This window comes from Salmo salar, chromosome 02 (genome assembly GCF_965601325.2).
Source record: "Salmo salar chromosome 02, fSalSal1, whole genome shotgun sequence".
Lineage (NCBI taxonomy): Eukaryota > Metazoa > Chordata > Actinopteri > Salmoniformes > Salmonidae > Salmo > Salmo salar.
In genome coordinates this window covers 61,030,482-61,102,570 of record NC_138292.1, presented here as the reverse complement: position 1 = coordinate 61,102,570, position 72,089 = coordinate 61,030,482, and the positions used below count along the sequence as shown (strand labels likewise).

At 41.4% G+C, this 72,089-nt stretch overlaps 1 pseudogene; it reads left to right on the top strand.

Moving 5' to 3' along the window:
- Window positions 1–23,518: 23,518 nt before the first annotated feature.
- On the top strand, window positions 23,519–70,590 carry LOC106586492 (VPS10 domain-containing receptor SorCS3-like; annotated as a pseudogene).
- Window positions 70,591–72,089: the final 1,499 nt, after the last annotated feature.

Genomic DNA, 72,089 nt, shown 5'->3' with positions numbered 1-72,089 from the left:
AGCACCGCCGCGTTGCATTTTCCTGGCTCCATAAAAATCACCTCCTCTTCCGCTCTAGTCAGAGCCAAGGCACTGTCAACTGGTGCAGTTTGATTTAGAGTACTGTACATAAACTCTTAAGAAATTCATAGGAGGCTTAATTAGGTGTTGTAAAAGTGACATAGTATTTGTTCGGGACACAGGGGCTATAATGCGTCATTATCATTTCCATAACTCCACATGTCCTATTTCCGTTGGGATGAGATTCTGCCATTATGTCTTAGGGTGCTATTGAGGTGATAAAGGACTAATCCAGTCAAAAAAGTGATTTATCTATCCACACTACTGAATATGACTGTGAAATTGCGAAAATTATGATAATGGCATTTAGAAGAAGAACTGTTTCAATAGACTTCCTGAAACTTCAGCCTGTTGTGGTGGGATGGAGTTTTGGCCTTCCTTGTCACGACTTCCACCGAAGTCGGCTCCTCTCCTTGTTCGGCGGCGTTCGGTGGTCGACGTCACCGGCTTTCTAGCCATCGCCACTCCATGTTTCATTTATCCATTTGTATTGTCTTGTTTTACACACCTGGTTTACATTTCCCAATCACACTGCATGTATTTATTCCTCTGTTCCCCCTCATGTCTTTGTGTGATTATTGTTTGTGTGTTACGTGTTTTGTAACGTGCCAGGCTGGCGTTCGTTATTTTTCCGTGTTATTTTCACGAAGCTTGTATTAATTGTTATACACTGCTCAAAAAAAATAAAGGGAACACTTAAACAACACAATGTAACTCCAAGTCAATCACATTTCTGTGAAATCAAACTGTCCACTTAGGAAGCAACACTGATTGACAATACATTTCACATGCTGTTGTGCAAATGGAATAGACAACAAGTGGAAATTATAGGCAATTAGCAAGACACCCCCAATAAAGGAGTGGTTCTGCAGGTGGGGACCACAAACCACTTCTCAGTTCCTATGCTTTCTGGCTGATGTTTGGTCACTTTTGAATGCTGGCGGTGCTTTCACTCTAGTGGTAGCATGAGATGGAGTCTACAACCCACACAAGTGGCTCAGGTAGTGAGCTCAAACAGGATGGCACATCAATGCGAGCTGTGGCAAGAAGGTTTGCTTGCTGTGTCTGTCAGCGTAGTGTCCAGAGCATGGAGGCGCTACCAGGAGACAGGCCAGTACATCAGGAGGCGTGGAGGAGGCCGTAGGAGGGCAACAACCCAGCAGCAGGACCGCACCTCCGCCTTTGTGCAAGGAGGAGCAGGAGGAGCACTGCCAGAGCCCTGCAAAATGACCTTCAGCAGGCCACAAATGTGCATGTGTCTGCTCAAACGGTCAGAAACAGACTCCATGAGGGTGGTATGAGGGCCCGACGTCCACAGGTGGGGGTTGTGCTTACAGCCCAACACCGTGCAGGACGTTTGGCATTTGCCAGAGAACACCAAGATTGACAAATTCGGCACTGGCGCCCTGTGCTCTTCACAGATGAAAGCATGTTCACACTGAGCACGTGACAGACGTGACAGAGTCTGGAGACGCCGTGGAGAACGTTCTGCTGCCTGCAACATCCTCCAGCATGACCGGTTTGGCGGTGGGTCAGTCATGGTGTGGGGTGGCATTTCTTTGGGGGGGCGCACAGCCCTCCATGTGCTCGCCAGAGGTAGCCTGACTGCCATTAGGTACCGAGATGAGATCCTCAGACCCCTTGTGAGACCATATGCTGGTGCGGTTGGCCCTGGGTTCCTCCTAATGCAAGACAATGCTAGACCTCATGTGGCTGGAGTGTGTCAGCAGTATCCTGCAAGAGGAAGGCATTGATGCTATGGACTGGCCCGCCCGTTCCCCAGACCTGAATCCAATTGAGCACATCTGGGACATCATGTCTCACTCCATCCACCAACGCCATGTTGCACCACAGACTGTCCAGGAGTTGGCGGATGCTTTAGTCCAGGTCTGGGAGGAGATCCTTCAGGAGACCATCCACCACCTCATCAGGAGCATGCCCAGGCGTTGTAGGGAGGTCATACAGGCACGTGGAGGCCACACACACTACTGAGCTTCATTTTGACTTGTTTTAAGGACATTACATCAAAGTTGGATCAGCCTGTAGTGTGGTTTTCCACTTTAATTTTGAGTGTGACTCCAAATCCAGACCTCCATGGGTTGATACATTGGATTTCCATTGATTATTTTTGTGTGATTTTGTTGTCAGCACATTCAACTATGTAAAGAAAAAAGTATTTAATAAGATTATTTCTTTCATTCAGATCTAGGATGTGTTGTTTAAGTGTTCCCTTTATTTTTTTGAGCAGTATACATTGATGTTTTGTGACTGTTTTTGCGTGCTTTACACTTTGCCTTGTTGTCTGGAGGTTTATGACGCAGCTGCGTCCGTCTGTAATCTTTCTCCTGCCGAAATAAAGTGTGCACCTATTCACAATACTCTGCTCTCCTGCACCTGACTTCACCACAAGTACGCACACGCCTGACAGAATATCACACCACCGTGGAGTCAGCAGGAGCAGGTACCCTGGTCAGAGGAGTGGAGGAGCGTGTCAAGGAACACTTGGCAATGATACAACATCTCGGCGCCATGATGGATCGCGTTGTCCAAAACATGGACAGCTGGGGGACAGCAGCACGGTGCCAGGGGTTCCTCTTACAACTGGACCTGTACCTGGCCACCGTTCATCCAGCTCCCTCATGAAGGGAAAGTGTGTCCACCCTTGACTCATGTCTCTCGGGTAGAGCTCTGGATTGGGCAAATGCCGTGTGGGGGGAAGGAAACGCGGCGTTGGACCACTTCGAGGAGTTCACCACTTCGAGGAGTTCACGGCTCTTCCATTTGAGGCAGGGGATGAGGAGCGCCCAGGAGTTCCCCTTAGAATTCCTGACCTTGGCTGCCGGAGCAGGATGGAACGACAGGGCCCTCTACTGTATTATTGACTGTATATTTGTTTTACTCCATGTGTAACTTTGTGTTGTTGTATGTTGTCGAACTGCTTTGCTTTATCTTGGCCAGGTCGCAATTGTAAATGAGAACTTGTTCTCAATTTGCCTACCTGGTTAAATAAAGGTGAAATAAAAAAAAAATAATAATAATTAATCGACCACTACCGATGCAGCCTGCACGAGGACGTCCGACGGGAGTTGGCCTGCAGGGATGCCAACCTCACTTTTGACCCGCGGACGTCCAGAGAGGGTTCTGTCGGGTCCATCCCCCAGCACCCCCGCTCCGGTGCCCATGGAGCTGGGAGGGGCTGAACGGAGGGAGGCTGGAGGAGGGGTCGTCACGTGCACCATCTGTGGCCGCAGAGGGCACACTGCCAGTCGGTGCCGAGTTGGTCCCTCTGGGAGTCGAGGCAGCAGGCAGGGCACTCTGGCGTACCCCAGGTGAGTCTGCACCACTCTCATCCAGAGTCCTCTGTTGTCCACCTGTTTGTACCTGTTTATTTTCCTGAGTTTTCCCCTCATTCCCAGCATAAGGCGCTTGTCGATTCAGGCGCGGCTGGGAATTTTATTGACAGAGCGTTAGCCCTTAATTTAGGAATCCCCATTGTTCCTGTGGTTAGACCTTTCCCAGTACATGCTCTGGATAGTCGATCCATTAGGGTCCGGGCTAATCAGGGAGTCCACCATCTCCCTGGCCATGGTGACGCAGGGGGGTCATGAGGAGAGAATCAGTCTCTTCCTCATTGACGCTCCTGCGTTTCCTGTGGTACTAGGCATTTCCTGGTTGGCTCGTCATGACCCCACCATTTCATGGCAACAGAGGGCTCTCAAGGGGTGGTCTAGAGAGTGTTCGGGGAGGTGTGTAGGGGTTTCCGTTGGTGCTACCATGGTTGAAAGTCCAGACCAGGTCTCCACCATGTGCATCCCCCCAGAATATGCCGATTTGGCTCTCGCCTTCTGTAAAAAGAAGGCGACTCAATTACCACCCCATCAACGGGGGGATTGTGCGATAAATCTCCTGGTAAACGCTGCACTGTGTTAGACCTTTAATGAATGAGGATGTTTCGATGGCGAAAGAGAGGTCAGTTGTGATATCTAGCTTCCAGGGTTCAGATGAAAGAAGGCAGTAGGATAATTAGAACCCCAGATAACCTTTCAGTGACTGCAGTCATGTTTTGCCTACGTATTTTTGACCACAGGGGCAAGAACATTAGTGAAAAAAAGATTCAAGTTGAATAACTCTGAATGAAAGCCAGGAACAACTGAAGTATGTAGCCTGAAGTACAGCACCAACAAACTTAACAATCTCTGATACTATTGGCTTGAAATCCCATTTTAGTTCCTTCAATACTTGATCTGCTACTGTATGAAGTTAATCAAATAATTAGAGATGATTGTTGACCTGTAGCATACAGTATGTGACCGACCGGCTCGATTAGGTCTAATACAGCAAAATTTGAAATTGTGTTTTTTTACATTGGATAAAAGTAGAAGTTGATAAACTTGTAACTTCACTTTTGAGAAAATGGCCCTTGATTGTTTTGATACATACTGGAGAGCTCTTCTTTGTCTACACGCATCCAGCATCGTTCACAACCTTTTAAGCTTTAGCCCCAACCATCTCTTTAAGGATTCACATGTGAGTATCAGACCTCAGGATAAGACCCAGAGGCAGACAGTGTGAAAGAACAGAAGTTTATTTACAAAACAGGGGGCAGGTCAAGGTCAAGGGAAGGCAGATGTCAGTAATCCAGGGCAGAGTCCATAAGGTACAGAATGGCACGCAGGGTCAGGGCAGGCAGGGGTCAGTAATCCAGGGCAGTGTCAAAAGATACAATCCAGCAAGCAGGCTCAGGGTCAGGGCAGGCAGAATGATCAAAAACTGTGAGAACTAGAAAACAGGAACTACCGAAAAACAGGACTACGGGAAAAAAACGCTGGTAGGCTTGATGAGACAAGACAAACTGGCAACAGAAAACACACAAATAAATGCACTGGGGATAATGGGGGAAAATGGGCGACACCTGGAGGGGGGTGGAGACAAGCACAAGACAGGTGAAACAGATCAGGGTGTGACAGTGAGGCTATGTACTAAACAACCAAACATTTCAAGACTAAAGGCTGGTTCATACTACGGGTGTGTTCGTAAACAGTAAGGTTGATCCAAACATTTTGACCTAACAACAGCAGTCAAGCACCCAAGGTAACTGGCTAATGTTGGCTAACTTGCTAGCTACTTCCAGACACAAATGAGAGAACAGCTCACTCTGACCATTTTAGTCGCCCTAGCAGACCTGGTTAGGCTGTTTTTATGTTATGAAGAGCATTGGTGACTGCAACTGTGCTGCTGGCAACAAATTAATTACGCTTTTTTTGCCAACGTTTACTGACACTGGTCAGTTATTCTGCGCTCTGGCACACTCAGACGAGAGTGCTCTGAAATCGGAGTTTATAGCCAGAGCGAATTTACCAGCTACGTCTATTGACAGTTGTCACAGTGACATCATAAACATTCTATTGAAATAGTTACTTGCATAGTGGAGTCTTTTGTTTAGACATGTAGCTAGCTAGCTAAAAAATTAACCATAATCCCAACTCATAAAGTTTCCGTAAACTAACGCAATTCTGTACATCACGCTGTAACGTACAATTGACCTTATTTTAGCGCCCCAAAAACATAATACTTCCAGGTCAACTGTAATATGAATACCATTGTAAAGCACAATTTCTCCCCTTTCCAGCAATATCAATGACGAGACCTTCATGCTGCCCGTCTCTGCAGGATTGAAGTAGGCAATGAGCTCCATCGGGTCTTTGAAAAAAATGACAGGTGGGGAAGCAAAACCTACTACGTGATAGGGAATGTGGGAGATAAACCATGTGGGAAAATCCGATCTGTCCAACTTATCACCTCTAAAATGTAAATACTACACTATAAAGAGTTTATATAATGTGTCATTACATACCTATTTGAAGGTTTGTGCAAAATTTGAATCGGGTTTTTAGGGCAGCGCAAAAGTTATCTTCAGAAGTAAACAGCGGCTGTCGTGGATTTTGAGAGTCATGATGGCTTGCAGTGATCATGCAAAAAATGAACACATTCAGTTGTACAATTGAGGTATCCCCCTTACCCTCACCCTGTTCCTGTCCCTTTCTTATTTTTAAACTGCGAGAGAAGCGCTACACCTGGTGGAGAGAGGCTGTATGACACAGAATGAGTTTCATTATGCTTGCTGTACATTATGTCATGACAGGTCACAATTTAACATACAGCGTCGGAGGGGTCAGTTTTTTTCAACTTTTCTTCAATACCATTTGGCCATTACCATGTCAATCAACACTTGAATAGAAATGCAGTTCACACCCCAGATTTTGATGCCAACACAGTCACTACAGTCCCATTGGTTTTCATTGCAGCCTCGTTTGAATGCTGCGGTTGCGCTGATTTGTACGGAATGGGGTTCGTCAACAGTACTACCCTGCATGAATCTGTAGGTAGCAACCAACCAGGTTCCATGTTAGCTAGCTATCCTTAGTCTATAATTAGCAATGCAAATGGCTCTCAGAATCTAATAATATTACTACACAGATCATACATGTAACGTTATCTAACAGTACAGTTTAACTTGAAATTAAAATGACTTCATGACAAAATGAAAAACGTGTAATATCTGAAAATGTAGCTAGCTAGACTCTCTTACCCATATACATGGATGGATGCTTCTCCCTCTCTGTCATGGATGCCATAGTTGCCCTTAGTTTGAAGATGTAATCCGGAGCCTTCTGTGTTCTCTTTTCAGATTTTCTCCATCACCTTTCATATCATAGTTTAATTCCACTGATTTCAAAACTCGTCCTCTAGAAAGTGGAGAGCAACATTTACGCAGTTCTACTACATGATATCTTAAAAAAAAGTTGCATTAGAAAGGATTACCTACACATAATCACCAGATCATAATATAGACAGAAGCCAGCAATATGGCAGACCAATCCGAACTCATCTCTCAGCATGTCCAGCCCACTCATTATCTCAGCCAATCAATGCTAACGAGAAGGTTGCTGTCACGATTCCCACCGACGGTGGCACCCCCTCCTGCTCGGGTGGCGCTCGGCGGTCGTCGTCACCGGCCTATTAGCTACTACCGATCCCCTTTTGGTTTTCCCTTTTTTGGGTTTTGGGCACCTGTGGACAATTAGCTATTAGAGGGGGTATTTAGTTTAGCTGGGCCGTCCGTTGTTTGTGCGGGATTAATTTTGTTCATTGATGACGTGTTGTTCGTCGGCTTTACCTGGTCGCATATTTGTATTTATTCCCTATGTTTGGGAACTTTTGTTTATTCTCCAGTGTTATTAAAAACACCACTCCCTGTGTTCGCTGATTCCTGCGCCTCATTCCTCCTACACGACTACCGAAGCCATTACAGTTGCTTACTTTTTCCATGGCTAAACCAACTAGGCTTGTAATTTAACAATTGTATTGATATTTACAGATACCATACAAGTTTTTTATTAAGTCACATGAAAGTTCCAGAAGGCATTTCTGCAAAGAAAATACATTTTGATAAAAAAAACATTTAAGTTCAAATGGTATTTCTGTTAGGTACTGATGTGCGACATATGCCTAGTTTCCTGAAACGAGTCGCATATTGTAAATGTTACTATGCATACTATACTATGCATATGTTACTAATTGGAAGTCAAACACATTCTGCCTTCTGCCTTGCAAATTACTGCCACTTCAGCCCAGGACTCATACAGAGTTCACAGTAGGCTAAACATCCACAAGACGCAGGCTATTGTCAAATGATGCCACCCTGTTTCCTCTATGTCAATCAGGATCCTGACATGATGGACAGAATGACAGTCATCTTAGTCATCACCTCATATCCACTATGATAATGAATAGGTAGTGATAGTAGTGTTCACAAGCATGTGTTGGTGATATCAGATACTGTATCTATGTACAGCTACTAAAAGATACATAGTTGAAGGGATGGCTGTCAAGATTGTCCACGTACTGCATAGTACAGCTTCTATACAGGATATCTCTGGCCAAGACAATGTCAGACTGACCAGGACCCTGTCAGATTGACCAATACACTGTCAGACTAGCAAAGACACTGTCACACTGGCCACAACACTGTCAGACTGGCCAAGACACTGTCACACTGGCCACAACACTGTCAGACTGGCCAAGACACTGTCAGACTGGCCACGACACTGTCAGACTAGTCAAGACACTGTCAGACTGACCAGTACAATGTCAGACTGGCCAATACATTGTCAGACACTGTTTGCTAAGAGGTGATGAACATTGCCTTGTGGAGACATGACTTACAGCTTGTGATGTGTCAGTCACAATAATATGCACGCATTCACTTATAAAAAGCACCTCCAGATATGAAATCCAATATTCCCATCTAACTGATATCAGTCATATGGCCAATGTTAAAATGAATCCCATTTACTCCCCCTCTTAAAGACCAAGGCATAGCTGTAAACATTCCAACTGGCTGGCTGCAGACAATGTAAAAGCTACAGTTGTCTGGAAAAAAGGCCTGTGTAAGATCTTGGAGCCTTGACTGTGATTCAGACTGCAGGATGCCCACTCTTTGGGGTTGCAACGCACAATATGCGTCAGTGATAAGGTTTGTACATAATGTTCTGTGTTTTCCTTGAATCCACATTAGAATTAATTACTCTTTAGATGAAGACGCAATACCTGCTGTGCGACACCCTCCATGCCCTCATGCGCCGTGATGTTTTTGTTCTTGTACATAATCAGATGTTTTCATTAGTCTGCTTGACATGTTCTCAAATGCTTACATGGTTTACCAACCTAGCTTAGGCACAACAATAATGACTCGTTTCCGTCTCTCTTTCCTGGTAAACCACATGTTCTACTTTTAAAATTCTGCAGTTGGTGTCAGCATACAATAGCGTACATAGCGTATATAACGCCATTTAGATTTAAGTTGAAATCCTCCATCAATGTGAATAGATGAGTGGAAGCAACAACTGTTATCCTCAATCCTTCAACCACCATTTAGAGAAGTTTCCCTGGCAGCTCTCGTTCTCTCAGTCTCTTGACTGTCGCCGGGCAGGACTCATCAGTGGCTCTTTTTGAGTTATTGATGTGAGTGGAAAACTATGAAGCTCACGTTGTGACAGCTCTGAGTTTTAGAATAAAAATATCATTGGCCTGATGAATGAGTGCAGCTTGAGCTCACCCAGTGGCATCATATGTCACTGTCCAGGGTGATGAGAGACTAGCCCGACCTGCCTACCTGCTACCCGGCTCAGCCTGCCTGCCACCACAGACTGCTATTTGGGAGGAACATGGCTCCGCCTTTCTGCAACGACAGACTGCTATTGGGAGGAACATTGCTCCTCCTTTCTGCAACCACAGACTGCTATTGGAAGGAACATGACTCCGCCTGCCTGCCACATGCAGGATCCTATGAGGTGGAACATTGCTTGGGACTGCTATTTATTTACTGATGGTTTAGCTATAGGATCAGATCTGGTACGAAGCCAATGATAAATAACAGGATGATTATGATGATGACAGTGTAGTTGTGTGTGTGCATACCAATTTGTTTGAAGATGTCTCTTGAAAAATAGATTTTTATCTCAATGAGAAAAACCTGTATAAATATATTGAAACTATGGCAAGGTGCATCCGGTGTTTGATGATTGTTGGCCTCGGAGTTGAATGTCAGAACATTAGCATGGAGTTTGACTGGGGCCACCGACTCTGTCTGTAGGACTAAAATAACTATACAGACAGCCAGCAGGAAGCAACATCAGTACCATCAATCAGTGGAATGGAACAAAATGCACCCTGTCATTATGCACCCAGGAAGTGGGAAATGTAATTAGTCACATATATCCATAATTTACAGTAGTGTCATGACTGTCCTGTGAGGATCAAAATGGGCAGATCAAACTGACGGGGGGGGGGGGGTAACAGTAACCAGGCCTCTGTCTCTCCCACAGAGAGGACAGGGGGAGCTGCTGGATGGTCACCCTTCACACCCTGCTGTAGGGGGAAACTTTCTCTCTCCAGTATTGGGATCAGAATGTTTTTGTCTAGAGAGAGACTTTTGCCAGCCAAAAACTCTAATGTCCAAAAAGTGAACTCTAGAACAAATATTTCTAACATCCGAATGTGGGAAATCGTCAATAGGTAGACGTGGATAACGAATGTCTATTGTCATAAAAAACATGTATAAAAATGGTATAACAAAAATACTGTATTTTGGAAAGTGTACACACTGTATATGTCAAGTTTCCATCCAATACATGCTGTAGACAATGACACATTATGGAAGTATTTTTGTTAAGATAGGAATGTGATTTTAGTTTTCTAATAAGGTAATTCTTTTGAGAATACGTTGCACAACACATTTAACCTCTATGGGCTAGGTGGGACGCTAGCGTGCCACCCGTGGTGCACTCCATCAACAGCAGGTGCATTTCAAGAGCGGCAAATTTGAATCCAAATAAATGTCAAAATTCAAATTTTTCAAAAATACAACTATTTTACACCATTTGAAAGATAAACATCTCCTTAATCTAACCACGTTTTACGATTTCAAAAAGGTTTTACGGCGAAAGCATAAATTTAGAGTATGTTAGGACAGTACATTTACAAGAGTTGTGTGTAATGTTTTGTCAAGTCAAAGACAGGGTCACCAAAACCATAAAACCAGCTAAAATGATGCACTAACCTTTTACAATCTCCATCAGATGACACTCCTAGGACATTATGTTAGACAATGCATGCATTTTTAGTTCTATCAAGTTCATATTTATATCCAAAAACAGCGTTTTACTATGGCATTGATGTTGAGGAAATCGTTTCCCTCCAATAACCGGCAGTCAAGTCAGCGTCACAAATTAAATAATTAAAATTAGAAAACATTGGTAAAATATTATATTGTCATTTAAAGAATTATAGATTTACATCTCTTGAACGCAATCAACTTGCCAGATTTAAAAATAACCTTACTGGGAAATCACACTTTGCAATAATCTGAGCACTGCGCCCAGAAAAATACGCGTTGCGATACAGACTAGACGTCATGTTGGGGAGATCTAAAATCGAAAATACTATGTAAATAATCCATTACCTTTGATTCTCTTCATCAGATGTCACTTCCAGGTATCACAGGTCCATAACGAATGTAGTTTTGTTCAAAAAAGCTCATCATTTATGTCCAAAAATCTCCGTCTCGTTAGCACATGATCTAAGCCAGCCGGACTTCTCGTCATGAACGAGGGGAAAAAATATATTTCCGTTCGTTCAAACATGTCAAACTTTGTATAGCATAAATCATTAGGGCCTTTTTTAACCAGAACATGAATAATATTCAAGGTGGACGAATGCATACTCTTTTATAACGTATTGGAACGAGGGTACCCAACATGAACTCGCGCGCCAGGTGTCTAATGGGACATCATCGTTCCATGGCTCTTGTTCGGTCAGATCTCCCTCCAGAAGACTCAAAACACTTTGTAAAGGCTGGTGACATCTAGTGGAAGCAATAGGAAGTGCCAAAATATTCCTCAGCCCCTGTGTTTTTCAATGGGATAGGTTTAAAGTCAATACAACACATCAGGTATCCACTTCCTGTCAGAAAATGTCTCAGGGTTTTGCCTGCCAAATGAGTTCTGTTATACTCACAGACACCATTCAAACAGTTTTAGAAACTTTAGAGTGTTTTCTATCCATATATAATAAGTATATGCATATTCTAGTTACTGGGTAGGATTAGTAACCAGATTAAATCGGGTACATTTTTTTTATCCAGACGTGCAAATGCTGCCCCCTAGCCCTAACAGGTTAATTCTACTATTTTGATGAATAGAATCTAAATGGCCCGTTTATGTCTAGTTGTTATTTGATTGATTGGAAGAACAATAGTTTTAAAGGTTATTGATTTATTCATTGTAAAATGTAATGAATACACCACTGGTTAGAAATTTCCCCTTGAATGAAAGAAGTACCTTTGCACTTTGAATAGATTTTGGCTTTCATATCTGCATGTGTTGAAAAATTGCAAATGAATTGCAAACAGCTAAGAACATACAAATCATTAAAATCCAGACAGAAAATATTTACACAAGCAGCAACCTAATAGTAGCCACACCCCGAGTGAGGTCAGAGAGCTTGTCAGCATGATGGAACCGCTCTTTTCAACCAGAGTGCTTAAAAGGACTGGGTTAGAATTAACATTTCAGACCAGGAAACGTGGAGCGTTAGCTACATGTGGGAAATGGTTGAAACAACACGAGGTGAAGAAAATAAACTGTTGTGACATCTGGTGGACAATCAGAGCATGTGCTTTGTTGAAACCAAAAAAGAAGGTTTGGTTTCAACAGAGATCGATGACGAACTACTGCATTCAAACAGGTAAATACATTCATTGCTTCCTATTACAAAATGGGCGACAGTTTGTGTGCAAGGTATATGATTAATGTAAAGACAGTCCTAGAATGTATTCATGATAAATGTCCCTTTTTCTCTATCTTCCCCACCCCTTTCTCCATCTCTGTGTAGTAAGCCGTCATATCTTTTCAGTCCAGGGACTTTTGTCTCATGTAAGTGTGTATGTATATTCTGTGTTATTATTTAGTTCGTTTGTAAATAAATAATTAAACCAATTTCTGTGGTACTGAATGATGAGCAAAGGTTGGCTTTCTTGCAGATCCAAGAGAGTTACGACTGTTCAGAATGAGACTGATATGAGGTAATGATTAATGACTGTTACCGATATATAACTTATAACTAGAGTTTAAATCGGGAGATCGTAGCTCATTAAACAACTTATTCCGTGGTGCCCTAAATTCCTTATGAGTTAATTGTTACATGGTTAATTTTATCAGGTAACAATTAAACATAGTTAGTGGATTAAATAAATAACAGTCATCAGATGAATGTAAGTCAAGTCACAACAGTAGCATTCGAGATTTGTATTCTCTCTCTGATATATAGGGGTTGGAAAAATGTTGTCCTTTTGTTTTATGCATAATTTCATATATAAGCACTCCACTTAATTTGGTCACTGGGAATCCACATAAGGTCTTGCTGTTCCATGAAAAGCAAATGATGATGTTAAACCTTTTTTTCAGCAAACATTTTGGACATGAAGTGCTTTATCTATTCCTAGTGCTAATTTAAATTTGGAGAGTGTCACGCTATATTGCTCATGGGTACGCTCTTTCCTAGCATTTCCTAGCATTATCCTGCCATGAATCAAGCCCATGGTCACTTTAAGTAGACTGATATGTTCTCTATCTCTCTCTTCTCTCTTTTTTATGTTCTTCTCCACAGTTGTACGCCTCCCTGGACTTTGGGAGAAAATAGCAGCTGGTTCATGAGCATGTGAAGAGGTTCTACTTGTGAGTCATACGCTTGTCTTCTTTCTTCTCATCATCCTTTGCTCCTGATCTTTTCCTTTGTTTACTCAGACTCTCATCACAAACTGTTTTGGAGCATCACTAGCAGTCTGTGGAACAACGTGTTGTTTGTTTTCTGCAGTGCAAGAGACTGTGAAGTACATTGATAATACGTTTCAACACGTTATCTGAATGACTAGTGTTGCTGGTGGGAAATGTTGTGTACCATTCTGCTCATTTCCACTGTTGATATGATTGGACTGAGATTAATCTACATCCACAGTGTCACCATTTCACATTCTGCCTCTCAGATGTCACATTCTGGTTCATTTCTCAGATATCATGGCAATTGAACCTATCTAAACACTCATTACTTTTTCATTGGGGGTTATCCATGCATACTGTATATACATAAAATACGAAGATACAGTATAACAAGTCGTGCCCGGTGGCATGAGTAATAGATCACCCAGGAAGTTCCTGTTGCCTCTCATCTAATCACGTCAGCCCTCATCCCCCCCAACAGCCAACCGCAGTGGCCGTCCCCATTCTGAGAAGTGCACACTCATCACAAATGTAGCTCTGAATTTGTTCTGCCTAACTGCTTTCCTTCCTAGCGATAAAGGTGATGCTGTGTGTGTGTGTGTGTGTGTGTGTGTGTGTGTGTGTGTGTGTGTGTGTGTGTGTCTGTCCCGAGCTGCTGCCAGCTATGTCCACAGCAACTTGCATAAATCCAGTGTCTACTTTTCATTACATATTCTAAAAAATGTGCATGGTCCAACCCCTTCAAGGACTTTAAACTCTGGCTCTCAGTATTACTTCCCCGGGCTCCTCAAGCCATGCTTACAGACAATTAGGTTTTCTGTCTCGCAGCACCAGGAATGACATACATCACACCGTAGGAAGGCCATATCTGTCCAAGGTAATCCAGTATACCCAATAAAATGATATTGTCACACCCTGATATGTTTCATCTGTCTTTGTGATTGTCTCCACCCCCTCCAAGTGTCACCCATCTTCCCCATTATCCCCTGTGTATTTATAGCTGTGTTCTCTGTTTGTCTGTTGCCAATTCGTTTTGCTTTGTCAAGCCTACTAGCGTTTTTCCCTCTGTTCCTGTCTCTTGATTGTTCCTGTTTTCAATTTATCTCGGTTTTGACCTTTTCAGCCTGCCCTGACCCTGACCCTGCCTGCCGTCCTGTACCTTTGCCCCACCTATCTGGATTACTGACCCCTGCCTGCCCTTGACCTGTCTTTTGCCTGTTGGATTAAGAAACTGTTGTTAATTTGACGTTGTCTGCATCTGGTTCTTACCTTGAATTGTGACAGATATAATACAGTGATATACAGTACAGTGACTCTAACTTGAATTATGTGGCACAGTCTTGCCATTGTACAGTGCCTGACTTAAGAATTTCCATATTTAGGTTGCTGCGTAATTATGCTTTTGTGACAGATACCACTTTTTGGTAGAATAACAAACCCACAGTGTCTGGCTGTTGCTGTGGGGGTTGCTAAGGTAATTTGACATTTTGTGACACCGCTCTGGGGAGAACGTCCTCACATGTAAAGCCATTGCTATTTTAATGCCATCATTGTTGAAACATCGCTGAAATGAGACATCTATATCTGGAGTGGAATACCTCTGCTGAGACTCATCTCCCTTTGTTTATTGTCTTCTTCCCTCCTTCTCTTCCCCCCTCCTCTCCTCTTCTTCCCTCCTCCTCTCCTCTTCATCCATCCTTCTCTTCTCTCCTCTTCTTCCCTCCTCTTCTCTCCTCCTCTCCTCTATTTTCCTCCTTAACTTCACCCAATCTTCTCCCATCCTGTTCTTCCCTCCTCCTCTCCTCTTCTTCCCTTATTTTCTCCTCCTCTGTCTCCACTCCTCCTCTTCCCTTCTTTTCATTACTTTATCCCTCCTTCACCCTCTGCCTCTTCATCCTTCCTTCTCTCCTCGACTTCTTTAATCCAGGTCTGTAACGGGTCTAGACAAGGAGTCAGATCTGGTTAACATGGAGTGACACCCCTCATGGATGTGAATAGCACTACACACACACACAGCAGAGAAAGGCCCCCATATTTTCAGTCCAATTATCAGCCTTCAAATGATAGAAGAGAGCGAGAGTCTGTCAAGGAATAAATTCCCACCTGGGTTTAGAGCATCGTGTCCCAGGAGAGTGACAGTGGATTTCCCCACTGATAAATGCAGTGCATGATACTTGATTAATATGGCCTTTCCCTCTCATCCCTCTCACTCTGGGAGTGTCAGCTCCATAACTCGCCAAGGCAACGCCACCCAAGGTCCTCCATAGGTGAAATTGTGAGATTGTTTATTCTAGCTACAGTATCTGCTGCTGCTGTTGTTAGAGCCCCGGAATCAGAGACAGTTTAGTTTTCTGTACACAGAGAATGATCATAGTTGATCATGTTGAATAGTGACAAACCTACAACTTTACAAACTATATGTATTGTATGAATCAAACACCATTACAGAATGGAAACCACAACATACTAGTCAAATTGCAATGTTTATATATACATACACAGTAAGTATGCTGTCAGTTTAACACTATCTCCTCTATTGCATGTCAATCACAAACCATACAAAAGTGCCCTCAAGTTCAATTCATGCAGACATATAGCCTCGGTTTCCAGGCATCCTCACGTTCCCAGGAATAAGAGGCATGATCTGCAGCTGGATGAATCCAGATATCCAGTAATCTCTATCTCCTTGTCTTGCAGGTATACAATATGTAACATGCCAGGCTCTAACGTGCTCAGAGCCCAACAAAAATGACCCCCTCTCTGAATACATCGACATCAGCTCACTGGTGGACCAAGATGACTATATGTTTATACAGGTAAGGCTCTGTCCGAGGAGAATATATTGTACCATATTGTACAGTGCCTTGCGAAATTATTCAACCCCCTTGGCAGTTTTCCTATTTTGTTGCCTTACAACCAGGAATTAAAATATATTTTTTGGGGGTTTGTATCATTTGATTTACACAACATGCCTACCACTTTGAAGATGCAAAATATGTTTCATTGCGAAACAAACAAGAAATAAGGCAAAAAAACTGAAAACTTGTGTGCATAACTATTCACCCCCCCAAAGTCAATACTTTGTAGAGCCACCTTTTGCAGCAATTACAGCTGCAAGTCTCATGTGGTATGTCTCTATAAGCTTGGCACATCTAGCCACTGGGATTTTTGCCTATTCTTCAAGGCAAAACTGCTCCAGCTCCTTCAAGTTGGATGGGTTCCGCTGGTATACAGCAATCTTTAAGTCATACCAAAGATTCTTAATTGGATTGAGGTCTGGGCTTTGACTAGGCCATTCCAAGACATTTAAATGTTTCCGCTTAAACCACTTGAGTGTTGCTTTAGCAGTATGCTAGGGTCATTGTCCTGCTGGAAGGTGAACCTCTGTCCCAGTCTCTGTGGGATGTTTAAAGTTTTGGATATTTTTTTTATAACCCAAACCTTATCTGTACTTCTCCACAATTTTGTCCCTGATCTGTTTGGAGAGCTCCTTGGTCTTCATGGTGCCACTTGCCTGGTTGTGCCCCTTGCTTAGTGGTGTTGCAGACTCTGGGGCCTTTCAGAACAGGTGTATATATACTGAGATCATGTGACAGATCATGTGACACTTAGATTGCACAGAGGTGGACTTTATTTAATTAATTATGTGACTTCTGAAGGTAATTAGTCGTACCAGCTTCATAGCAAAGGGGGTGAATACATATGCACACACCACTTTTCCGTTGTTAATTTTGTATAATTTTTTTAAGCAAGTTATTTTTTAAATTTCACTTCACCAATTTGGACTATTTTGTGTATGTCCATTAAATGAAATACAAATAAAAATCAATTTAAATTACAGGTTGTAATGCAACAAAATAGGAAAAACGCCAAGGGGGGTGAATACTTTTGCAAGGCACTTTATGTAGACCATGATGCATTGCATAGGATGCACATTGTTAACCTTGAATGATATGGGCATGTGTTATGTATTACGCACAATTGTTTTGGCTAGGACTGGGAGGGAATTGACATATTTTCTAGCCCCAAAAGCAACAACTAGTTGATCCTCAGGTTTGAGGAAATGGCATGATAGAGCTATCCTACTGTAATTCATAACAAATATGAATATTTATGATTCATTTTTGTTTTGACACATTGTATTAACGGCAGCATGTTCTTGATTAGAATAGATATGGGGTCCATTGATTGACACAAAGTTTTTTAGTTCTTCATTTTGCAATCTGAATATGCATATGTTATGGTAATTATGTAAAAGTAATTCTCACCTCTGAACCTTGAACCATTGCTATGCTGCATGTGTATTTTTTTTCTACTATTTCCATAATTTACATTGTCAAAAAAACAATGACACATTCTGTATAAAGAAAATGCACCTCCCATGACATATGTAAAATATGCAAACCTTTTATTTGAACCTTCATTTGAGAGTCTGCATTTGGACTCTAATGTGGTTCAGATTTGAAACCTAGGGAGTTTTATATTTTTCCACACCAGTCTCCTAGTATGTCATATTAATCATAATTTGTGCGAGAGAGAGGAATCTGAAATGATAATGTGCTGAATTCTAAGTAATGCTGGTGCAATTTTGGGATTATGTTTTAATTTCCCTCCCGCCGCCTGAATAGTATTTACTTTGACATTGTGCAAATGAGGATGCACACATTTAAAATCAAACAGGAAAAATTTGAATAAATATCGCGCCAATCCAGTCCAGTATGAATAACTTTTCCATCTAAATGTAACACCAAAGGCCTACCTAGTTGTTTGAAGTATTTGAAGGGGAGAGATATGGATATATTTCTATTAGAACATGAATTAGGCCCACATGTTTTTCCAAGTCAGGTCACATGGTCAAGTAAAGCTCCTTGTCCAAACTATTTTAATTAGAGCCAAGAGTTTTCTCTTGGGCAAGTGGCTTCACCAGGAACACTCTAGGCTCTAGTAGCCTATGTCAGGGGTTCAGGAAGAGCCCTAGCCCTACACATGATGCCTTGAAAAAACTCTGGCATGTAGTTATAGCCTACTCAGGGCCAAGACTTATTCATAGTCAGGCCACATGTTCAGGAAAACTCCTGGCCCTACACATGATTGGCTTCATTCTTCCAGAATAATGGTCTGAAATATAGATCTGTGGTCTACCAGATCCCTCAACCATGTTTGACCACACTCATTCGTCTCCCTAACTAAACCCACAACGACTCAACCTAAACCTCCAACTGCATCTTCAATTCAGGAAACCTACAATGTTTTCTTGTGTTGCGTCACAGCCGGACGGATTCTGTGAAAGGGGTTAATGAAACATTTTCAGTTCAAAACTGCCAGTGGTTACTCTCCATCGATTTTGAACTTCTTAACTCAGTTGCATGTGGGACTGTTTCTGGCGAGCGCTCACTGTGCCCACTGCTCTTTCCTCCCAAATTATTTATTTTCCTCTCCTCTCCTCTCCTCTCCTCTCCTCTCCTCTCCTCTCCTCTCCTCTCCTCTCCTCTCCTCTCCTCTCCTCTCCTCTCCTCTCCTCCAATTGAAGTGCACTTAGAACCAATTAGGCTTCTTAGTGTGCTTCTATCAAATAATAATGAGCCTATTCCGCCTGCCCCATTTCCAACCCAGAAAGCCAGCAACTTATTTAGTGGATACATTCTCGATTAATGGAATTGCGAAAGAGTAAGTGGATTAAATAAATTACTTCTTAGTGCTGACTGTCACACCCCGATTTGTTTCACCTGTCCTCGTTATTGTCTCCACCCCCTCCAGGTGTCGCTTGTTTTCCCAAGTGTACTTATCCCTGTGTTTCCTGTCTCTCTGTGCCAGTTTGTTTTGTATTTCCAAGCCTACCAAACCTACCGGTTTTTCCTGTTTTCCTGCTTTGCCTTTTCTCCTTTTTCTAGTCCTCTCGGTTTTGACCATTGCCTGTTCTGGACTCTTTACCCGCCTGCCTGACCATTCTGCCTGCCCTGACCTCGACCCTGTCTGCCACTCTGTACCTCCTGGACTCTGATCTGATTATGACCTTTTGCCTGTTCACAACCATTCTCTTGCCTATTCCCTTTGGATTTATTAAACATCTTAAACTCCAACCATCTGCCTCCGGTGTCTGCATTTGGGTTTCGCCTGGTGTCATGATACTGACGCAAGGACAATCACACTTTTGTTGGCCAAAAATATTATCCTGTCCTAATAGCTTCTAAAGCCTGTGCTCTAATTACAGGTTTCTAGCACTTTCTTCCCTGCTCGCGGTGTTTGGATTACATAGGCTAACAGCTCGAGTGTTTGCTTGCTGAGGCGCTGGTATCATATAGGATGACTTTCCTAAGACAGGTCACTGAGCATTGCTTGGCAAAGTTTAGATTTATTTTGATAGAAAATAATGAGGCTATTGATTGTCTCTGAGATGGTTAGAAGTAATGACGCCGGAGGAGATGGCTGCCGTTTTACGGGCTCCTAACCAATTGTGCTGTTGTGGTTTTTATTTGTTTATTTGAAACTTATTTTGTACATAATGTTTCTGCCACCATCTCTTATGACCGAAAAGAGCTTCTGGAAATTAGGACAGCAATTACTCACCACATACTGGACAAAGATTTCTTTAACGAGTCGAACAGGGCCCAAATCCCCGTCATTCACTTGAAGAAGAGACTGATATCGGGGACCTAGGTCTGGGTCCCTTGTAAGGATCCGACAGCGAGTTGGTAATCCGCCTCTACCATCAGTAGAGGCTCCCGAGTGGCGCAGTGGTCTAAGGCACTGCATCTCAGTGCTAGAGGCGTCACACAGACCCTGGTTAGATCCCGGGGTGTATCACAACCGGCCGTGATCGGGAGTCCCATTTGGTGGAGCACAATTGTCCCAGCGTCATCCGGATTAGAGGAGGGTTTGGCAAGGGGTAGGCTGTCACCTGAGGTAGAGTATCTCATGATAAGCTGTAGACCACACTATTTACCAAGAGAGTTTCGATCAATATTTTTCGTAGCTGTCGATTTACCACCACAAACCAATGCTGGCACTAAGACCACACTCAACAAGCTGTATAAGGCCATAAGCAAACAAGAAAATGCCCCTCCAGAGGCGCCGCTCCTAGTGGCCGAGGACTTTAATGCATGAAAACTTTAATCCGTTTTACATATTTTTTTACCAGCATGTTAGATGTGCAACTAGAGGGGAAAAAAAGTAAAGACCACCTTTTCTCCACACACGGAGACATGTACAACGCTTTCACTCATACTCCATTTGGTATATCTGACCATGACTCTATCCTCCTGATTCCTGCTTACAAGCAAAAACTAAAGCAGTAAGTACCAGTGACTCGCACTGTTCCGGACGACTGTGTGATCACGCTCTCAGTAGCCGATGTGAGTAAGACTTTTAAACAGGTCAACATTCACAAGGCCGCTGGGCCAGACGGATTACCAGGACGTGGAACTCCAGGCATGTGCTGACCAACTGACAAGTGTCTTCACTGACATTTTCAACCTGTCCCTGACTGAGTCTGTAATACCAACATGTTTCAAGCAGACCACCATAGTCCCTGTGCCCATAAACACTAATGTAACCTGTCTAAATGACTACCGACCTGTAGCACTCACGTCTGTAGCCATTAAGTGCTTTGAAAGGCTGGTCATGGCTCACATCAACACCATTATTCCATAAACTTTAGACCCACTCCAATTTGCATACAGCCCAAACAGATCCACAGATGACGCAATCTCTATTGCACTCCACACTGCCCTTTCCCATCTAGACAAAAGGAGCACCTATGTGAGAATGCTAACTACAGCTCAGCGTTCAACACCATAGTGCCCTCAAAGCTCATCACTAAGCTAAGGACCCTGGGATTAAATATCTCCCTCTGCAACTGGATCCTTGACTTCCTGACGCCCCCAGGTTGTAAGGGTAGGTAACAACACATCTGCCACGCTGAGGAGACTGAAAAGATTTGGCATGGGTCCTCAGATCCTCAAAATGTTATACAGCTACACCATTGAGAGCGTCCTGACTTGTTGCATCACCGCCTGGTATGGCAACTGCTCGGCCTCAGACCACAAGGCACTACAGAGAGTAGTGCGTATAGCCCAGTATATTACTGGGGCCAAGCTTCCTGCCATCCAGGACCTAGACTGTTCTCTCTGCAACTGAATGGCAAGCTGTACCGGAGCGCCAAGTCTAGGTTCTTATTAACAGCTTCTACCTCCAAGCCATAAGACTCCTGAACAGCTAATCAAATGGCTAACTGGACTATTTCAATTGACCCCCCCCCCCCCACTCTCTGTTTATTATCTATGCATAGTCACTTTACCTCTATCAATATGTATATATTACCTCAATTACCTGGATTAACCTGTGCCCCTGCACATTGACTTTGTACCGGTACCCCCTGTATATAGCCTCGCTACTGTTATTTTATTGTTGCTCTTGTGATTTTTCTATTTTCTTCTTTTATATTTAAAATTGTAAATAAATAAATATTTTCTTAAAAAAAAATTTTTTGGGGGCTTTTAAGTAAGCATTTCACTGTAAGGTCTACACCCTTTTGTTACGTCTGCTTCCAACTCACACCCTCAACACACATAGATCCCCTGAACGCAGGTCACTTTCCAGCTCAGACTCTCAAACACCTAGATCCCCTGAACGCAGCTCACTCTCCAGATCCCAATCACCTGAATTCTAATAACCTGTTCATACACCTGTATTTCATTATCACACTAATTATTTCAGTTCTTTGCACCCGATCACTGTGAGGTATTGTTTGTTTTGTGACACACATTTTTCAGAGCTCTGTTTTTCCCGTGATTTACTCCTCCCGTGTATGATAGTTTTTGCCTGCCTCACTAACAACGCCTTTTGCCTATTCCCTGCCTGTACTTTACCCTATCAGATTTCCTGTTATCTACCTATTGCCTGATCTCCCGAACTACGTTACTAGCCTTTTCCCTGCCTGTACTGTTGCCTTTGGACCCCCTGTGTATGACCTTCTGCCTGCCCCTGGACCCAGGTACCTGCCTCCTCGTGTGGTCCCTTGCAATTAACACCTGCTGCGCCCTGCGCTTTAAACCAGCTCTCTGTCTCCCCTCGTGTTCATTACACTGTTGTATTCGGCGCATGTGATAAATAACATTTGATTTGATTTGCCCACGTCTACCTTCAAAACCACAAAGGGCATCGACAACAGGAGAGGACGTGAAAGGAGCCGTTTCTGCTGTATGCTAGCCTGGAGATTTTATTGTTATTTTCTCAATAGAAACATCTGGAAATAGCCATTTAAATTCCTTATGCATCAATGTTCCTCTCTGAGGAACAAGCGAATTTGAAGGTAGGCCTTGAAATACATCCACAGGTACACCTCCAATTGACTCATTATGTCAATTAGACTATCAGAAGCTTCTAAAGCCATGACATAATTTTCTGGAATTTTCCAAACTGTTTAATAAAGGCACAGTCAACTGGAATTGTGATACAGTGAATTATAAGTGAAATAATCTATCTGTAAACAATTGTTGGAAAAATTACTTGTGTCATGCAAAAAGTAGATGTTCTAACCGACTTGCCAAAACTATAGTTTGTTAACAAGAAATTTGTGGAGTGGTTGAAAAACAAGTTTTAATGACTCCAACCTAAGTGTATGCAAACTTCCGTCTTCAACTGTATGTGTCCTACCAGAGGGATCAATTTTTCAAAATCAAACTGACAAAATATTCTCTGCCTAAGGTAAGCATCATTCATTTTACAGTGATAAAGACATGCCTCCGGATATACATGCAGTAGATCAATTATTCAGATTGAATACTTTTTAGTATTTAGCAAATTTGTTATACTTTTTAACTCTGCATTGTTGGGAAAGATCTCCTAAGTAAGTATTTCACGGTAAAGTCTACACCTGTTGTACACGGCGCATGTGACAAATAAAATGTTATTTAATTTGAAGTAATTTGTAGCATTATTACACAATGATGTGTAATCTCATAGTGTGTAGTCTCACTCTTCTATTGCAGCTATTAAAAGACACTATATGTTGTGTAGAGAACATTGGCAGGTAAAGTGTTAAACATTCAATATGCACACCAGACCTGATCTTGTGACACCCAACACGTACTCGGCAGCTTGTTACAACCCCAACCCATAAGATGATTCATCGCGGCAGTGAAGGTTGGAACCAGAATGACACATACAACCTGTACCTCTCCGACACCCTGGCCATGGAGAACGTCAAGAACACCCAGATGCTGGACCTGTATGAGTTAAGTGTTCACAGTGTGTGTGTGTGTGTGTGTGCACATGGGATGACACCTATCACCGACACCAACGGACTGGTAATAGTCTTGTTATTCCCTATGTCATCACATTAACAATCATTGCAGATCGTCCCCTCTCCTTTTTTTCCTTCTTTCTCAGGGTGAATCCCCAGTTTATCACCCAGGTACTGGCAGGTGTGATGGAGGGAGGTAGAGGAGTGAGATATGGGTTTGATCTTCAAAGTCAGAAGTCATTAACAATGTTATTACTATTGCTGCTGCGCCTTCTAACATGTGTGTTAATGGTTTACAAAAGGCTTAGAATTGAAATTGATGGTGACACCCAGTCTGTAAAACTGGTTGAAGTTACGCCAATCCAGTTTTCTGTTCAGTCTGATGTTGTTTTAACTAGTTTAATTCTGGGTATGCATACATGTGCTAATCACAAACTATTGTAAACTGAAGTTATGCTGTATGTATCGCTGAAAGATCAATCTGGATAATCTTTCCTTCAATCTAAATGTTTTTCTCTAACTCCAAGTCGAGTTAGAGAAAAGTGTTAGGTTTTTGATTCAATCCATCTCCCAGAGGTATGAACTTCAACTCTGATAATTACAGAACATCCTAACTTGTCTAACACAGTTAATACTCAGTGGTAGGCCTACCTGATTCCCTACTTAGAGCTATAAATAGCTTTTGAATGAGTGAGTGGTAGGAGGGAGGGAGGAAGAGATGGAGGGAGGGTTAGCTAGATCATTCAGGTAATGTAATGGTCATGATGATGATGCTCCTTTCTGTTAGCCTAGTGGTGTGTGATTGTGTGTGTGTGAGAGAGTGTGAATTAGCCCTCTGCCAACACTCTTAAACCCTCCCCCCATTTCCCCCATATTCAGAGACTCTGATTCAGCAGTGTATCCATATTAATAATAGATTGCAGAAAGCTTCATTAATGCATATTGAATGATTGTAAAAGGCTATCTGCGGGAGACTGAGTGCATGTACCGAGGGAAGTATGGTTTCTCAGTGGTCATTTATCATACTAGTGCTACTGTGATGAAAGTTTTTGTGTTGTTTGTTTTGTCTATATAGATGGATCCACATGCATACATCAGTCTATATTTAATATTACTAGAGCACTGGAAATTGTTGTTTTGCCTACGTAGATGTTTCCGCACGCATAGAGGTAACTGCCAAAATAAAGGAACTGCCAACATAAAGCGTCTTAATAGGGCGCTGGGCCAGTTTACAAGGTTGGAACAACTTGCAAAGCACAAATATATGCAATAAATATACAAAAAAAAAGAAAATTGGGGAAAGTGTTCTTCACCAAGTCCCCCTTTTAGTACTTTAACATACTGCCCATCCTCTTCTAAATTGGTGCGCCCACATTTTGCCTCAGTAAAGACCACCTCAACTGAAACCACATCTCTATTCTTTTTATATCACTTCTGGAAAACATTTAGAAATTACTTTTAGCACCAGTCAAGTGTGGAGAATTCCTTCCTTCCTGCTTATGTCTTCTAGACGATTTAAGTGCACTAGTGGAGGAAAGGAACACAGTTGAAGCCAAAGGAGATGGCTGCAGTTTTACGATCCCATAACCAATTGTGCTATTGTGTATTTTTTTTCGAGATATTTGTAGCTTATTTTGTACATAATGTTTCTGCCACCGTGTCTTATGAACGAAAATAGCTTCTTGATATCAGGGCAGCGATTACTCACCCCGTACTGGAGGAATTTTTCTTCTTCAACGAGTCGGATGGGAAGGATTTACTTCGGACACCCGACAAGGCCCTCATCCCTGTCATTCGCAGGAGGAAAAGACGGAGACATCATGAACGACAGTCCGGGTGCCTTGTAAGGATCCGTCGCCGAGAGAGTAATCTACCTTTACCATTGGTCCTATTATCCAACGTACAATCAATCGATAATAAAATAGACGAGCTACGAGCACGTATATCCTACCAACGGAACATTAAAACTGTAATATCTTATGTTTCACCAAATGATGTGGCTGGACGATTACATTATTAACATAGAGCTGGCGGGTTTTAAGCTTTTTCGGCAGGATTGAGCCTCTGGTAAGACAAGGGGCGGCGGCCTATATATATTTGTAAACAACAGCTGGTGCACGAAATCTAAGGAAGTCTCGAGCTTTTGCTCGCCTGAAGTAGAGTATCTCATGATAAGCTGTAGACCACACTATTTACCAAGAGAGTTTACATCTATATTTTTCGTAGCTGTCTATATACCACTGCAGACTAATACTGGCACTAAGACCGCACTCAATGCGTTGTATACGGCCATAAGGAAACCGGAAAACACTCATCCAGAGGCGGCACTCCTAGTGGCCGAGGGCTTTAACGCAGGGAAACTCAAATGCGTTCTACCTAAATCAGATCAAATCAAACTTTGTCACATGCGCCGAATGCAACAAGTGTAGACTTTACCGTGAAATGCTTACTTACAAGCCCTTAACCAACAGTGCAGTTAAAGAAGAACTGTGTCACTAGGCGGCTCGCGGCTGTGCTTCCCTTTGTAATCTGTAGTAATTTGCAAGCCCTACCACATCCGACAAGCGTCAGAGCCGATTTAGTACGATTCAATCTTAGTCCCATATTGACGCTTTGCCTGTTTGATATTTCATCGGAGGGTATAGCGAGATTTCTTATAAGCTTCCTGGAACACTGGGACCAAATCCATATTAATGCCCATGATTTTGGAATGAGCAGGTTTCCACATATTTTGGTCATGTAGTATATGAGATGGGATTTGTTGCATCTCAAATGGCACCCTATTTACTAGCAACCTACACTACTTTAGACCAGAGCCCTAAAGGTCATGGGTGCCATTTGGGATTAATTTAATGTGTTATTGTGTAGTCACTCTGTTCCAGGATCAGTTTTGATGAGGGGCTGCAGTAGACCAGACACAGCTTCTCCTTGGTGCCTCTGTTCGTGGACGGGATGCTTGTGGAGGCCGGGTCAGAGAACCAGATCATGATGTGAGTAGGGACGATGGAGGGATGATATGAGTAGTGATGAATGATCTAGAGATGGGGGGGGGATGAAGTTCTTTTGTCCACCATTCTTTTGGGACACTGTTGTTATTTTTTTGTGGGGGGGGGGGGGATTTGTGGAGATGAAGAGAAAGAGAAGGTATGAAGTGTTTAATCTTTCTGTCTTCCATTCTTTTGGGACTCTGTTCCTTTTGGTGAAAGGGAGAGATGATGTAACTTTTCTCTCCTTGTTCACTTGGGGACCCTGGTCCTCTTGGAGAGAAGAAATAAGGTGATGGGAAGGAAAGAATATAGGGGGTGGGAGGGAGGAATTTCAATTCAACGAATGCTGATGTCTCGTCTTTATTAACAGACGTCTAAATGGGAGATTCATAAGGGTCTGTCATGCTCTGACCTAGGAGAGCTGTGTTTTCTCTGTTTAGCTAGGCCACTCGTGACAGGGTCGTCAGTCTGTTAGCTTAGGACTGACATTTTTAACGAGGAAGGTTCCATTACTCATAGACTTGAGGTAATTGGTGAAAACTTGAGGCGCTGACAACTCTTGTTGAGTTATATTAACTTGTGTATCCATCCAGTTGCCATGGAGAAAAGTTTTTTGTTGTTTTGTTATGAAGGAACAGTGAGGTTCTTACGACACTTGAAGTCCATCTTCAACAGGAAATGTACAGGAGACTATTAGACGTTGGACCTTCACAACAAGTTAAGACCTCTTCAAAGGAAGTTAGTCCAGTTCATCAATAGGTGTCCCGATTACCTAATACCAATGTATTTACATCACTTCTCGGACAGAACAGTTTTAGAAACTGTTCTTCATTTTGTAAGCTTTACATGACAAAGTAGCCAGAAGGTTGTGGGTTCACAGACCATCGTGGACAAGGGTAGGGGTGAAAATATATCCATTATGATAAAATAACTGCATGAATCTCTACAGGCTATTTTTAAAAGAGGATAGTCTCAGTTTGGAACAGAGCAAAAGTTGTCTATCAACTGTGAAAAATGTATGCAACAGAACCAGTTACAACTGAAATATCTGATCATCAATTAATTTGCCATTTGTTAATTAACACAGCAGCCCTACATCATCACTTAGGCATACAGTATATGCACTTTTTTTCATTTGGGAAAATATAATTTTCTATTTTATTCCATGATATTGTTGTTACAAAATAGATTTATGTTGACTGTTATTAGGGCATGGGAACGTAAGAGAATCTGCTAGACTAAATTAACAAACTAGGCATGCATAGCTCACAGCATGATCCTCAAACCAAAGACTGGCCAAACTCGTGTTTCGATTTAATTCTAACTACAAAAAAAATGTAATAATAATTTTATACAGCCTAAATACAAAATGTATAGATAGGCATGTTGTTGAAGTGCTGTTGTTGATGTGTTGTTGAAATGCTGAGCTCTCCTGCCAGCCTGTAGCATGTCACAAATGTTTCACAGTTGATTTCCTAAATGGCAGGCTATAGCCTGGAAATATTAATAATATAATCATACATTTTAGTTCCTTCTTAGGCTACCTGTTTTTCCTCCTGACTGATTTAGAGTTATTATGTTGTTTAATAACCTGTTGAAATGTTGAACGTCAATTGATAGTGACAGAATCACACATTACTTGTCAAGCAAAGTACATGTTCTGTCTCCTCGGCTATAGAAGGTTGTAGCACAGCCTCTGAATATCATACAGACAAACCAAAGATATCCCATATGCATTGGCGTTATGTCTTCAACTGGCATTTCACAGCTTGTTTCTAGCATAAAGCATTGTGGACTAACACGTCATTATAGATCACTTTGTAGAATCAGGTCCATAAATGTTTTTAACAAAATAACAAGCTAACAAGGGGTAGGCCGATTTTTTTAAACAAAAGCCATAATACGCTCTTATACCCCCTCAATGAGCGGCAGGGTAGCCTAGTGGCTAGAGCGTTGGTCTAGTAACCGAAAGGTTGCAAGTTCGAATCCCCGTCTGACAAGATAGAAATCTGTTTTTCTGCCCCTGAACAAGGCAGTTAACCCACTGTTCCTAGGCTGTCATTGTAAATAAGAATTTGTTCTTAACTGACTTGCCTAGTTAAATAAAGGTAAAAAAAAATAAAAAAAACTCATTTGGCCCGAGTCTGGGCCGCCTTATGGCTAGGATGTGGGGATAGAGCTCGGGCTGATTCCGGTGTGAGTTATCTGACCCAAATGTATAATTTGGGCCTCGGGCCAATTGTGGCAACTCTCTGGCAGATGATTACACGGGCTGCTTCATATAATTAACATTTCATTATTTATTTATTTTTCCATATTTTGTCATTGTTTCTCTGATCCAAAAATACAATTAACATTTAAATGTAATTCTTTAAGTAGTATTTTAGTATTTTTATACTTTGTGCAAGGCAATTGGTAAGCATTAAATACTGTGGCTGGAGCCTCCCCAGTGGCGCAGCAGTTTAAGACACTGCATCGCAATGCAAACTGCATTGCTACAGATGCTAGTTCTATACCCGTGTCGGCCGTGACAGCGAGACCCATGAGGCAACACACAATTGGCCCAGCGTCGTCTGAGTTAGGGGAGGGTTTGGCTGGCTGGGATGTCCCATCGCGCTTTAGTGACTCCTGTGGTGGGCCAGGCACATGCATGCTGACACGGTCACCAGGTGTACGGTGTTTCCTCCAACATAATTATTTTTGGAGTGGATGGGTATAATTTGTATGCATAAAATGTATAATAGTAATATTAAAAATTACTAAATCGGGTAATTTTGTGTACATTTATTTAAATTTGCATTGAGCCACTTCTTTGGGGATTCTGGTAAGATGCCGGCAAAGTCGGCTGAATTCCAATAGACGGAAACAGCCCGATGTACTTGGGCCGAATCTGGGCAGTCATTCATTATGATTCCGGGCCGAGTCCGACACCTGATTCCGGGCCGATTCAATCAGTTCCGGCCCCCCGGAAGAGGGCCGCTTCTGGGCCGATTCCTCATTGCTGGCTGGGTTCGATATGACAAAAAGGGGGTACATTTTTTTAATAATAATAAATAAATTAGTCAAAAAGATAGGTATAATTTGTATGTATAATAGTTATATTTAAAATTAGTAAATCGGGTAATTGTGTATACATTCATTGAAATTTGCATCGGGCCGCTTCTGGGGGGATTCTGGTAAGATGCAGACAAAGTCGGCTGAAATCCGGTAGACGGAAATGGCCCGATGTACTTCGGCCGATTCTGGGCAGTCATTCATTTTGATTCCAGGCCAAGTCCGACACCTGATTCCGGGCCGATTCAATCACTTCCGGACCCCCGGAAGAGGGCTGCTTCTGGGCCGATTCCTCATTACCAGCTGGGCAAGCTCTTCACTGACCCTGAGATATTTAAGGAGTGTATGGTGTCTGAAGGAATTGGCTGACAAAGTCTATGGATAGTGGACTATAATTTCATCTGTCAAACAGGTAGGCCTACTTCTTATATCTTGAATAGGAAGAAATAGACTCCAACACAAAGCCCTCTTGTTGTTAGTAGCCTAAAGTCAAATTAAACTGCTGCTGCTTCATAATAATGTAAGTAAATTACTTGAATATGGCTTATTGTGAGGTCAATAAATCTGATAAACAGCTTCAATTATATCAGTAGCAAACTCACCTCCGGTCTTCCTTTTTATCTTTGTTCTCTCCCTCTCAAACTGAACAGGACATCAGTAGGCCTACTCCTCACAATTAGATATATACTTTTTTGGACAAATAAAAAATCCGGAAGAAGCCTTTGACTCGCCACGTAAAGTGCCATCGTACACAGCACAGTCATTTGTTAGGCAGCACAAAAGGGTTTACATCAGCAAGAGCAGGACAGGCCGGGGCTCATGATTGGGAACGCCTATCCATTGCAGTGTGTAATGCAGTGTAACCTAGTTTTATATACACCATCCCAGCAACACAAAAACTCGCAAGGAAGTACATTTTCCTCTAAATATAACTTTGCCCTGTGCTTCTCCTTGCATGCTATTTGTATAGCTTAGGCCTATAGTATATTTGTTGCCTTGGGAAAGTATTCAGACCCCTTGACTTTTTCCACATTTTGTTAAGTTAAAGCCTTATTTTAAAATGTATTAAATATTTGTTATCAATCTACACACAATACCCCATAATGACAAAGCAAAAACAAGTTGAATTGTTTTTTTGCTAATTTCTTAAAAATTAACATTTCACATTTACATACGTATTCAGATCATTTACTTTGTTAAAGCACCTTTGGCAGCGATTATAACATCAAGTCTTCTTGGGTATGACGCCACAAGCTTGGCACACCTGTATTTGGGAAGTTTCTCCCATTCTTCTCTGCAGATCCTCTCTAGCTCTGTCAGGTTGGATGCGGAGCATTGCTGCACAGCTATTTTCAGGTCTCTCCAGAGATGCTTGATCGGGTACAAGTCCGGGCTCTGGCTGGGCCAATCAAGGACATTCAGAGACTTGTCCCGAAGCCACTCTTGTGTTGTCTTGTCTGTGTGCTAAGGGTCGCTGTCCTGTTGCACAGTGAACCTTCAAACTAGTCTGAGGTCCTGGGTGCTCTAGAGCAGGTTATCATCAAGGATCTCTCTGTTCTTTGCCTCGATCCTGACTAGTCTCCCAGTCCCTGCCGCTGAAAAACATCCACACAGCATGTTGCTGCCATGATGTGAGGTTTCCTCCAGACATCATGCTTGGCATTAGTTTCATCAGACCAGAGAATCTTGTTTCTCGTGGTCTGAGAGTCTTTGGATGCCTTTTGGCAAACTCCAAGTGGGCTGTCATGTGCCTTTTACTGAGGAATGGCTTCCATATGGCTACTCTACCATAAAGGCCTGATTGGTGGAGTGCTGCAGAGATGGTTGTCCTTCTGGAAGGTTCTCCCATCTCCAAAGAGGAACTCTAGAGCTCTGTCAGAGAGACTGTCAGGTCTTGGTCACCTCCCTGACCAAGGCCCTTCTCCCCGAATTGTTTAGTTTGGCCAGCCGGCCAGCACTAGGAAGAGTCTTAGTGGTTCCAAACATCTTCCATTTAAGAATGATGGAGGCCACTGTGTTTTTGGCGATCTTCAATGCTGCAGAATTCTTTTGCTACCCTTCCTCAGAAATGTGCCTCAACAAAATCCTGTCTCGGAGCTCTACGGACAATTCCTTTGACCTTAAGGCTTGGTTTTTCCTCTGACATGCTCTATCAACTGTGGGACCTTATATAGACAGGTGTGAGCCTTTCCAAATCATGTCCAATCAATTGAATTTACCACAGATCGACTCCAATCAAGTTGGTGAAGCATCTCAAGGATGATCAATAGAAACAGGATGCACCTGAGCTCGATTTCGAGTCTCCTGGCAAAGGGTCTGAATACTGTTTTGTTTTTGAGGTTTTATAAAATTAACAGAATTTCCCAAATACTGTTTTCGCATTGTCATTATGGGGTATTGGGTGTACATTGCTGAGGAATTTTTTTCTAATCCATTTTAGAATGTCTGTAACGTAACAAAATGTGGAAAAAGTCAAGGGGTCTGAATATTTTCCAAAGACACTGTAGTATAGGCTAGGGATAATTTTATTAAGACCACACTAGGTGCAGTTGATATTGCGCGCCCAGCAGAGAATCAGTGATGAGGGTATCATCGGGCACACATTGAGATAATATAATAAACAACTAATTCTCAAACCCTGAGCAATTTGGCATTTAATTGATTACAAAATTCCTGACCCTCCGCTGGACTAATTAAAAAAATACTAAACCCACCCCATGACAAATGTTTTTACATGGTAGATACAGTGTACTTACAGTGTTTGGGTAGTTCCAATAAGCTCAATAGGCTACTATATGGATTAATAGCCTGTATGTGTTTCACAGGGTGAGCCGTGTGTGATGGGCCAGAAACAGATCTATATGAAACGCAGACCAGGAAACTATTGCTTGCTGGGAAAAGACTACGCCAAAGTCCTCTCTGCTGAGTCATGTATCTGTCGGGCCCACGACTTTGAGTGGTAATTATAGTGTACTAGTATAATAACTCACATTTGCAGTAAAATAGAACATGTGAAAACATGTATTTTTATCACAAATCTAAACATGAGTAGATCATCAGAAGTTTCATTGTCCATAAAACATTTTGTATGATGCTTTGTGTATGTTGTCCCATTTAAGCCAATTTTTAATTTTATACACTATTTCAGGATCCGATTCATTTGTTTCATTTTCGGTGTCAGCGCTCCAATTATCAGATATTTTTAGGGATAATTTGCTCCTAACGTCTGCTTAGCTTGTTTTGCGATATTTATTATAACGTAGAGAAGATGAGGGGTGTTAATAGGACTGTAGTTTTTTTTTTTTATCTTCAAAAGGAAGGGAAGAGAAAAGCAATGATACATTTGTAAATGCCAGCAGTGTCAGGTCAGACTGTATGAGTTGTAATTAGAATCCATCAGTCTCCATTGATAGCTGTTTTTAATTATTTTGGACTGAAATTATTATATGATACATTTCACAAACTTCCTGACCACATGGCATGTCTCTCTCTCTCTCTCTCTCTCTCTCTCTCTCTCTCTCTCTCTCTACAGCTGGTGATAGAGACAGTGAAAGGCAAAAATAAAAAAACAATCTCTTTGAGAAACTTCAATGTTCAGAGTGAAAAGCAATACAACTTTTAATTGACTTTGAAGTGTACACAATGTCAAGGTCTGAAATGTTTACTGATTGCGTATTGCGTAAGAGGGTGACAATGCACCGGCCTGTTGTTCTGTTGTGCTGTGAACAAAAGGTCCAGGGGTTGATTCCAAAGTGGGACAGTGACTAGACTGAAAACAGAGGTTATATACTGAACAAAAATATAAACGCAACATGCAACAATTTCAAAGATTTTACTGAGATACAGTTCATATGAGGAAATCAGTCCATTGAAATAAATTCATTAGAGCCCTAATCTCTGGATTTCACATGACTGGGAGTACAGATATACATCTGTTGGTCAAAGATACTTAAAAAAAAATGTTCATCACAATGGGCCTCAGGATCTCATCACTGTATTTATTTTATTGTTCACATCACAAGGTGCATCTGTGTAATTATCATGCGGTTTATTTCAACTTCTTGATATGCCACACCTGTCAGATGGATGGATTATCTTGGAAAATGAGAAATGCTCACCAACAGGGATGTAAACAACTTTGTGCACAACATTTGAGCGAAATAATTGTTTGTGTCTATGGACATTTTCTGGGATCTTTTATTTCAGCTCATGAAACATGGGACCAACACTTTACATGTTGTGTTTATGTTTTGTTCATTGTATATGCATAGATATAACACTTGATATATTATATTAATAATAAGTGAGGAGAGATTAGTAATAATATGTAACTTAAACAACCTAGGAGTCTGCACAACTATAATGTACTAAGCTGGACACCATACATATTGTTTGACTTAATGGAAAGAAATTGAATCAATGCATTACCGAAGCTGTGACTCAGTGGTGCTGTTATGTCCTTACCTGGACACTGTACCCTCATTGGACTCACTCGGTCCCTTATAACTATTATCCCAACCAACCATAACACCATGACTTCACTTGATAGCCTGTCAATAAATTGGGGGAGGTTCCTAATCACACTGAGGCCAGACCAGGCCATAGTGAGTCCTAGAGGGAGCTCAGGCTTTGTTGCTTCCTGTTAGTTCTGGCTAGGTAATTACTTGATAAATCATTGACAGCGTCATTATTATAATGGGAACTTGCCTAACCTGCTTTCCCCAGATGTAAATCCCTTTGTAATTGGGAGGTAGCTAACGTCAGCCGATGGAAGTCAGCCATCCCTGACCTGGCTGCCTGTGTTGACATGGAGTTCCCCAGGGCTCAGTCTTCCTACCTCTGCTGATCTGGAGCATTTGTCAACCGCAGCCCAATCAATATATAATAATTATGTGTTGCAATGCAAAAAATATCTATTATATGTATTGTGCTGAGGGATAGGAAAGAGAAGCTGTAACATATAACACAGTAATATTGTATGTCCTTTGGCTCAAAATCATATCAAATTGTATTTATCCCATGCTTTGTAAACAGCAGGTGTAGACTAACAGTGAAATGCTTACTTACAGGCTCTTTCCAAGTAACGATAACTTGGCTATATACACCGGGTACAAGTACCAAGTTGACGTGCAGATGTATGAGGTAATTGAGGTCGATATGTACATATACAGTAGGTAGAGGTAAAGTGTTGATATTGATCACATTCTGTATGTGATTTGTTATAGTGATTATGGCTATGAACGGCGTAGAGAAGGGAACTGTCTACCAGCGTTCTGGTTCAACCCAGCTGTTGTATCGAGGAGCTGCAGCCAAGGACAGAAGTACCTCATCAGCACAGGGTGAGTTGCAGATAGAGACTCTATTTTGTAGCGTTTCTATGTTGTCTATTCTAATTGAAGGCAACCCTTCTGTATATTTCTGCTCAATGAAAGGTAAAATATTTTTCCATTTCATTTTGTAAAGCATTATGTTAGTCATAATATAGTCCATGTTAAAAAGCCTAAATAGGTATCACACATTTCAAAAGAGAAGTACAAAAAAACATTACATCTTACAGTGGCTACAGTATCTCTCTGTATAGGTTGGCCAATGCTTCGTCATCTTCCCACTGTAATGAAACACTGTCAGGGTGTCACACCCTCTGGCACGGCTCCTAGTGTGAATAGTGATATTGGCTATTTAGGCCTGAGTCATTCATCAGACAGTAGATCTATACTGAGTGACATAGTGTACTACTGAGAGCTACAAAGCACAGTCAGGAGTCCTAGGACACAGATTAGGACGCCTCAGGATGGTGTAGGTCTGAGGAGAACGGTACATCCTTCATTTATGCATTCGCTTTGTTTTGTCTAGCAGTTAGTAACCATTTTCGAGGTTTTGTCAATGTTTACCGACAACTACTGTATGTCTTGTGTCAGACATTAACTTTCAGGGTTAAACGTAATGTTTTGTTAAGTAGTTACTAAGCATTTTTATGTTTAGTCAAAGAATAGAAAGTCTTGTTCACACTTCCACAATCACTTTGAAGTTAAAAATAACATTTTTGAACGTGACCAATACCTTAGCCTTGTTAACTAGTAGTGCCATGTAGCCATAACCTCAGTAAACCATACTGAACATGTACTAACTAATTCATATGGTATCTTCTTATTAAGGTACCAAAAAGTGGTGTCCCACAACTGCAGGGAGTCAAGGACATGTACACACCCAGGAAGCAGATGTGTCCCAACAGGGCTCCAAAAGGCCTTTCTCTCTCCACCAGAGAGGGCAAGCTTACCGCCGACCTGCACACCAACGTCACCTTCCTTTTGCATCTGGATGAGGTAGGGCTGAGCCAAAAGCCAAAATGTCTCCTTTTTGGGCCTGTAGGAGCCCAAATGGACACCTTTGTATACATTACTGTTATGAGTTGCATTGATTTTTACCTTAAGCCATGGAATGTAAAACAATGTGCTTTGTATTGTTCTGCATGGTTGTAAAAGTAGTACTAGCATGTGGTGTAAAACTCACTCACTAGGCCTGTTACTGAGTGAAATATGGATGTGTTTCCCATGTTCGGCATGTATGTTTCTCCAGGCATACGCCTGAAACGATTTCAATGTTATGTCATCCCATATACACCAACTCCTGAAAGATTGCAACACGCCATCACCTACACACAGCTACAGGCCCCAAGCCCGGAGCTGAGAGACAGAGTAAGAGATAAAGACCTTAGAGAGAGATGCACCCCTGGAGACCCTGTTATAGAGTGATAGACTCAGAGTAGCCTCCTTCTAGGGCCAGGGCCTTGCCTCGCTCCCCTCACTCCCTAGACACTGTTCAACCACCTCACATTAAATTCAGGTGGAATAAGTGTGGTAGCGCTCTGCTCGGTGCGGTGGTGCTTTCCCCCTGCACTGCAGATAAGAAGTAAGTGTCTCTCCCACGAGGTCTCTCCTGGGCCCAGCTGTCATATTACCGTGTGATGAGCTGAGGAAATGAAGATGCATTTATTTCATTAAGAGAGGCATCCTCTGATAAGAGAGACACATGCCATGTGGTCAAAAAGTTTGTGAAATGTATCTTACAATAATTTCAGTCCCAAAATAATTCTAAACAACTATCACAGGAGACTAATGGAGGTGAAGACTCTTCATGGCGTTGGGTCTCATGCATTCGGAAAATCCTTCGGTCCCATTGAATTCAGACTTTAATTTATATTCATGAAGCCCGAGATGGCAGTATTTCTTGGGGAGAGCAAATGGCCCTAAATATTTGATGTGTTCACAAAACGAAAATAAAGGAGAGAGGGAGGTTGAAGAAAGTTTGATGTTTTAAGAGAGGGATGGGATCTGTAGTGTCACACGTCAAGTTTTCATTATCACAAAGTGACCGTATAGCATGTCATGTGTACACCAACCAGATTTACTGTACATTAGCTACCTTATAGATGTCATGTGTACACCAACCAGATTTACTGTACATTAGCTACCTTATAGATGTCATGTGTACACCAACCAGATTTACTGTGCTTTAGCTGCCTTGTAGTATGTAATGTGTACGCCAACCAGAATCAATAGAATAGTCCCAAAAGTGCAAATCAGTCCATCTAGCTCTCCAGGCAGGCTCAATCAAACACTCAAAGCATTTTAAAGAAAGCAAAAACTATTTGAACCCAGGTATGACACACCATCAGCACGACAGCACTGACATCACACCATTTATACCATCCTTTGTGTGTTGACATTCACCTGAACAAGAGTACATTACACTGTCCTACTGTGTCTGGACCTGAACTAACAAAAAAAAAAAACGAATTGTCAACCAGCACTGCTGTCCATACCATGATGCTTACCCTATTATGCATTTTGGATTTTGAGGCCCTCTGAGTCACACACGGAGCCACGGACACAAAGCGTGACATTTAGCCAGTAGGCCATCATAAGTCTCATGCAGATTAGCTAGCGATCCCAGGGCACCTCGATAGAGAACTAGAAGTGTCCAGAGAGTGTGAACAACGGATACCAACAAAAGCCTGAATGACATCGACGCCACCGAAGACCTAAGTGCTATTCCGAGTGCCATTTTGGCAAAGGCTTGTGGGCCATTACAGTTCCACACAGTAGCTATTACTATAATCCCTTTTCTTCCATTTTATTCTGCCTTTCTTTATTCGGCTTATTCATAGTTTTACATTTTCTGGGTATAATGGCGTGAAATATACCCCCAGTAGCCTTCCCCCATACACAGCCAACCCTCCCGTGTTTTCACACTCTGCTGCGCTTGAAAAGAAGCAAAACAGATAGCGAATAAGGAGCGAGAGAGCGAGACAGAGAGAGACCGAGAGAGAGAGAGTGCGTGCGAGAGAGAAATCGTTTTTGCCTTTTGTTATTGTTGTGTTTGTTTCGGGACTGGAGCCCTGTTGTGCTAATGCATTGTTGCAAATAAAGATCCCAATTGCATTGCGTTACAATGTGCTGCAGGGAGACTGGGAGTTAGTTGTGCTTGCTCGCAGGGTACGGGCGGGATAAGTGGGAGGATTTGGTCGCAGTGGCAGCTGGAGCCACTGACAACTGCTGCAGATACTGTAGATGCAGAGCAGGGAGTGTCTAACACACACATTAGCTCTCTCTCACACACACACAGAGAGAGAGACACACACACACACATCTCATTAGCAGTAACAGGCAAACACGGTGGGGCAGAATATGATGCAATCCCAATTTTTTTTATAAAGATGAACTTTACCTTTCTTTCTTTTTCTTTCTGTTTTTCTTTATTTATTTATTCATCTGTAGTCCTTACTTGCTTTCCAGGGTGACTCAATGAGAACCAACATCCAACTGGATTTCAGAGATGGCATTGAGGTCTCCTACTCCAACCTGTGCTGGATCGAAGAGGGTATCAGACACATTTTTAAGACGGCTGAGATGTTCCGTGTCTCTGCCTTGGCGGAGAACACCCTGGGGTTTGATACTAACACCTTGTACGTCACCTCTATACATTCATCTAATTTGTCAGGGATATTCAATTCCCGCCATCGAGGAATGAAATACTTCTGGTTGTAGTTTGTACTGTACCTTGTAGATAATTGGTCAGTTCATGTTACGTCGGCCATTGATTGGCCAGAGTGGTCGCTAACCTGGTGCCCCTGGTCTGTATCAGTCCGTAATTGGAGGGAAAGGATGGAAAACAACAGTGCTGTGGTTCTCATGGATCATAATTGAATATCTCTGCCTCATATTTCTCTGTAAATAATCAACTTACTAAGTATACAACAGTGTACAGTGGAGCCAGTTATAGGCAATGTACCAGAATGCTCTGTACATAGTTCAGAACATTAATGCTCTCTTGCACTTTTCATCTTGTAATCAAATCAAATTTTATTTGTCACATACACGTGTTTAGCAGAATAGAATAGAATAAGATACAGTAGAATAGAATACAGTATATACACTACCATTCAACGTTTGGGGTCACTTAGAAATGTCCTTGTTTTAGAAAGTAAAATAACATCAAGTTGATCAGAAATACAGTGTAGACATTGTTAATGTTGTAAATTACTATTGTAGCTAGAATATCTACAAAGGCGTACAGAGGCCCATTATCAGCAACCATCACTTCGGTGTTCCAATGGCACGTTGTGTTTATCATTTAAAAGGCTAATTGATCATTAGAAAACCCTTTTACAATTATGTTAGCACAGCTGGAAACTATTGTTCTGATTAAAGAAGCAATAAAACTGGCCTTCTTTAGACTAGTTGAGAATCTGGAGCATCAGCATTTGTGGGTTCGATTACAGGCTCAAAATGTCCAGAAACAAAGACTTTCTTCTGAAACTCGCCAGTCTATTCTTGTTCTGAGAAATGAAGGCTATTCCATGCGAGAAATTGCCAAGAAACTGAAGATCTCGTACAAAGCTGTGTACTACTCCCTTCACAGAATAGCGCAAACTGGCTCTAACCAGAATAGAAAGAGGAGTGGGAGGCCCTGATGCACAACTGAGCAAGAGAACAAGTACATTAGAGTGTCTAGTTTGAGAAACAGACGCATCACAAGTCTTCAACTGGCAGCTTCATTAAATAGTATAAAAATAAAAGATTAAGATGGGCAAAAGAACACTGACACTGGACAGAAGAACTCTGCCTAGAATGCCAGCATCCCGGAGTCGCCTCTTCACTGTTGACATTGAGACTGGTGTTTTGCGGGACAATAGTCATTTACAACATTAACAATGTCTATAGTGTATTTCTGATCAATTTGATGTTATTTTAATAGTAAAAAAAATAAATGCTTTCTTTCAAAAACAAGGACATTTCTAAGTCAACCCAAACTTTTGAACGGTAGTGTACAATATGAGATGAATAATGCAAAATATGTAAACTAGTGTTCCATTATTAACCCTTGTGTTGTCTTAACATTCTGTATACTCCCTTTGTCCTAAGGGTAAAAAATGATCCGCCTTCACTGAACAACTAATATAATGCAGCTTAACCTCTCTAGGGTAGGGGGCAGTATTTGCACGGCCGGATAAAAAATGTACCCGATTTAATCTGGTTATTACTACTGCCCAGAAACTAGAATATGCATATAATTGTTTGATTTGGATGGAAAACACCCTAAAGTTTCTAAAAGTGTTTGAATGGTGTCGGTGAGTATAACAGAACTCATATGGCAGGCAAAAACCTGAGAAGATTCCAAACAGGAAGTGCCCTCTCTGACCATTTCTTGGGCTTCTACACTCTCTTTATTGAAAACTGAGGATCTCTGCTGTAACGTGACACTTCCTACGGCTCCCATAGGCTCTCAGAGGGCGCCAGAACGTTGAATGATGACTTTGCAGGCCATGGCTGAAAAACAGTAGCGCATTTGGTAAGTGGTCGATCAGAGAACAATGAGACGGGGGCGCGCATGCACGTGAAGAGTCCATTTTAGATTTTTAGTCTTTGAACGAAAACAGGGTTTCCCGGTCGGAATATTATCGCTTTTTTACGCGAAAAATCGCATGAAAATTGATTTTAAACAGCGGTTGACATGCTTCGAAGTACGGTAATGGAATATTTCGATTTTCTTTGTCACGAAACGCGCCGGGCACGTCACCCTTCGGGTAGTGTCTTGAATGCACGAACAAAACAGAGGATATTTGAACATAACTATGGATTATTTTGAACCAAACCAACATTTGTTATTGAAGTAGAAGTCCTGGGAGTGCATTCTGACGAAGAACAGCAAAGGTAATCCAATTTTTCTTATACTAAATCTGAGTTTGGTGAGTGCCAAACTTGGTCGGTGTCAAAATAGCTAGCCCGTGATGGCGAGCTATCTACTCAGAATATTGCAAAATGTGCTTTTGCCGAAAAGCTATTTTAAAATCGGACATAGCGATTGCATAAAGGAGTTCTGTATCTATAATTCTTAACCTCTCTGGGGCAGGCGGGACGAATTCGTCCCACCTACGTAACAGCCAGTTGAATCCTGTGGCGCGATTTTCAAAACCTTTGAAATGCTATTACTTCAATTTCTCAAACATATGACTATTTTACAGCCATTTAAAGACAAGACTCTCGTTAATCTAACCACACTGTCCGATTTCAAAAAGGCTTTACAACGAAAGCAAAACATTAGATTATGTCAGCAGAGTACCAAGCCAGAAATAATCAGACACCCATTTTCCAAGCTAGCATATAATGTCACAAAAACCCAGAAGACAGCTAAATGCAGCACTAACCTTTGATGATCTTCATCAGATGACAACCCTAGGACATTATGTTATACAATATATGCATGTTTTGTTCAATCAAGTTCATATTTATATCAAAAACCAGCTTTTTACATTAGCATGTGACGTTCAGAACTAGCATACCCCCCGCAAACTTCCGGCGAATTCACTAACAATTTACTAAATTACTCACGATAAACGTTCACAAAAAGCATAACAATTATTTTAAGAATTATAGATACAGAACTCCTCTATGCACTCGATATGTCCGATTTTAAAATCGCTTTTTGGTGAAAGCACATTTTGCAATATTCTAAGTACATAGCCCAGGCATCACGGGCTCGCTATTTAGACACCCGGCAAGTTTAGCACTCACCAATAATCATATTTACTATTATAAAAGTGTCATTACCTTTTGTTGTCTTCGTCAGAATGCACACCCAGGACGTGCTACTTCAATAACAAATGTTGGTTTGGTCCAAAATAATCCATCGTTATATCCGAATAGCGGCGTTTTGTTCGTGCGTCCCAGACACTATCCGAAATGGTAAAGAAGTGTCGCGCGCTTGGCGCAATTCCTGACAATAAAATTCTAAAGTATTCAATTGCCGTACGTCGAAGCATGTCAACCGCTGTTTAAAATCAATTTTTACGTCATTTTTCTCGTAGAAAAGCGGTAAAATTCCGACAGGGAATCTCCTTTTCGGCAAACAGAGGAAAAAATCCCAAAGGCGGGGGCGGTCGGGGTCACGCGCATAAGCTAGTGTCTCTTGATGGGCCACTTGAGAAAGGCGATAATGTGTTTCAGCCTGGGGCTGGGATGACGACATTCTCTTTTTTCCCGGGCTATGAGAGCCTATGGACGACGTGGGAAGTGTCACGTTAGAGCAGAGATCCTTAGTAAATGATAGAGATGGCAAAGAAGTTCCAGAAATGGTCAGACAGGCCACTTCCTGTAAAGGAATCTCTCAGGTTTTGACCTGCCATTTGAGTTCTGTTATACTCACAGACACCATTCAAACAGTTTTAGAAAATGTAGGGTGTTTTCTATCCATATGTAATAAGTATATGCATATTCTAGTTACTGAGTAGGAGTGGTAACCAGATTAAATCGGGTATGTTTTTTATCCAGCCGTGTCAATGCTGCCCCCTAGCCCTAACAGGTTAATTGAATTTTAAACCCCAAATCTATTTTGCATGAAGAAACAACATATCATTCATCATGAATATCTTGGTTTTCCCTCTTCACAAAGCAGAAATACTGCATTAAATCAGTGGACACCACTCGTTTTTATTTCAACACACCTGTCATAATTGTTTTCTTTACTAAAGTAGAGGTTTATTATTAAAGGTATTGCATAGGTGTAAACATACATTTTTTAGCAAGATATAGCACTTGTATAGCCTAAGGAAGTAGCAGAAATGTGCTGAAAGTTGTTTTGAATGCATTTTTTTTAAGGGAAAAACAATTGAACTTTTTTGGCAACATATTGATATATTCTTACATACTGTGCAATGAGGAATTCAGAAACAAAATACTAGTATTCTCCCATTTTTTGAAACATTGCCCCCACCGACAAGGTATATAAACAACAACAATAATAGACACAAAACAAAAATGTGAAGAACTTAAATCAATCATCTCTAATTAGCACGTTGGACAGTATGCAAATGTGTTTGCATGGACTTTGCAGATGTATTTCTCACATGTGCAGCACATAGTAGTCCTTCTTTGGGGGACAGAATTGGCATCTCCTCCTCTTGCCTGCCCCAGCTGCAGCCTCAGGTGGATCAGGACAAGATTCAGCCCCCTGAACAGCTTTCACAAGCGCTGCAGGGGCTGCTGTGCAGGGGAGGCACTCTCTGCTTTGAATGTGTGGGGTTACAATAGCCTTTGCCAGCTGCCCCAGGAACACCCTCCTCTTGTTCCGCTTATCAGGCATCCAGGTAGGGTTGTTCCATATCATGAAGTCATTATATGAGGACACATCAATGATGTTATGGAAGATGACCAGTGGCCAGCGGGCAGTCATCCTCCTGCAGCTGTAAGTTCCAATCACCTTGTCCAGGTTGTCCACACCTCCTTTGTTCTGGTTGTAGTCCAGGATGATGGCTGGCTTCCTGTCCTCATGATCGCTGATCCCAGCTGTTTTGTGCAGTGTGCTCAGGAGGACCAGATTCTTGTTCCACTTTGGGAGGGAAGAAACTACACTGGTGGTGGGGGTGAAGGCAAACTTTGATGAAAAGGCCTCTCTCCCCCTTGTTGTGAGGAGTGCAGTGGGGAGCTCAGGCTTGTTCTTTTTAACCTCTTGGCGTTCCCCTAGGATAGGGGGCGCTAAAGCGATTTTTGAAAAAGATTAGTGCCCATTTTAAACGGCCTCCTACTCGAACTCAGAAGCTAGGATATGCATATAATTAATACTTGTGGATAGAAAACACCCTAAAGTTTCTAAAACTGTTTGAATGGTGTCTGTGAGTATAACAGAACTCATATGGCAGTCAAAACCCCGAGACAGATCGAAACAGGAAGTGGAATTCTGAATTGCAAACTCAACTTCATCACGTTGCCTATTAATCACACCGTGGGCTATGGTTCATTGAGCACTTCCTATTGCTTCCACTAGATGTCCCCAGTCATTACAAAGTGGTTTGAGTCTCCTACTGTGAAAACTGAATGAATGAGACGCTGTTGAAATTGGTCACATGAGGAGGGCCATCACCATTATGACGCCGGCGGCCCTGGCTACCCTCCCCTTTCGAAACGTTTTGAAACACAATGCAATCGTCCCCCTCGAATCTTATTGGCTCTCTTGTTGAAAAACGCCCTGAAGATTTATGTTATACAACGTTTGACATGTTTGAACGAACCTAAATGGGAAAAAAATGCATTTTCTCGAAATGGCTGTCCCGTGGCCGCCGGAGCATTTGGATAAGCCTTCAGACGCGCTAACAAGAACAAGCTCTTGGAACATAAAGGAGTAATTTTTTCGAACGAAAATACATTTGTTGTGGACCTGGGAATCCTGGAAGTGCTTTCTGATGAAGACAACCAAAGGTAAGGGATTATTGACAATAGTATACAAGACTAGATGTGATATGCGATTGTTCCAAGATGGCGCTGACCTGTAACGTTAGCCTATTTTTCAGAGTATCGCATCCCCTTTCATCGCAAAGTATGATTACCCAGTAAAGTTAATTTTAAATCTGGCATTACAGGTGCTTTCAAGAGATATTCATCTATAAATCTTAGAATGACAATATTACATTTTAAAAATGTTTTCGAATAGTAATTTAGTAAATTGTAGCTCTGTTTCATCGGATGCATTTGAGGGGAAATACTTAGTCAACGTTACGCACCGATGTAAAATGCTGTTTTTTATATATAAATATGAACTTTATCGAACAAAAGAATGCATGTATTGTGTAACATGATGTCCTAGGTGTGTCATTTGATGAAGATTGTCAAAGGTTAGTGCTGCATTTAGCTGTTTTTTGGTTATTTGTGATACATGTGGTTGGTCGGAAAATGGCTATGTGGCTACTTTTACGATATACTCCTCTAACATAATCTAATGTTTTGCTTTTGCTGTAAAGCCTTTTTGAAATCGGACAACGTGGTTCGATTCAGGAGAGGTGTATCTATAAAAAGATATAATTTGAAAAAATATTAATAAATTATTAAATTTTGTTATGCTAATGGCGATATGATTTTTCGCTGGATGTCCGTCCCGAGGCCGCACAGGGGTTAACTGTACCAACCATGGTGATCTTCCTCTTCAGAAGCTACTGGCTAAGATCATTAGAGGTGAAGAAATTGTTTCACGTGACATTGTGCCCCCTCAGTCCATCTGTCACATCAAGCACAACCCGCATCCCCTGGTTCTTCTCTGGGCCTCCACTGGTCGGATTCCCTGTGTAGACTTGTATCTTCCAAGCATAGCTGGATTGTGCATCACAGGCCACCCATATCTTGATGCCATACTTTGCTTGCTTGCTGGGCATATACTGCCGGAAAGGACAGCAACCTTTTGACAAAAGAGATTACTATCAGTAATTAGTATCAGTGTCACAGAAAACAAAATCAAATCAAACTTTATTTGTCACATGCGGCGAATACAACAAGTGTAGACTTTACCGTGAAATGCTAACTTACAAGCCCTTAACCTGTTAGGGCTAGGGGGCAGTATTGACACGGCTGGATAAAAAACGTACCCGATTTAATCTGGTTACTACTCCTGCCCAGAAACTAGAATATGCATATAATTAGTGGCTTTGGATAGAAAACACCCTAATGTTTCTAAAACTGTTTGAATGGTGTCTGTGAGTGTAACAGAACTCAAATGGCAGGTCAAAACCTGAGAAGATTCTGTACAGGAAGTACCCTGTCTGACCATTTCTTGAACTTCTTTGCCATCTCTATTCATTACAAAGGATCTCTGCTATAACGTGACACTTCCCACGGCTCACATGAACTCTCAGAAGGTGGCAAAAAGCTGAATCGTGGCTTTGCAGGCTCTGGCTGAAAAAAAGTTGCGCATTTGGGTAGTGGCTGGTTACAGTACTGTGAGACTCAGGCTCGTGCCCGCGTCGACCGAAAGCTTTGTTTTCTTTCCTCTGTTTAGCTAAATGGACATTCCCGGTCGGAATATTATCGCTTTTTTACGAGAAAAATGGCATAAAAATGGATTTTAAACAGCGGTTGACATGCTTCGAAGTACGGTAATGGAATATTTAGATTTTTTTTGTCACGAATTGCGCCATGCGCACGACCCTGATTTACCATTTCGGATAGTTTCTGGAACGCACGAACAAAACGCCGCTATTCGGATATAACGATGGATTATTTTGGACCAAACCAACATTTGTTATTGAAGTAGCAGTCCTGGGAGTGCATTCTGACGAGGACAACAAAAGGTAATCAAACTTTTGTAATAGTAAATCTGATTTTGGTGAAGGCTAAACTTGCCGGGTGTCTAAATAGCTAGCCCGTGATGGCTGGGCTATGTACTTAGAATATTGCAAAATGTGCTTTCACCAAAAGCTATTTTAAAATCGGACATATCGAGTGCATAGAGGAGTTCTGTATCTATAATTCTTTAAATAATTGTTATGCTTTTTGTGAACATTTATCGTGAGTAATTTAGTAAATTTTTTGTAAATTCACCGGAAGATTGCGGGGGGTATGCTAGTTCTGAACGTCACATGCTAATGTAAAAAGCTGGTTTTTGATATCAATATGAACTTGATTGAACAAAACATGCATGTATTGTATAACATAATGTCCTAGGGTTGTCATCTGATGAAGATCATCAAAGGTTAGTGCTGCATTTAGCTGTGGTTTGGGTTTTTGTGACATTATATGCTAGCTTGAAAAATGGGTGTCTGATTATTTCTGGCTGGGTACTCTGCTGACATAATCTAATGTTTTGCTTTCGTTGTAAAGCCTTTTTGAAATCGGACAGTGTGGTTAGATTAACGAGAGTCTTGTCTTTAAATAGCTGTAAAATAGTCATATGTTTGAGAAATTGAAGTAATAGCATTTCTAAGGTATTTGAAAATCGCGCCACTGGATTAGACTGGCTGTTGCGTAGGTGGGACGAATTCATCCCGCCTAGCCCAGAGAGGTTAAACCTGTTAGGGACAGATGTTCCGCTAGCGGAACGCCTCACCAATATCCAATGGTATAGAGTGGGGCGAATTAAAAATACCTCAAAAATGCAAAAACTTCCATTTTTCAAACATATGACTATTTTACACCATTTTAAAGACAAGACTCTCCTTTATCTAACCACATTGTCCGATTTCAAAAAGGCTTTACAACGAAAGCAAAACATTAGATTATGTCAGGAGAGTACCCAGCCAGAAATAATCACACACCCATTTTTCAAGCTAGCATATATGTCACAAAAACCAAAACCACAACTAAATGCCGCACTAACCTTTGATGATCTTCATCAGATGACACTCCTAAGACATTATGTTATACAATACATGCATGTTTTGTTCAATCAAGTTCATATTTATATCAAAAACCAGCTTTTTACATTAGCATGTTTTGTTCAGAACTAGCATACCCACCAAAAACTTCCGGTGAATTTACTAAATTACTCACGATAAACGTTGACAAAAAACATAAATTATTTTAAGAATTATAGATACAGAACTCCTTTATGCAATCGCGGTGTCCGATTTTTAAAATAGCTTTTCGGTGAAAGCACATTTTGCAATATTCTGAGTAGATAGCCCAGCCATCATGGCTAGCTATTTTGACACCCACCAAGTTTGGCCCTCAACAAACTCAGATTTACTATAAGAAAAATTTGATTACCTTTGCTGTTCTTCATCAGAATGCACTCCCAGGACTTCTACTTCAACAACCAATGTTGTTTTGGTTCCAAATAATCCATAGTTATATCCAAATAGCTCCGTTTTGTTTGTGCGTTCAAGTCACTATCCGAAGGGTGACGCGCCGGCACGTTTCGTGACAAAGAAAATCTAAATATTCCATTACCGTACTTCGAAGCATGTCAAACGCTGTTTAAAATAAATTTTTTATGCGATTTTTCTCGTAAAATAGCGATAATATTCCAACCGGGAGACGTTGTATCCGTTCAAACACTGAAAGTAAAACATGGAGTCGTCACATGCACGCGCACGCCAGTGCCATTGTTCTCAGAAGTACCACTCTCCAAAACCCCTGCTGTTTTTCGCCCAGAGACTGCAGAGATCTCATTCAAAATTCTGGCGCCTTCTGAGAGCCAATGAAAGCCTTAGAAAATGTCACGTTACAGCAGAGATCCTGTATTTTCGATAAAGAGGCTATAGAAGGACAAGAAATGGTCAGACAGGGCACTTCCTATATAGAATCTTCTCAGGTTTTGGCCTGCCATATGAGTTCTGTTATACTCACAGACACCATTCAAACAGTTTTAGAAACTTTAGGGTGTTTTCTATCCAGATCTACTAATTATATGCATATTCTAATTTCTGGGCAGGAGTAATAACCAGATTAAATCGGGTACGTTTTTTTATCCGGCCATGAAAATACTGCCCCCTATCCCTAACAGGTTAACCAACAGTGCAGTTCAAGAGGAAGAAATTATAAAAAATATAAGAAAATAAGTATCCTAAGGTAAAAATAAACAATAAAAAGTAACACAATAAGAATAACAATAAAGAGGCTATATACAGGGGGTACCGGTAAGAGTCAGTGTGCGGGGGCACAGGCTAGTTGAGGTTATCTGTACATGTAGGTGGGGGCGAAGTGACTATGCATATGTAACAAACAAACAGCGAATAGCAAATAGCAGCAGTGTACAACAGGGAGGGGGGGTCAATGTAAATTGTCCAGTGGCGATTTTATGAATTGTTCAGCAGTCTTATGGCTTGGGGGTAGAAGCTGTTGATGAGCCTTTTGGTCCTAGACTTGGCGCTCTGGTACCGCTTGCCGTGCACTAGCAGAGAAAACAGTCTATAACTTGGGTGACTGGAGGTTCTGACAATTTTATGGGCTTTCCTCTGACACGCCTATTATATAGGTCCTGGATGGCAGGAAGCTTTGCCCCAGTGATGTACTGGGCCATTCGCACTACACTCTGTAGCGCCATACGGTCAGATGCCGAGCAGTTGCCATACCAGGAGGTGATGCAACTGGTCAGGATGCTTTGGACCATGGTAGTTCGTTGGTGATACGGACACCAAGGAACTTGAAACTGTCGACCTCCTCCACTACAGCCCAATCAATGTTAATGGGGGCCTGTTCGGCCCGCGTTTTCCTGTAGTCCACAGTCAGCTCCTTAGTCTTGTTCACATTGAGGGAGAGGTTGTTGTCCTGGCACCACACAGCCAGTTATCTGATCTCCTCCCTATAGGCCATCTCATTGTTGTCGATGATCAGGCCTACCACTGTTGTGTCATCGGCAAACGTAATGATGTGTTGGAGTCGTGTTTGGCCACGCAATCGTGGATGAACAGGGAATACAGGAGGGGACTAAGTACACACCCCTGAGGGGCCCCAGTGTTAAGGATCAGCGTGGCAGATGTGTTGTTGTCTACTCTTACCACCCAGGGGCGGCCCGTTAGGAAGTCCAGGATCCAGTTGCAGAGGCAGGTGTTAGCTTAGAGATGAGCTTCGTGGGCACTATGGTGTTGAACGCTGAGCTGTAGTTAATGAACAACATTCTCACGTAGGTTTTCCTTTTATCCAGGTGAGAAAGGGCAGTGTTTTAGTGCGAATGAGATTGTGTCATCTGTGGATCTGTTTGGGTGGTATGTGACTTGGAGTGGGTCTAGGGTGTCTGGGAGGATATTGTTAATAAAAAATAAGTTACACAAAATGCAAAAAAACTAACAAAATAGCACAATGGGTTGGGAGAATGTAAATCAATCACATAAATCAATGATATTGCAGCAATACGTAATAAAATTAACATTGAAAATCACTTGCATTACAGATATGAAAATAAAAATGTACTTCTGAATGGAACCAGTTGCTCATCCACTGTTTCTTCTGGCCCAGGGCTGTAGAGGTATGGCAGACGCTCCATCCACTTCTCTCAGATCTCTCTTATGGCCGACAGTTTGTCTCTCACACTTCTTGCAGGTCTTGACTCACGGTTATCAAATCGTAGCATTCTTGAGAAAGTGTGAAAGACTTTCAGTGGCATAGTGGCACGGAACATCACCCTTGATCTCTCTGCATCCCAGAGACTACATGTAGCCTCACCTCGGGACCTATACACACCCTCTAAGATTAGCAGCTCTATGTAGGCACGCAGGTCAATCTCATCCATCCTTTTCCAGTTTATGGAAACCTTCCAATTTTATCCTGTCCAGATTTTTTCAATTGCTGTTGTGATGAACATGTAGAATGTTGAGGCGATGTCCTGGGCATGGACAACTGCATGTCTTGTGGGCCCTGGGGTCATCCTTATGACATTTTGTGCTGCCATCCTGCCCTGGTTGTCAAATGGTGACAAGGACCATGTTATTTTGCTGTTCTTTGACAAAAATGTCTCTCTTTCAGCTTGGGGGATTTCTTCATCTGAAGATGATGCATCGTTCTCTGGGTTGTATTCTTCCCCATCTACTTCTTCAGATACCTCCTCCTCTTCTAAATCATTGTTCTCTTGTTCCTCCTGGACATCTGAAAAAATCAGATCTATGACCTGTTGGGCACTGAAACGTGCACTCATGGCTTCAGCAAAGAGAGGACTGGGGGGACTATCATCTGCAGCACCTTTATAGCCTCTGACTGCATTCCCCATGAGTAAACAATGCTTTTAGGAAATGTTTATGTTGTCTGAAATTGTTTTGATTTTGTCTGAACTTTAGTAGTGTATGTGGTTAGTTCAATCAGTAGCACACAATCTCAATGTATGTGTGTGTGTGTGTGTGTGTGTGTGTGTGTGTGTGTGTGTGTGTGTGTGTGTGTGTGTCTTTGTGATGTGTAAATTATTTTATAACTGCCGGGTCAAAAGCTACCCTAAGACAATCTTTGTACCCTGGTGGTGTACAGCTTTTATGGAAATATGAACAAAGGCGATATTTCACTTTTTCTAATGTTGGGGTCACTCTACGAAAAGTCATCAAATTTCAAGTTAAACATAGCGGTGGGTCATTTTTTACCCTTAAGACCACACATAGGTTATAGTGGCCAGTGATTTCAACTCTATGTATATAGGGCAGCAGCTTCTAATGTGCTAGTGATGGCTATTTAACATTCTGATGGCCTTGAGATAGAAGCAATATTTTTCAGTCTCTCGGTCCCAGCTTTGATGCACCTGTACTGACCTCGCCTTCTGGATGATAGCGGGGTGAACAGGCAGTGGCTCGGGTGGTTGTTGTTCTTGATGATCTTTTTGGCCTTCCTGTGACATCGGGTGTTGTAGGTGTCCTGGAGGGCAGGTAGTTTGACCCCGGTGATGCATTGGGCAGACCGCACCACCCTCTGGAATGTCCTGTGGTAGCGGGTGGTGCAGTTGCCCGACAGCCCGTCAGTGATGTGTACGCCGAGTAACTTGAAGCTTTCCACCTTCTCCATTGCAGTCCCATCGATGTGGATAGGGGGGTGCTTCCTCTGCTGTTTCCTGGCACCACACTCCCAGGGCCCTCACCTCCTCCCTATAGGTAATCAGGCCTACTACTGTTGTGTGAACAAGCCAGCCAAATGTCAAGTAAATAATAAATACAAATATAACACGCTTATGTCTAAAAGGATTATCCAGCTCCTTGCGGTGCAGTGTTTGAATTGGCCCCTTGTCTCTGGATTTGAACAGGGAGGCTTTGTCAATTAGTGAAAGTTCCATTTAAATGTTGTCTCTGGTCACCACGACACTTTCAATCAGTGTACTTTGATATTTTTTATGTGATATATTCTGCTGGTGTTTTTTTATCCATGGTTTAGTACATTTTGAGGTCAGGAGTCCAGGTGATGCTTTTAGCACGATGCCGCCACAGATTTCCAATTTGAATATTTTTTACAACAGACACAGTTAGTTAAGGGAGCCTGTCCAAATGACTTACATCACGCACATCCGCATAGACACAGACTTAAAAGAGACACACATATACACACACTTTCTCTCTCTGTCACACATATCACACACATCAAACACACACACACACACACACACACACACACTGCATGTGTTTGAAAGCTAGGATAAGGATAAAGATTAGTCTCAGTTAAAAAGGATAAGAGTTAACAGAAGCCCAGGCGGATATGTACACGACAGAACGCCGAGTCACACCACTGTCAGCCGGAGATTTACTGTTAAAATACCATGTTATATCTCTCCGCTATAGGAACCTTCACCACTTAGATCACGGTAATGCCACGTACACCCACATCAGCTCCCATTACAGTCTCAGCATGGCAGACCACAGTATTACTCATAAGGCATCACGTCAAAAACATGATAAAGCGTGTTTTAAGTCTAGAATAAATCTTGTTCTTCAACTAAATTCCATCAAAACTATAAAACATTATGACAGTTATAATTGTTGAGTAAGATTTCATTCACCTTCCCTTTTCAGCTAAAGTAGTCTTACTGAGAAGACGATCCAACATATTACCCCAGTGATAATGATAAGTGATACTGGCAAGCTCAGTGTGAGAGATATTCTTTTCTCTAATTCTTCATTTAAGAAGGTTTCTATTTCTTTTTCCCAAGTACCTGTAAAATTAATATGTCGATGTGCCAGTGCTTTTCATATTTAAACAAAAAATTATCTAAAAATAACATGTCGATGTGCGAGTGCTTTTCATATTGTGAAGTAGGTAGTCTGAAACAATATCCATATAATTACAATCATATACTGAGTGAATCATCCACTACTGAGTCTGAATCATCCACTACTGAGTCTGAATCATCCAAAACTGAATCTGAATCATCCTCTGTGTTTGTATCAGGTTCTGTGGAACATGTCCAGCTGCTGGCTCCGTTTGTGGCCATCAAGAACAAGGAAGTAAATCTAACAGCAGTGGTCTGGCCCATCCACTCTAGGACCCTCACCTACTTCTGGTGACTGGGGAACAGCAGTGAAGTAAATTGGACTTAAAACACTTGGTGTACAGAGAAGATGGCCTAGAACTGAGCCCTGTGGGACTCCAGGACTCCGGTAGTGCGACCACATGGTGCAGACACAGGTCCTCTTTTGATGTTGTGTATAGTATACAGTTTACTGTATGTGGATTACCAACTGTACAACATAAGTAAAGGTAAACTGACACTATTCAAAAGGGGTCTTCCCCTACAATGCCATATACTGTACATGTACTGCAGTTGTGGCTGGTGTCACTGTAACTAAATCGGAGGACAGGCTTATTGTAATGGCTAGCACAGTGTCAATGGAACCGCATTGAACACATCAAAGACCTGGTTTTCATTTCAGTTCCATTCAATTTCAGCCATTATTATAAGCTGTTTTCCCTTCAGTAGCCTCCACTGATGTATATATGGGTTATACATGATTTTTATGGTATTACATACAATGACCTCTTCTTTGATCGAAGGCGGCTATGATAGAGGTGGAGCAGTCTCTGATTTTGTATTTTCTTCAAACATCTTATTAGTATGTCACAAGTTATTACCTTAGCTGCATTGGTTCTAGGTCTTATGGGGAGGATGTTTTTTGTAGGGTTTTACTCAAGTCAGAATTTCGACAACTCTAACTACTCAAGTCAGAAGTTATAACTACCCTTAGTGAGAAGTTCAAGGAAAAGTTGTTACCATCTGAAACGGATTTCTTTCATGTTCTGGGGTTTTAGCTAAAGGTTTTAGGTGAAGGGATTATGACCGGATCAAAGTGTGATCATCAATTTTGTCCATGTTCCCTCTTCCTCCAGCCGGTGATCAGCTTAGACGGGAGCATCTTGTATACCTTCACCAACGAGGGAATGAACACTGTTACGGTCCAAGTGTCTTCAGCCAACACCATACTGCAAGACACCAAGACGATAGCAGTCCAAGGATCAGTTCTCTCTCTCTCTCAATGATTCTTCCTAATGTAATGCTAATTAACACATATAGCAGCCATCTCACTTGGTATGCAACGTTTGAGGGTACTTTTCATTTGAGTATGTCAGGATATATGAGAAGAGGACATTTCTCCAATTATCTAAGAAAGCACGTGTGCGAGCAATCATCTCCACTTGTCAAACCATGAGCACACGCATACGCATACGCACACACTCACACACACCAACATCTCTGTCAGCTTTCCCACCCATCAGAAGGCAATTAGAGGAAGGAAACAACCAGAATGAATGACAGTGTGGAATGAGGAGGATATCTTGAGAATATTGCACATAGATCAGGAGTTTAACCTCTATGGGCTAGGTGGGACGCTTGCCTACTCAACAGCCAGTTGAATCCTGTGGCGCGTTATTGAAATCCTTAGATATGCTATTACTTCAATTTTTCAAAAATATGACTATTTTACACCATTTTAAAGATAAGACTCGTTAATCTAACCACACTGTCCGATTTCAAAAAGGCTTTACAACGAAAGCAAAACATTAGATTATGTCAGCAGACTACCCAGCCAGAAATAATCAGACACCCATTTTTCAAGCTAGCATATAATGTCACATAAACCCAAACCACAGCTAAATGTAGCACTAACCTTTGATGATCTTCATCAGATGACAACCCTAGGACATTATGTTATACAATACATGCATGTTTTGTTCAATCAAGTTCATATTTATATCAAAAACCAGCTTTTTACATTAGCATGTGACTAGCATGTGACTAGCATTCCCACCGAACCCTGCCGGTGAATTTACTAAATTACTCACGATAAACGTTCACAAAAAGCATAACAATTATTTTAAGAATTATAGATACAGAACTCCTTTATGCACTCGATATGTCCGATTTTAAAATAGCTTTTCGGTGAAAGCACATTTTGCAATATTCTCAGTAGATAGCCCGGCATCACAGGGCTAGCTATTTAGACACCCAGCAGGTTTAGCACTCATCAAAGTCAGATTTACTATAAGAAAAATGTTATTACCTTTGTTGTCTTCGTCAGAATGCACTCCCAGGACTGCTACTTCAATAATAAATGTTGGTTTGGTCCAAAATAATCCATCGTTATATCCAAACAGCGGCGTTTTGTTCGTGCGTTCTAGACACTATCCTAAAGGCTAAATAAGGGTGACGAGCATGGCGCAATTCGTGACAAAAGAATTCTAAATATTCCATTACCGTACTTCGAAGCATGTCAACCGCTGTTTAAAATCAATTTTTATGCCATTTTTCTCATAAAAAAGCGATAATATTCCGACCGGGAATCTGTGTTTAGATAAACAGACAAAGGAAAAGAAACCATTCAGTCGAAGCGGGCACGCGCCTAAGCCCATAGTACTCTGAGTGGCCACTTGCCAAAAGCGATAAAGTGTTTCAGCCAGAGCCTGCCTCGATATCGTTCAACGTTTTCCCGGGCTCTGAGACCCTATGGAAGACGTAGGAAGTGTCACGTTATTGCACAGATCCTGAGTCTTCAATAAAAAGAGCCAAGTTGAAACACTACTTCTCAGACAGGCCACTTCCTGCTTGAAATCTTCTCAGGTTTTGGCCTGCCATAGGAGTTCTGTTATACTCACAGACACCATTCAAACAGTTTTAGAAACTTTAGGGTGTTTTCTATGCAAAGCCAATAATATGCATATATATGCATATTGTAGTTACTGGGCAGGTGTAGTAACCAGATTAAATCGGGTACGTTTTTTATCCAGCCGTGCAAATACTGCCCCCTATCCCCAACAGGTTAATTAACCTGTTGGGTCTAGGGGGCAGCATTTGCACGTCTGGATAAAAAAAATGTACCCGATTTAATCTGGTTACTAATCCTACCCAGTAACTAGAATATGCATATACTTATTATATATGGATAGAAAACACTCTAAAGTTTCCAAAACTGTTTGAATGGTGTCTGTGAGTATAACAGAACTCATTTGGCAGGCAAAACCCTGAGACATTTTCTGACAGGAAGTGGATACCTGATGTGTTGTATTGACTTTAAACCTATCCCATTGAAAAACACAGGGGTTTAGGAATATTTTGGCACTTCCTATTGCTTCCACTAGATGTCACCAGCCTTTACAAAGTGTTTTGAGTCTTCTGGAGGGAGATCTGACCGAACAAGAGCCATGGAACGATGATGTCCCATTAGACACCTGGCGCGCGAGTTCATGTTGGGTACCCTCGTTCCAATACGTTATAAAAGAGTATGCATTCGTCCACCTTGAATATTATTCATGTTCTGGTTAAAAAAGGCCCTAATGATTTATGCTATACAACGTTTGACATGTTTGAACGAACGGAAATATATTTTTTCCCCTCGTTCATGACGAGAAGTCCGGCTGGCTTACATCATGTGCTAACGAGACGGAGATTTTTGGACATAAATGATGAGCTTTTTTGAACAAAACTACATTCGTTATGGACCTGTGATACCTGGAAGTGACATCTGATGAAGAGAATCAAAGGTAATGGATTATTTACATAGTATTTTCGATTTTAGATCTCCCCAACATGACGTCTAGTCTGTATCGCAACGTGTATTTTTCTGGGCGCAGTGCTCAGATTATTGCAAAGTGTGATTTCCCAGTAAGGTTATTTTTAAATCTGGCAAGTTGATTGCGTTCAAGAGATGTAAATCTATAATTCTTTAAATGACAATATAATATTTTACCAATGTTTTCTAATTTTAATTATTTAATTTGTTACGCTGACTTGACTGCCGGTTATTGGAGGGAAACGATTTCCTCAACATCAATGCCATAGTAAAACGCTGTTTTTGGATATAAATATGAACTTGATAGAACTAAAAATGCATGCATTGTCTAACATAATGTCCTAGGAGTGTCATCTGATGGAGATTGTAAAAGGTTAGTGCATCATTTTAGCTGGTTTTATGGTTTTGGTGACCCTGTCTTTGACTTGACAAAACATTACACACAACTCTTGTAAATGTACTGTCCTAACATACTCTAAATTTATGCTTTCGCCGTAAAACCTTTTTGAAATCGTAAAACGTGGTTAGATTAAGGAGATGTTTATCTTTCAAATGGTGTAAAATAGTTGTATTTTTGAAAAATTTGAATTTTGACATTTATTTGGATTCAAATTTGCCGCTCTTGAAATGCACCTGCTGTTGATGGAGTGCACCACGGGTGGCACGCTAGCGTCCCACCTAGCCCCAAGAGGTTAACCCTTTCATGCGTGAGTTTCAAATATCTCTAACAGTCGCCCCAGCGTGAGTTTTTTATGCACGTGATGTTAGAACGTTCTCTCTATTCCAGAATGTGATTGTTACGCAACAGTACATTTAATCCGCGCTGCCCTCAAACCAAGGGACTGTTTTTATTTATAGGCTGTTTTAAATTTGTCAAATTATTTTCAAACAAGTTTTTTGTTTTCTAAGAACAGTTTGAATTGAGGTGTGTTCCGCCTCATTCATTCACATAAAAGTAGTCATTTTTACGACATTTCTGACCTGGACAAAATTCCACAAACACTTGCCAATTGTTAGTGCAGTTTAAGACTGCAGACATTTGCTCATCTCCTGTTCTGCTCACACGTGTTCACATTTTCCGTCTGTTGCCCGCATCGAAGTCATAGTTGTTTTCGTTACCAATAATAACTTTGGAGATGTGTGCATTTCTATGAAAGTAAGTGCCTTATTATATTATAATAGTTTCTGTATGTCTGTTATGTCGTTTCTACTGTAGCATAATATTTTTGTGTATATTCCTTATAACCGCAGACACACGAGGTAACGTTACTAATTTCATAACCTTTATGGTGTTATACTCAATGCTTAGGTGTCACAACTTCCGCCATAAGTTGGTCCCTCTCCGTGTTCGGGCGGCGTTCGACGTCACTGGCCTTCTAGCCATCGCTGATCCATTTTCCATTTGTTTTGTCTTTGTTTTACACACCTGGTTTCAATCCCCCAATTACTTGTTCATTATTTAACCCTCTGTTCCCCCATAGTTGTTTGTGAGTGATTGTTTATTGTATTGCGGTCCGTATTTGTGGCCTTGTATTTATTGATAGGTATTGTTATTATTATTGAGTAAAATTGTGACATTACTCATATCTGCTGTCCTGCGCCTGACTCTAATCACACGGGTTTGATCGTAAGCGTCAGGGACCAAAATATCACCAACCGTGTGATGGTACGTGTGAAAGGGTTAATGGTCTGTTTCTGTTTCTCCCATGGGTCTCTCTCTCTCTCTGACAGAGTTCTTCAAATCTCTGCTTTTATCTTTCTCCGCTAATCTGGACGAGTACATCCCTGACGTCCCCGAGTGGAGGCAGGATGTGGGGAGAGTCATTAGGAAGGCTCTGCTCCAAGTAAGTGTGAATTCCTTCCTTCTCTCATTTTCTCCCTCTCTCTGGTCTTTTTCTATCCGCTCAGACACTTCGGCGTTTGCCTTCGGGCTGTCTTGTGATTCATTATCACACAGGCAGCTTGATGAGCACTAACACCTTATTTTCAGAAGTCGGAGCGATGAATTGTGTTCTTCGGAATTGGTCTGGAATGATGGAGATCTTAAACATTTACTGGGGCATTGGATGTGCTTAGTATCTGCGGAGGAGACCTAGCGCTGATATGACATAGTTAAGTGTGTTGTTCTTCCACTTTGTGTGGAGATTTATCCCTATAGCGTGCGACTTTTGGTCTATCTTTGTCTTCACCAACTCCAACGTGGATTTGACATGAGAGGCGACTCAGGCGAGCTAGGCTGAAAGTCAGTGGAGGGAGCTCAGTGTGAGGTCAGGGTGAGGATTGATGAGGGATAAAGTGCATTTTGTCACCTGGGGGCCACATATTATGTTCATGGAAGACTAGTATAGCACCAGCCAATTGAATTGTGTTGAACTGAGGGGCTCACTCAGTTATAGAAAGCTCTAGCTTGAGCTATTAATTGCTAGCCTCAATAGACTGTTACAGCACCTCTTTTCATACAAAATGTTTTGTTATACAACCTTTTAGTACCTACATACATTATACTGTATCTATTGAATTTATGAACACTAGTTCATGTGTCATATGCTCCTCCATATACAGTTTAATCCTATCAAAACATCCCTCCTTTCATCTCTTTCACCCTTTCTCTAAAGGAAATCATATTAAGGCCTGTTCATCCATGTACTGCTAGAGTTGACATAGGGTTCAAAGCCTTGATATTGTGCAACAACCGCCATACAAAGTGTTTTTTATTCATTTATTTGTATTTTTCTGCTGTTCGCATTCAGTTCACCTTCAAGTTCAAACATATTCCATGTCAAGGTAAACAACTCCCTACAATAAAGCCAAGATGAGAAGGAGCATCAACATTGCAATTAAAGTCAAGGTCCGTTAAACTGCAATGTTGCCGTACTGCAGTACAGCTCTATGGCTGACCATAGTGAGAGCCAGGCAGGGCTTTTGCTCCTCGGCTGATTCCAATCCACCGCCTAATAGAGGTTTGAATGGGGAGTTCAGTAATAGAAGCTATTTGAAGTTATTTTGAGAAGTCATTCCTCCTCTGTTTTTTTCCCCAACCTGCAGAACATGGAAGAAGGCTGAAGGCTCCCTCTCAGGTTCCAGACAATGACCGTTGGCAAATTCAGATATTTTAGTATGTTTCGCGGAAGCCCCCCCTGGTTTCACCACCAGCTTGTTAATGCACCTCTCAGTGTGGTGAAAGAAGTTAACATGACCTCTTTTTTCCCCAAGAGAGTGCACTTCTTCTATAGTGGACAAATAGCATCCCTTTCTCGCCCCCTCCCCCCATTCCTTTCCTGGGTGACGACTGTACTTTACTTCACCGAATAAAGTGATAGTCATAGGTGAATCATCATAACCTATTTATAACAATATTTTTGGAAATAATGCACTATGGAAGGAGTTATGAAGATAGAATAACCCAATATCGTCAAGTTCACAACGAATGAAAAACAGAATCCACTTCATGGTGTGTTTACAATTGTAATTTGTAATTGACAACTGTTTCATCTTATTTATTTAGCTTTGCATACAGTAAGATTGTGAGGAAGCTGCTCCAAAAATGTTTGCTGTTTTAAATATTAAAGCGTCAAGATACAGCCCTGCAGAGGTGGATTTCCAGCCAAATTTGGGCTTGGACAAAATTCCCTCAAACGCTCACTTATCTGACTGTCTGACTCACCTACTCTCTTCCCTTATCCCAGATCATATTTTCACTTCAGCCAATGAGTTTTGGGAACATAAAATGCCAGATTTACCCAAGAAGACTTTTTAGATTAATGAGTAATTGCAAAGAGAACAAACATGGCCTGAGTGTTTTGATTTGTACAGGGGCTATTGCATCCTATCCCCTTCCCCCTACCATTCCTTCTATACCTCTTTCCCCTCATTGCAAGTCATTCCTTTGCGCTCTATTTGTCCACTACTTTGCCACTCAAATAGTGATTTTAAGGGTTGATAATTGATGTGCTTCAAGTGTAAATGACTTGCCGACTACGCCACTCCATTGTCCGCCAATAGCCCCATAGAGAACCTAAAAAAAAACATTAGTGGCTTTTAAAATGGACACTTATTGGTTGGAACTCGTGCCTCGCTGGTAATCTAAAGTGGATGAAGGCCATTATAAAGAAAAACATTTAATAGTAGATATTTTGAAGGAAAAATAGTTGTTTGGCAAGACGTACTTTTCCCATCGACATAAATACACTTTCGCAAAAACATGGAGGTTGAGATTGGATTGAAGAAAGGGTAACATTTTATTTGACACCTAGGGTCATAACACATTATGACACGGTCATAACCATGTCATAGTAAGTCATAACAGCAAAAACAACAAACTGTCATTATGTCAGAACATTGTCATGGCACATATAGTTAGACCTGTTGTGACATATTACGTTATTTTACAGCTGGTTATGACATCTACATAAGAGCGACAAATCCCACAAAACCTACCACACAAAGCAAATCATTCCATTACACCGTAGCCTACTTGTAAACAGTATGTTTATGTAATATTACATTTTCTAGTGTCATGAAGTGTATTTTCTTAGTCCAATTAAAGAGACACAGGATGGTCAAAATGCTTCATGACAGTGTGTTTTTTCCATAAGTTATTCAAAATACGATGAAAAAAATGTATTACAACAACAAAGTATTTAACTCTGAATTGTATTATTTATTCAAATGTGTTTTTTCCCTGTCAAGAAGCTTCCCTTCCCTTGGATGCAGCAGATGAACAGAATGGAGTATGCTACAATGCTGTGACGCCACTAAAGAAAGCTACGTGACCATATGTCAGTCATAAGTTCCAAAGAGGGTGTTTTGTCCTTCTCCTGCATTCATCCCAGTCATCAGCAACAGAGCATTGGGCTAGGCACATGTTTGACATCAATGTGTGTACAATTACAATGGTAGTAAAATGTTATATAACATACTATTTACAAGTAGGATTGGTTTGCCTTGTGTGGTAGTGGGCTTTGACACACCTACATAGATGTCATAACCAGACATAACATATTTTAATATACAGTACCAGTCAAAAGTTTGGACACACCTACTCATTTAAGGGTTTTTCTTTATTTTTGACTATTTTCTACATTGTAGAATAATAGTGAAGACATCAAAACTATGAAATAACACATATGGAAACACGTAGTAACCAAAAAAGTGTTAAACAAATCAAAATATATTTTACATATTAGATCCTTCAAAGTAGCCACCCTTTGCCTTGATGACAGCTTGCAGTAGAGGTCGACCGATTAATCGGATTGGCCGATTAATTCGGGCCGATTTCAAGTTTTCATAATCAGAGAGAAAGTAAACATGGTGTCGGCTCGTGCACGTGCCTCCAGTCTCATTGTTCTCAGATCGACCACTATCCAAATGCGCTAATGTTTTTCAGCCATGGCCTGCAAAGCCACCATTCATCGTTCTGGCGCTTTCTGAGAGCCTATGGGAGCGTTAGAAAATGTCACGTTATGCCAGAGATCGCCTGTTTTGGTTAGAGATGATCAAGAAATGGTCAGAGAAATGGTCAGAGAGAGCGCTTCCTGTTTAGAATCTTCTCAGGTTTTGGCCTGCCAAATGAGTTCTGTTATACTCACAGACACCATTCAAACAGTTTTAGAAACTTTAGGGTATTTTCTATCCAAATCAAACAATTATATGCATATTCTAGTTACTGGGCAGGAGTAGTAACCAGATTAAATCGGGTACGTTTTTTATCCGGCCGTGCAAATACTGCCCCCTATCCCGAACAGGTTAATAGTGCCTGCTAACATGAATTTCTTTTAACCTCTATGGGCTAGGTGGGACGCTAGCGTGCCACCCGTGGTGCACTCCATCAACAGCAGGTGCATTTCAAGAGCGGCAAATTTGAATCCAAATAAATGTCAAAATTCAAATTTTTCAAAAATACAACTATTTTACACCATTTGAAAGATAAACATCTCCTTAATCTAACCATGTTTTACGATTTCAAAAAGGTTTTACGGCGAAAGCATAAATTTAGAGTATGTTAGGACAGTACATTTACAAGAGTTGTGTGTAATGTTTTGTCAAGTCAAAGACAGGGTCACCAAAACCATAAAACCAGCTAAAATGATGCACTAACCTTTTACAATCTCCATCAGATGACACTCCTAGGACATTATGTTAGACAATGCATGCATTTTTAGTTCTATCAAGTTCATATTTATATCCAAAAACAGCGTTTTACTATGGCATTGATGTTGAGGAAATCGTTTCCCTCCAATAACCGGCAGTCAAGTCAGCGTCACAAATTAAATAATTAAAATTAGAAAACATTGGTAAAATATTATATTGTCATTTAAAGAATTATAGATTTACATCTCTTGAACGCAATCAACTTGCCAGATTTAAAAATAACCTTACTGGGAAATCACACTTTGCAATAATCTGAGCACTGCGCCCAGAAAAATACACGTTGCGATACAGACTAGACGTCATGTTGGGGAGATCTAAAATCGAAAATACTATGTAAATAATCCATTACCTTTGATTCTCTTCATCAGATGTCACTTCCAGGTATCACAGGTCCATAACGAATGTAGTTTTGTTCAAAAAAGCTCATCATTTATGTCCAAAAATCTCCGTCTTGTTAGCACATGATCTAAGCCAGCCGGACTTCTCGTCATGAACGAGGGGAAAAAATATATTTCCGTTCGTTCAAACATGTCAAACGTTGTATAGCATAAATCATTAGGGCCTTTTTTAACCAGAACATGAATAATATTCAAGGTGGACGAATGCATACTCTTTTATAACGTATTGGAACGAGGGTACCCAACATGAACTCGCGCGCCAGGTGTCTAATGGGACATCATCGTTCCATGGCTCTTGTTCGGTCAGATCTCCCTCCAGAAGACTCAAAACACTTTGTAAAGGCTGGTGACATCTAGTGGAAGCAATAGGAAGTGCCAAAATATTCCTCAGCCCCTGTGTTTTTCAATGGGATAGGTTTAAAGTCAATACAACACATCAGGTTTCCACTTCCTGTCAGAAAATGTCTCAGGGTTTTGCCTGCCAAATGAGTTCTGTTATACTCACAGACACCATTCAAACAGTTTTAGAAACTTTAGAGTGTTTTCTATCCATATATAATAAGTATATGCATATTCTAGTTACTGGGTAGGATTAGTAACCAGATTAAATCGGGTACATTTTTTTTATCCAGACGTGCAAATGCTGCCCCCTAGCCCTAACAGGTTAACTAGGGAAATTGTGTCACTTCTCTTGCGTTCTGTGCAACAGAGTCAGGGTATATGCAGCAGTTTGGGCCGCCTGGCTCGTTGCGAACTGTGTGAAGACCATTTCATCCTAACAAAGACAGCCAACTTCGCCAAACGGGGGATGATTTAACCTGTTAGGGCTAGGGGGCAGCATTTGCACGTCTGGATAAAAAAAATGTACCCGATTTAAGATGGGCGACACCTGGAGGGGGGTGGAAACAATCACAAGGACAGGTGAAACAGATCAGGGTGTGACAGTATCAAGATAATTACATATGTTAACTATGTACTTGCATGAGAAATCATTATTTTCTCTACATATTCTCCTGTTTTTTAGCTGTGTTTGTTTATTTTTGTAATGTCAGAAATGCAATGTCATTTACTGGAGATAATGTAAGCACATGTTTTGTTCTATTTTTAAAATGCATGATATGGTTGTCGTCATCCTTGGTGTATGAAGATTATTTTGTCTGTATACATCAATGATGTCGCTCTTGCTGCTGGTGATTCTCTGATCCACCTCTACGCAGACGACACCATTCTGTATACTTCTGGCCCTTTTTTGGACACTGTAACTAACCTCCAGACGAGCTTCAATGCCATACAACTCTCCTTCCGTGGCCTCCAACTGCTTTTAAATGCAAGTAAAACTAAATGCATGCTCTTCAACCGATCGGTGCCCACACCTGGCCGCCCATCCAGCATCACTACTCTGGACGGTTCTGACTTAGAATATGTGGAAACTACAAATACCTAGGTGTCTGGTTAGACTGTAGACTCTCCTTCCAGACTCACATTAATTAAGCATCTCCAATCCAAAATTAAATCTAGAATCGGCTTCCTATTTCGCAGAAAAGCATCCTTCACTCATGCTGCCAAACATACCCATGTAAAACTGACTATCCTACTGATCCTTGACTTCGGCGATGTCATTTACAAAATAGCCTCCAACACTCTACTCAGCAAATTGGATGCAGTCTATCACAGTGCCATCTGTTTTGTCACTAACGCCCCATATACTATCCACTACTGGGACCTGTATGCTCTCGTTGGCTGGCCCTCACTTCATGTTCGTCGCCAAACCCACTGGCTCCAGGTCATCTATAAGTCTTGGCTAGGTAAAGCCCCACCTTATCTCAGCTCACTGGTCACCATAGCAGCACCCACCCGTAGCACGCGGTCCAGCAGGTATATTTCCCTGGTCACCCACAAAGCCAATTCCTCCTTCGGCCGCCTTTCATTCCAGTTCTCTACTGCCAATGACTGGAACGAACTGCAAAAATCACTGACGCTGGAGACTCATATCTCCCCCACTAGCTTTAAGCACCAGCTGTCAGAGCAGCTCACAGATTACTGCACCTGTACATAGCCCATCTGTAAATAGCCCATCCAACTACCTCATCCCAGTACTGTTATTTATTTAATTTATTTTGCTCCTTTGCACCCCAGTATCTCTACTTGCACACTCATCTTCTGCACATCTATTACTCCAGTGTTTAATTGCTATATTGTAATTATTTTGCCACTATTGCCTATTTATTGCCTTACCTCCCTTATCCTACCCCATTTGCACACACTGTATATAGAGTTTTTTCTATTGTATTATTGACTGTATGTTTGTTTATTCCATGTGTAACTCTGTGTTGTTGTTTGTGTCACACTGCTTTGCTTTATCTTGGCCAGGTCGCAGATGTAAATGAGAACTTGTTCTCAACTAGCCTAACTGGTTAAATAAAGGTGAAATAAATCAATTAAAACGATTGGAGAAGGAAAGGAAGGAAGGATATTATTTTAAGTGGAGCTCCTTGAGACAAGGCATATTTTATATCTGCCGTCAAGATACCAAACAGCTGTTCACTGTCTTTACCAACCATCCAACCACAATATTAGTGTTGCACTGAGTATAATTATGTTGATTCCTTAGTCCTTGAGAAAAGGACAAAAAAAGAGAAGTTTGGTTATTAACGCATGCAGAAATCAGAATCACCAAAAATAATCAACATTACACCAGTTTGAGTATTGGCTCAGAATGAGACAAACAAATAACTCGTTTTGGCTGCAATTGAAATGATTTGCTAGTGTCCACCCAAAAACAACACAAATCCTCTTTCACATTGGAAAATATTCTCAGTTGACTTACAAACTTACTACACCAGCTGGGTCCATATTGAGGAGTTAAGGGTTAAAGTTGGGGTGCGGGTGGTGGTAGGTGTGTGTGCGTGTGTGTGTTTGTGTGTGTCTCACCTTAGAAAAAGTGGGAAGAGCCTTCAAGCTGCTTCAGAAAGGCCATTGACATCACAGGCCGCCTCAGAGCTGGGGCTGGAAAAAATACAAAGTAGAAAATATACTGTGTGGTAGCTTTGATAATAGATATGAATATGCATTACAAAGTCAATGTATTATCGCAGATAGATGTGTTGAATAGTATAATCAGCGTCACAATATTCCAGTTTATTCAACAGTAACTGTTGCACTTTATTTGTGACAGTCGTCATTGTAAAAGGCTTGTATTTACCATAATTTAGCATTTACCTTGGAATAGGAATGTCGCAATGCTTGTTTTAAGCAGATGGCTTTTAGTTAGAGAAAAGGCAACCATTTAGAAATAACAATTTTACGCTATCACAGTCTTTTAAATGTGGGATATTAAAAATGCTCTTTCATTGCCGTGGATCTACCCATAATACATAGCCAGATTTATTTACTGTTGAATAAACTTGGCGGCGGAGGCATCCCTTGTCCCAGCTCTGTTGTTTTGGGCCTAGACTACACCATCACACAAATCAGACAAAATAAATGCAATTAGCTGCTGTATACGGGCCACTGGAAGGGAATAGTTTTTTACAATGTTGTGGCACCAAAACTTTTTATTGCACACTGTTGTCCTGTATAACACCATTTTGTTTTCCTTAAAATGGATTAAAGTGAAGCATATGCATTGACTGTATGTAGCCCTACTGTTGCAGACTGTTGTGATGCAAAAGATATATCTCAACTGTACCACCATGGTTGTTATTAGTGACAAAATATTATACAGTATAGGATCAATATTGGCAATGAAGCAAGAACATCTCCAAGGCATTCCCAGATTAGCCTTTATTATGTTGCTATGTTCTTGTTATGTTTAATGTTCGTCTTCCTCTACCCTCTGTTACAGCACCCTTGGTGGATTCCAGGCCGAGACACAGCAGTTCAGCCATGCTGATGCTCCTGTCAGTAGTATTCCTGGGTTTCTTATCTACAAATTCAAGAGGAATGTACAGTACTGTATGATTATATCTTTGAAAACTGTATCGCAGCACTGCTCTAATCACCTGCCATCATCATTAATAATGCATATTATAATAATATGCTAGATTGGTAGGGCCTGCATCAATCAACAATGAACTAATGACATTTCTTGTAATTTCAAATAATTAACACATTAACACAATCAGAAATATAAGTGGGGAAAGATCTTTCAAAAATTATGCAAAATGTATATGCGTTAGGATTACAGTCTTATGTCACTACTAGACATTGATGTCATATGTGGATTTAATGCTGGATAGATGATGTTCTTAGATAGCTAGAGGCTTCTTGATAAATAATTTAGTCTTGTCAAAATACCAACTCTGAACCAAAAGTGTAATATACATCTTTGAGAAATGCTGCCAAAGAGACGGACCACCATTGAATAGTCATTCCCTATTGTACCATGGCTGTTGTCTGTCTACATTTACCAATCTGCAGAACAATCCCCTGGATGAACATATACGCGGAGGTGAACCAGGAGAAAGAGCAGGAGATGATCGGTTCGGTCAACCAGAGTGATAGCACACTTAAGATCACTCTCAGTGAGTTCTCTAAGGCCAAAGAAGTCATGAAAAAGGAGATGGATGCTTCCGGTGAATTTACTAAATTACTCACAATAAACATTCACAAAAAACATAAATTATTTTAAGAATTATAGATACAGAACTCCTCTATGCACTCGCTATGTCCGATTTTAAAATAGCTTTTCGGTGAAAGCACATTTTGCAATATTCTGAGTAGATAGCCCGGCATCACAGGGCTAGCTATTTAGACACCCACCAAGTTTAGCACTCACCAAACTCAGATTTACTATAAGAAAAATTGTATTACCTTTGCTGTTCTTCGTCAGAATGCACTCCCAGGACTTCTACTTCAATAACAAATGTTGGTTTGGTTCAAAATAATCCATAGTTATATCCAAATAGCGGCGTTTTGTTCGTGCGTTCAAGACACTATCCGAAGTGTAAATAAGGATCACGCGCATGACGCATTTCGTGACAAAAAAGTTCTAAATATTCCATTACCGTACTTCGAGGCATGTCAACCGCTGTTTAAAATCAATTTTTATGCCATTTTTCTCGTAAAAAAGCGAAAATATTCAGACCGGGAATGCGTGTTTATGTTCAAAGAGAGAGAAAATAAAAGCATGGGATCCCCTCGTGCACGAGCCTGAGTCTCATAGTACTCTGACCGGCCACTATCCAAACGCGCTAATGTTTTTCAGCCAGGGGCTGCCTCGATATCATTCAGCTTTTTCCCGGGTTCTGAGAGCCTATGGGAGCCGTAGGAAGTGTCACGTTACAGCAAAGATCCTCAGTTTTCAATAAACAGAGCCAAGAAGAACAAGAACTTGTCAGAGAGGGCACTTCCTGTAAGGAATCTCCTCAGGTTTTTGCCTGCCATATGAGTTCTGTTATACTCACAGACACCATTCAAACAGTTTTAGTAACTTTAGGGTGTTTTCTATCCAAAGCCAATAATTATATGCATATTCTAGTTACTGGGCAGGAGTAGTAACCAGATTAAATCGGGTACGTTATTTATCCGGCCATGTCAATACTGCCCCCTAGCCCTAACAGGTTAATGACGTCCTTGACTTGTGCATGTTATTATTAAGGACGAGATGTGTGTGTTGTAGATAAGCAAGTGTTGTAAATAGTTATTTTCTATTCATTAAAAGAGCTCAGCCATTTTTACATACAGTGTCACGATTCCGTAAGGCAGGAGGAAAAGGCAGAGTCAAACGCAGGAGACGTAATCCAGTTGTGCCGTAGAACGGTATATTTATTTCACAGAAAAACCACTCGGCGTAACAAAAGGGCATAGCGTGTACCCAGAGACCACACGGGAACACAGTTAACCCCGAAAAAACAAAGATACGCACGGGGCGCAGCCCGGCAAATATAACATTCCTCTAGCGAGAATCCGCTGGGGAAAAATGTGCAAAAAACACAAAACGTTCACAGACCTGCCCGCTGACGAATAAACAATCCCGCACAAAACACAAACCACAAGGAACAAACTAAATACCCCCCCTACTAATTACAGAAACGGAAACAGGTGCGGACTTAAACAGACAAAACACAACGAACACAGAATATAGATCGGTGGCAGCTAGTAGACCGGCGACGACGACCGCCGAGCGCCGCCCGGCCGAGGAGGTGCACTATTTTCTGTGGATACTGTGACATACAGTATATATACAGACTCGCATATTCTTCATTTAGTTAATTTATGGCTATATAATGTATTTGTCTTGTACAAAGGGTTTAACTGCATAATTTTCTAAATATCAAACCAGGTCAACACAACGCCACCCCTGCTTGAAATAAAAATAAAACACATCATTGGTGGTCATTTTTACCTGCATCTCAACTGTTAAACTCCTTGTAACAGACGACACTTGCCATAAACATCATGGGATTATTTCTAATGTTTGCCCTTTGAATGTAACGAGAAAAGTGGAATCAACCATTTTCGATCCGTGGATGAAATTTGTGTCTGAATCATCAAGATGATCACACATTGTTGTACATGACAATTGTTATTACTGATGAGTATATTGTATAAGGCCCATCAGCGTGTCAAGGACAATGATCTTGGGGGTATTTTGCAGTGATATAGTTTATCAAGTCCTTTGCTGGCATCTATTCATAGAGTGTTCTATCTCTGTAAAGCATATCAACTCTCATAGACTTTCATGGTAATCTCCTCAAACATTATCTCTCAAACTATATTCCCATACAAAGAGGGAATAAAACAACTTTGTGTTCACTTTCCACTCATCTGATAATGTGTCTTGAGTAAAAACCACACAATGCGATTTTTAACCACCATCCCATCCATAAGAGTCTTATCAAATGATCCCACTATCAACACATTTCATCAGCTTCATTTAGAAGTTAGAAACAAACTGAGTCAAGTTCCACCACTTGAATTCCCTAGTGTAGTGAAATACTGTACACACAACAGTGTGCATGCTAGCAAGTAGGTAGTTTCATCCACTACACTGCTGTGCATTGCAGTCCTACGAAAGCTGTCATCAGCAGGATTAGGAGTAGGAGCTCCAGTCAGTGGCTTGAAGGCATGGACAGGTCCCCTGGCAGCAGGGCACAATGACGTGCCTAGAGTCGGCACGTGACGACACACAGGAGAGTGAGAGGAGAGAAGGACAGGGATGTTTAGAGAATGTTGCACAAGGAAAGTGTTTCCCATGATCGTGTACATAAGTAGTAAAGGAAAGAGCTTCTGTATCTGTAGTCCCTTGTTACATTGTAACAAGAGTGGAGTTACATTTTAATAGGAGTGTTATAGCAGTTGTCATAGCAAGCTATTGCAGTAGCGACAATCTAACGTTGTTATGATGCATGAAACTCCATCCACAGAGGCATTCTTCCTGACATGACATAACAAAGCAACACTTTGTTTTGTTGAATGATAATTGCATCATCCTCACTCATCTTACTGTCCCTATTTTGTTTGTTGTTGACAACTCACTTTGATGTTCTCAATGTCATGCCGGCTTTGTTCAAATACTTATTAAAAGAAAACAAGATTAACGTAGTGACAGATAACGGGAACATTAAATAGTTTTTTCTTTGTGCCATCTCTGCCAACCCCAGTTCCTAAGGTGACTCCTCCACTGGCAGACTAAGCTGAACTAGCTGAGCTAAAAGGTTACTGAGAGTTCATCCACGTGAATAATTCCTTTTATTTCTCCAGAATTTCTTTGGAAAGACATTGTTTCGACATGTAAGGCCATTAGAACAGTGGATTACAACCATTCATCCCATGAGCCTCGAAGCTCCTTTTGCCCTATGAGTGGGAAACACGCATTGGCATTTTTGCCTTGGTCGTTGATCATTCAACAGTGCTAAGTTCTTCAGACAGGCAACTTCTCATTGCCCCACATCAAAATTTGCCTACATTTAGGCTATTGTTTTTTTCACTATGTCGAGGTAGAAATCAGAGTAAAATGCTTGTATGGATGTCATCTTGACCAATCAACTGCAATACAGTTAAAAACGACTTTGACTACGACCACAGATTTCTCTCTCTCTCTCTTTCGCACACTTGCTGTCTCGACCTCTGAATGCTCGGCTGTGAAAAGCCAACTGACATTTACTCCTAAGGTGCTGACTGGTTGCACCCTCTATAACGGCTGTTTATATTATTTGACCCTGCTGGTCATCTATGAACGTTTGAACAACTTGAAGAATGATCTAGCCTTTATGGCCATGTACTCTTATAATCTCCAACCGGCACAGCCAGAAGAGGAGCCACCCCTCAGAGCCTAGTTCCTCTCTAGGTTCCTTCCTAGGTTCCTGCCTTTCAAGGGAGTTTTTCCTAGCCTCTGTGCTTCCATATCTGCATTTGTTTGCTCTTTGGGGGTTTTAGGCTGACTATCTGTATAAGCACATAGTGACTGCTGATATAAAAAAAATGTGATTGATAGATTGATGGGTGTTAAAATGATTCCTTCTTCATTACAGTTGTCCAAGTGTTACAGTGTTAAAACATTGTAGAGAAAAATATAGTTTTGGGAAAACCAGTGCTGAAAAACAGTGTCAACAATGATGGGGGAAAAGTGTTTAAAAAGCCCAACTTCAGCACATACCAGTTTCTCCTAATTCATCAGCACTGAATTCGTTAAGGAGCCAGCAAACCACATCACTGTACACTGTCTGACAAACCTTGATACATTACACCAGCATCAGCCAGCTACAGAAGCTACAGACAGGAACTGAAGTGTACACAATGCTCTCCCAAGCACCAACACTGCAGATCAGAATCAGCCATCACTTACTTAAACTGCAGCAGGCATTTAGACAATGTACTGCTGTATTCCTGTCTGTCACGATGATACTGTGTGGAGAATACATTATCTACAGCTATTAGGGAGATATGTGTGTGTGTCTCTAGTGACGGGCATGTCATTAGCAAATAGCAGCTACAACAGTTGTTGTAAAATACTTGCAAAGGATGCAAGACAAAGGTCGAGCATGAATATTGTTAATGTGATAGTTTGTGAAAGCTGTCACCGACACTTGTTCAGAAATGATAAAAGCGGTTTTGTGTATTACAAGTTAATCTTCCGATATTGCAGGCATGTTATGCAGTAAGTTCCTGTTAAAGCTACTGTATCTTGTTACT